A 72089-nucleotide genomic window follows, 5' to 3' on the forward strand; every position below is an offset into this window, starting at 1 on the left:
AAGGCACAGTATCTTGCACTGTCTGCAATTGTGAAGCCTTGATATCCATGCTGCACGGCTTGAAGCATCTGCTTCAGATGTGAAATTTGGTCTTCTAGGCGAGGCTAAAGATGACAACATCATCCAAATAGGTAATGTTGACAGTGTCTATGTCACTGGGAACTTGGTTTTGCATCCTCTGAAAGATAGTACAAGCATTTGTTAACTCAAAGAATATAGGGGTGTACTTATAGTGCCACCTTTTGCGGAAAATGCTGACCTCTCTTTTGCTCTGTCAGTCAGTCAACCAGCCAGTAACCATGAAGAAAAATGTACTTCTGTATTAGCTAGCACCTAACTCTGTAAGTTCATCTGCTTGGGGTATCTGGTGTGCATCCATCTTGGTCACACAATTGAATCCCCTGTAGGCCACACAAAGGTGGGCTTTAGTTTTCCTGTTGAAGGACTTCTTAGTAACCAGCAGCACAGGGCTTGCCCAAGGGTTTTAGGAAGTCCCAATAATCCTGATGTTCAACATGTTGAAAACATCCTCCTTGATGGTGTCCATCACCTTGACATACATCTGGAGAATGTTCAGCTTCGCTAGCATGCCGTCTTCAATCTCTATGTCCTGGAAAATCTAATTTCTTTGACCTGGAGTTAATGAGATCACACTTTCAAACTGGCCCAGGACCCAAGTTTTGAATTTTAAATTCTGTCAGGTCAGGTTAGATTTATACCCCCTCTATGCACCTATCAGTGGCTTCAGCATGTAGTCTGGAAGTAGATCTGTCTAATCTTCAAACTCATCAGTCACCAGAGCCTATACTAAGTCACCCCTGCTGTATTGTGGTTTCATTTGGTAGACATGAAAGACTCTATGCATCTACCTATGAGCCTCTGTATCAATTAGGTAGCTAACCTCTTTTCAAAAACCATGTAGGTCCAGTCCACCTATATTGAGATGCACTGGATTTAACAGGTTTCATAATCCAGGCAACCAGTCCTGGGTTTAATTCTGTCGCAATGGGTTTCTGGTCATATCAGTGTTTCATTAACTCCTGACAAGCCTCCACATACTTTGCAGACTGTTCCATGTACTGGGCCATTCTGGATCTTAACGCAAGTACATCATCTATAATATAGTCGGAAGGACTTTAGGGATTGCCCTTGCTCCTTCATGATCCAGATTCAGAATACCCATAAAAGGATGGCCAAACAAAAGTTCAAGATAACTGAACTGTGCAGGTGACCATCAGATATGGAAGGAGAATACCCCATTTTCTCCTCGGGTGTACTTCTAGACTCCCTATCCTGCTTTTTAGCATCTTTTCAAATTTCTCAATAAACCCATCAGAAATGAGCTTTTTAGGATCACCACACAAGAGAATGTCCCTACTAGAACCTTCATCACAACATGGGATTTGATACTCCTCAAAGGGACTGCTATCACAACCAAGACATACAAGTTTTAAGAGGTTTTTGAGGATCCATGGGACCAACATGGTCATTACTCTTTTTTCAAAGTCCACGTTTCCACTGGTTTTGGAACTGAGCGTGCGATTGTCACTCCGCCTGACTTACCAGAAGCTTGGCTGGAATGAAAGGCCCAGCAACATTCTTTGATTTTTATAGCAATCTCATGCCAATTAAAACGGTCAGAGAACCTGTCAGTTGTATTGGTCTCTCCTAATTTACGTGCCAAAGGAATGACATGAGCCAAGCCAAGAAGGAATGTTTACAGAGAAATCAGACGTTAGAATGAAGTGTCACTCTGGGCATAAAATGTCAACATTTGGGAATATGTCTTTCAGAGGTAGAGAAAAGGGCTTAACACCATTAGAATACTTTAAGTCATGTAAGGGGGACAGGGCCACTACAAATACTTTAAATTCATAGCCTTTGGGTCTCAACTGCTTCGAGCCAGGCTTTTCTGTGTCAAACCAGAAGTCTGGGTGCTTTCAGCGCCGGGCCAGGGTAGAGTTGGCAAACAGCATAAGTGATTTCCAGCGATGCAATACCCTTTGGCACCAGTGAAGGCGGGCGGGGAAAAGGTGCTGAGGATGGCAGGTGGTGTTGGCTTGGTGGCACTGGAAGACTCTATGGCCTTGGTGCAGAGAAGTGGAGAGTGGGATTGACTCGATCAACATGGCATAAGTAATGGAATGGAGCTTGAAAAAGTGGCAGGCTGTGTTAAGTTGGGGTGCTAGAAATAATGGCAGGTCTCACATGTGGCGATGGCAGAGCTTCAGCATTGGTGTTTTGAGCGAAAACTCAAACATGGGAAGACAGTTGCAGTCGGAGATAGCACTGACTGTTACCTTAAAGCAGTTCAAATGCTTCAAAGATGCCCACATAGGTATTAATGCAATTCATCCTCAGTTCTGTGGTTACCAGGGGCAAAGTGATTCTTTTTTCTTCCTGTCTCAACCATGAACGTTATTAGTGAGTATGTGCAGAGTTCTGTCTCCTCCAGTGATCAAGGTTTTTTGCACCAGTGTCTCAGTTGCTGTAGGCCTTGTCGAGATCTGTAACGCTTACCTCTGCTGCCCTGCAGGAGTACCAGGTCCGGATTGGCAGGGATGTGTCAGCTAGCTGGGGGACGGGTTTCTGGAACTAGATGCTGGTCCAAACCACTCCTTCCCCACTGTTTGCGCTGAAAGGCTATTGCCCAGCAAGCAGTGCGGTTGGGAGTGGTTTGGGTGGATCCTTCAGTGATATAAGGAAGAATAAATGAGCTTCTAGGTGAGCCTAGGGGGGGGAAAACAAATGCAATACGTTAGTTCCTGCTGCTTAACGTCTACCCCCACCTCCCTTCTACCCCTTGGGTTGCTTGATTGTGGAACCCAGGACCCAGTCTGACCTTTACTAATGCTGATGAGTGTCCCCAAAAGATCAGGAGAACATCTGGTCCAGTTGCTTCACTGAATGGCAGTGGCCCGTCCGGCTGCTGTGCACACGATGCTCCTGAAGGTAAATTCCTGAATAATACTGTCTTTTGCTACACTGCTCTGTAGTAATGCAGAGTTTCCTCAATGTCCTCTGAATGCTCGTAACTTTGTTATTGTCCATGAATGTTTTGTGTAAAAGGTTCCAGGATTGAGTGTAGAGCGCGTTATGAACTGTTGTGGACTGATGTCTGTTTATGGTTTTGTCTTTCAGCTGCGGCGGGCGAATGTGACCAATGCTGGAGAGTGCCGTCAGCTGTGAGGGAGCGAAAAAGATGTTTCAGCCATACCAGAATGGAACACGGACACTCAGCTGTGTAAGCGCCAAAGACTATTATCAGGTAGGCTGAGCTCTGAGAATTCAGGGGGAAGCAGGGAAGCGTAGGTGTTGATTTGCTGACTTACTGTTTTTTCTCCTAGGTGCCAGGAACGCTGCAACGGACTGGAGCGGGCGTTTGTCTCCAACGCGTGTGAGCAGAAGCTGGTATTACTGCAAGCCGTTAGTTCCGGGTAAACGGAAATTCCAGCAGAGGCTCTGGAGAGCTAGCAACGTACCGCAGTCTTGAACGGGTGAGTTGAACTGGATGCAGATGAACAGAAATCCGTTGGCACGTGGAGCTGGAGCAACAACAAGCGTTACACCACTTGCATCTGCTTATGGGGAGGGTTCCGGTTCCCTGAAGGAAGGTGTTGAGCCTGTTCAGGGGGATCAAAGATCTTTCTGGGCTGTTCTCCACAAGACTGTTATGGGTACAGCCATGCCAGCCCTGCTCACCAAGCTGACAATAATATTACATACAATGCTGTTTGATGCACATTATTTAACCTCGGCAGCCACCATGTTAGAATCAGGCACTGCTTATGTTTAGATAATAGCACTTTCCAACAGACTGCTGGGTTACACAGTTATAATAGTTTGACCCTGTGGTGCAGACGGTTAAAAAGCAACTTCTGCTTGTTGGAACTTGAGTTCCAAAAGCTGTGTTCAAGAATGCATGTTACTGTTGACCTTTCCTCCTGCCACTGCAGGGCAGCTGATGATGATGTCAGAAGACAGTCACATAACATACATGTGTGCATCACAGAAGACACTGGAGTTGGAACGTCAGGAATCATTTTAATTAAGATTATGGTTTGATCTTCGTTGTTCCTGTGTCTTAGGATTGCTGTATATGGGGATGCAAATACAGCTAAGCAAATAATATGAGCCCCTGCTCTTTCCTTAGTGTATGCACCCGCCTTAGTCATGTGTCTATATTACCTCATTTTGTTTCTGCTTTTGTGATTTAATGAAAGATGAACATTTTTAGGATGCCTCAGCTGCAATCGGTTACCCCTGTTGATGATTGATTTAAGAACACAACAGTGACCGTATACTTCATAAAACAGTGTTTATTTTGTTCTTTAGTTTTCATTCGAGGGCAAATTGGTTTTGTGCCACATATTGTTAATGCTGGAAGTGGTGGGATGATTGGAGGTTCAATTTGAAGTTTCACTTGTCATATGACAGGCAAATATTTTGGTTTATCAATCTTTGGTCTTCTGATGTCTCCCATATCCTGCTTAAATATGTGTGCTATTTTCCCGTGTTCTTTACTGATTCTTATGTTTTAAATGGGTTTTGTGTGCAGGCACCTCTACTTTCTCCTTATATGTAAAATATTCACGGCTGATTAAACATTATAATCAGTTTGTCTATCGCTCCTTGCTTTAAGTCTACCCATTGAATTTCCTCAAATTATGTACAGTCTGTAAACAAGGACTTTGTGTTCTCTCTGCACAGGCACTGACCTTCTGGAATACTCTCTCTGAACAATGAGAAGGTGAGTTGAAACATTTGTTTTCATGAATAGCTTAATGCTCAACTCTAAACCCAATGTGAACCTCTGCTCATTTACTATCATTTAATGAAAAAGAGCCTAGTAATGGTGGCTGTTAGCAGTACACAATATATTTGTCTGCACATTTCATGAGTTTAAGATTGAGCGAACAGGATTACTAGTAGACGCTGCTCACAGAATATGTTGCAGCCTCCTTACCTGATCAGCGACCACTCCTGCTCTAGCAGAGTGCTGTGACCTGACAGCTGGGTTCTCACTAAGCAAATCACCATACATACCAACATCACCAAATATATTTCCTGTATCCAGCATCAAGCCAAATGTGTCTTCCATAAAAGTAACCATGTGGTCCTAAACACGACTACTGTGGTAATTTGAGGAATTACTATCTGGCAATGGAGTAGAATCCCTGGCTTTTTTTTATGTTTGTTGAACAAGCTCTATGCCACAAACATAGTGTATACCCGTGCCCTGCTGCATCAGTATCCTTAGATGCAGTGCCGCTCTACCTCAGCACAGAACAGGTTCAGAGGTGAAAGTTGCCCATCTGACAGCGCTGTGACATGACGTCTCTGCAGGACAGAGGCTGCATTTGAGACGTGCAACCATGTACCAATATCCTATAACTATGAGTGTACTGTCTTAGTGACAATGTTAAATGTATTATCATTTGAAACAATACATGTAGAAAATACTGTTTGTCACTCTGCTTACTAACCCACAAATATGCAGACCTCAATGTGCTCATTCATGCATATCTTCAGCGCTACGGCGCAGTTTGTAAATGTGTCTCGTTCTCTGTTAGTGTAAAATAAAAACCCTGTTGTTCATTTCTATATCTTCAGGTGTTTTCTGTCTATTGAGCCAGCAATTCTCTAGCTCCACTGCATACCTGGTGACCCTATGTCACGCCTTACTGTCCTAGTGGCAGACACATTTTTAAACGTAAACCATACCTGAGTTAGGATATGGGGATGGCATTTCTCATTAGAGCCACAGCAATTTGATATCCATTTGGTGTCAGCCGTGTGTGCCAAGCTCAGCTGTGAAAGGAGTATGTTCATTCTCCCCAGAAAGGCTGGACCTTGCCACTGCTGGCAGGACTATAGCCTAGGAATTGCATCTGTTTGTTCCTTTGTGAGGGCCGGTAACAACTTCTCCAGAGATTCAGAGAGCCTCATCACGAGTCCGGCGGTAACCGTGCCGGAAATTCCGGCAGGTTACCGACGGACTTGGATTACCATACCACCTCCGTGATTCCCGGAATCACTGGGGCATTACAACCCCAGTGACCCGGTAATTCCGGAGGAGGAATTCTGTAAATCCCCATTCCCATAGAGTCCCATAGGACCCATGGGACTCCATGGAAGTGGAGAAGTAGGAACATCGGCACCATCTTGTCATGGTGTCGGTGTTTCCACGTCCGACTGCAGGCGGGTGGTGTTAAACCCACAAGGTCAGACCGCCACCGCTATTTCCGGACCAACTCACTCGTAATGAGGCCCAGACACTCTACAGAATTACCTGGCAAAAGGAATTAACGGTGCATCTATTCTCAACAGAGGTATCCTCACACCACGGTGCTGTGTATCTAAAGGCCTTTGATTGTACTCAAAAAGAAGGGGCAGGATTAATGTACACAGATGGAGCCCTTTAAAGCAACAGGAAGGTTATACTACCTTATTTATCTCTGTTTCTATCTCTCTTTCCTGTCTCCTCTACTTCCTGTAGCCCAAGGCACCTTGAGTGTGATGTCAGAAGGAAATGTTCACTTGTTCTAAGAACAGGGACTAGTCACCTAAATCAGGCTAGCTTCAGTCCAATCACTTGTGGACTTTTTACTTTTAATAAGGGTCTCCCACTCCTTCTTTGAATCACTGTCAGACACATGCATAAGGAACCATTCATTGGAAGTCTATTGGGCAAATTGATCTTTCCAAAGTCCTCCGTCAGTTAGGTGAAGACTGAGTGCCCAAGGCAGAAGGAACCCCTGTACACAAACAATCCCCAGAGACCAGTAGGGGTGAACTGCTGCTAGGACACGACTTGCTTCTCTGACAGCCAAAATGGCACCAGGTACCACAGTGCTAAAGGAACCCAGATGTGGTATGCCATCCTCCCCCATGTTTGGAAACCTGGGAACAAGGACCAATCTTCTCCTTGAATCCCTGGATTGGATGCATAGCACCTTGAGAGACAGGATAGCCAGGATCCCTTTTTCCATTGCATCAAACCAGCCCAACTGCTTTTGAAATGGGTTCTCCACACTAGGACCTGTCAGGGCTTCATTTGGTACTCAATCAAACTCTTTGAACCAGTGTGCCTGAATCTGGAATCATGCCACAACGTACCTCACAGAGTCATTTACCCACTGAGCTCCAATCGACTGACTATCGTTGGATCCCAACTCAATCCGCTGAAGTTTCACTCACTGATTCAAACCAACAGTGACTTAAATGACTTGACCCAGCTCGAACTCGAACTAACGCTTCATTGAACCACACACTGTATCATCAGGATCACCACTTCAAATAGTTAAAGACCTTCTAATCTCAAAGCATGGGAGAGTCACTCGTAGATCCTACACAGAGCTTACATCAAAATTTGAATCAACACAACCCTGGACTGATCCTGAGCAGCACAACAACCTGCATTGCTCCAACGCCTCGTTCAAACTGCTCTGAACCTTCGTATTCACCCCAGCTGGACACAAGCTCACCATTTGGATCAACAGGACTCCTTGCACCCAAACTTGGCTCAAACTACTTGCACAGCAGCTTGAAGCCTGGTTAGACACTGTCAGACCACCAAGAAATGCAACAAGGTATTATTGACTGCTAAATACACCTTTGGTCATTTTCTGGGCCCTAGAGACTGGTTAAGTCATTTTGCCTTTCACCCATGATTCAATACTCAGAGTGCTGCATCTTGCTATCTTTGCTTATCCTGTGTTCTTTCCTCAAGGGTAGGTATTGTGAAGTGATTTCTATTTAATTATTATCACAAATGGTGTATTTAATTAAAGTATATATATATATATTATTGAACATTCCTTTATTTTGGACTTTCATACTTTACAGTTTAGGTTGCTACTGAATCACATTCACAGCCCTCTTGATATTATAGCATGTCCTCAGCCCATGTTACCACAAACGACGAATGAGGTATATCTCTTAACTGTGCCTTTTTCCCTTTATGATTGAGTTGGCTCTTGGTTTGTAGAAGTCTGAGGGCTGAATGGGCACTTAAGTCTCAGTTCATCTTTGTACTCCTGCAGGCCGGAAGTCTGTTTGTCTCACTGGTGGGCAGCGGTTGCGATTTGAAGCAGATTATGCCAATAGCTTACTCATCCAAAATAAGAGCATCCATATAAAGTTAGCTTCACCGCCAAAGCATTTTTTAATTGCACAATGGAACTTGACATATGTGTTGCATAGACCCTGAAAACAAGTGCCTTGTGCAAACTATTTAAAGAGAGGGGTCTCCCTCAAGGCAGTACAGTTAAAAATCTGAACTGCTGAAAAGCCTCCAGGTGATTCAGGAGGTTAGAGGGCCGGAAGATTCCCCAGAGGCCAGCAGCAGTGTTGGGCCTCCATCTCAAGTAACCATTTATCTGAGTTGGGATGCAGTGAAAGTGAATGTGTTTTCCACCACTCCTCCCAGAGCTCAGGTAGCATTGTATCTGAGAAGTCCCTGAGTACTCAACAGTCCCAGGCCTCAACAAGGTTGCATGCTTAAGAAAGGGTAGGGGATTTCGGTTAGGTCAGGGGGGAACCACCACAAAGGAGACTCCTGTAAAGGGAACTTTCCCTTGGAGAAAAGAAGTGGACTTTAGAGGTACAGGATTTTTATCTCAGCATGACAAATGATGGATGTCCAAAAACAAGGGGGGTCTTAAGCTCACTATCTCTTTCACAGAGGAGAAATATCCATAATATTTCCATCTTTGTCCTGTCCTGGGGCAGTCCAGAACCAAAATGTGTTACAGATTTTTACATGTTTCCTTCCAAAACTTGTATGTACAAAAATAAAATGTCTATCTCATAATAATAGTCTTGCGGCATGTACACTAGGATATATAACACATTGGCCTGCACCGTTCCTGCGTGAAGATATCCATATTCAACTAATCTACATAATTAAATGAATGTTAATAGAACGTTTCGGCCTGAAGATTTGTGATTCCATTTTTAAAATTAAAAATATGTTTTTTATCTCTTATGTGGTATCTGCAGTTCTTCCTGATGGTAACAGAACATCTCTTTCAGTTCTTTGAGCTCAGGGCTGGGGCATGTATGAGTCCTGAGAATGCTAGTTGCCACAGTGCTATGTCCTTTGAAGTACATAGCTAGCAGGGACATTTATGATTCAATCACACAATTTTGAAAGATTCCAGGACCTTTCTATCGCTTGAGGCAGACTCCCATTCTCCAAAAGTGTGAAGTACTTCCTTCTACAATAATGGGGGGGGGTTGTTACTTGAGAGAGGGTGGGGGGGGGCTCTTTATCAATTCTGTATATCAAAGCATTTGGATAGGCTCAATGACAAATGGAGTGGTTAATGAGTACCATTTGTCTAGCTTTGGAAGGACTTCTCCCTGAACAAAAGGTTCAGGTAGAGTCATGGAGTTTATGGTTAAACTTCAAAGGCCTTGAGTTTTATTCCCCTGGAGAAAGCCATCACCCTATATCCTGTAACTTGATGGGGGGAGGAGTGCTATTTTTTTTTATTAAGTGTCTCTTGTTACATTTAAAACCATTTCATATTAGATATGCAAAAAAACTAAATCATACAGTCTAAAACAAATCATGAATCATCATACATATCAAATAGTTAAAAATGAACAAAATTGTCATAGCATAAATATCATAAAATGTTCTGGAGACCTCCTACTGGAGGTACTGTAATTTAAAAATAGGTATACCACATTAATAGAGCATAATCAACCTCAACAACCTATGGGGCCACGGACAGTTTCTTAGCCGCTCTCTGCCAAACATGGAAGTCTGAGCTGCTATTGTCAGAGCTTCAGCGGCAAAGATTGTAGCCCAAAATTGCTTAGAGGTACAAGAGCAAACTTCCAAACTTCACTGTAGGCTTTGTTGTTCTCTAATCTCAGGGCCTCTCAATGGGTCAGCATATGGCAGATGGTCTCTAATTGCTTCCCACACAATCTACATAGTCTTTCGACTCTAGGTACACCCACCAATGCCCCTGTGTTTTCAACTTTGTCATATAAGATTTTGGAAGGCCGAGTGTAAAGGCCTGATTGGAATAGACCTCAAACTTGCAAAGTCAGTAGATGGTCCACGGATAGGCCTGCATCCAAACAGGTTAATTTCCTCTCAATCCTGCACAGATAAAAATCCAGCCATGTCTATGCTCATCTCAACCATTAAGTGATTTGCCAGCCTGTGCTCTTTGAGAAACTCTTTGAGTGAGGCACCGCCTGACCCATTAGTGAAGGGACCTCCGGATTGTCATAGTACATCTTGGCCCAGAATGTAATAGCTGACGACTTCCAAAGAATTAATAAGAAAGAAAGACCCAACTCCAGCCGAATAGCCTCCACCGAACACTCCCCTAAACTCCAAGTAGTGAGCGCAACATTTTTGCTTCCAATCTAAGGAGCCAACCCACTGCCCTGAAGGCAAACACCTCCAAGGCATAGAGGATACTCGGAATAACCGAGGCCCAGTAGGCTGTGATTTTAGCTTCCAATTAACCCCCCTCTCTGAGAGTCAATAACTCTTTTGAGGGACAGCCATTTGGCCCATGCCTATTGCATTATCCATGTGCCAAGAACCTGCAGGGATAAGCATGGTCTGATCGATATTCAATTACTTGCTCCAGCTTTAGTCCCCCCAGGCTTCAAACAAATGATGGTGCACCATAGGCTTCCTTCACACAAATCATTATTTTTGTTTCGGCTGGGTTGGGTAGAAGACCATTTTCCGAGGCAAAAGTGTTAAGGTTGTTGCAATCCAAGCAGGGTACGGTCAATGATTACTGTGTCATCTGCACATAGAAGGCAATTGAGATTGATCTTTGATCTTTCCATGTTGCAGAGGAAGATTCTTGGTTTGCTGAGAATTCCTGGGAGCTCTGATGTATATAGATTGTATAATAAGGGGGCCAAAGGGCACCCCTGTTTCAAACCCTGTGTCATATTAATGGAACCCGACAGAACTCCCTCCTGGGATAATCTGTCCATAACCTTTGTGTCACTGTAAAGAGATTAAAAGAAATAAAGGAGTGATGTGTCTATACACCATGCTTCTAGCTTTGACCAAAGTTTCACTCTAATTAAGCTATCAAAGGTAGCTGAATAGTCAATGAAGCATAGGTATAGAGCCTCTCCAGGATAAAGTTGGGTATCGGAGATGAGAGTTAGTAGGGAACATATAGACTAAGTAGTCCAGCAACCCACTTAATAGGCAATAGGTAAGAAGCTCCAGTAGGAGATTGGCAAAAAGCTTAGAGCTGCAATCAAGCATTGCCAGTAACCTAAAGTTGGAAGGATTGTTACGGGGTCCCTTATTATGAACTGGGATGAGGATGGAGGATTTCCATGAGGGTGGGATGACCCCAGTGCCATATAACTGGTTCGATAACGTGGTTAAAAATTGTGCCCACCATTCTGGGTCTCCCTTTAGTATCAAATTGCAGAGCCCGTTCGGGCCGTGGCCCTAGATACCTTAGAGTTCATAATGGAGGATAACAGATCTGAGCCCCGAATGTGCCTGCTTACCAAGGAGTCTGCCATTATGTCCCTTATTTCACCCACTGTGGATACAACTTCACCACCATACAACTTTGTTATATGTAAGGCCCACTGGACCACCAGGATTCCCACCACTTCCCCAGCACCCACGCCCAATCCATGACTCCGAATGAGATGCCAACATCTTTTAGAGTCATGGGTCATTATAAGGCGATTTATACATGTTCAGCCTGCGTTTGACTTATAAACTATGTGTCCTTTGAGACAGTTTTTGTACTTGGTTCTCACAGCAGAAATAACTTGGGCTTCCTCAGTCCCATTGAGGTGACCGGTTCTAATTGCCCTACATACAACCCTTTGGCTATCACGGTCTTCTGGCCTAGCCAGATATTTTTTACTTGGACAGCCAGGACTTTTCGTGCCTTCTGTGAGGAGTGAACTCAGAAGAATCAAAGATGGCCTTCACTCCTATACAGAGACCTCCTTTAGGGCGACCCCTCTCCAGAGGGCTTGATAATCAAAAAGAGAGTGAGTAGACATCTAATTGAAAAGGCGAACCAAGCCAGGTCTTTTGTAGGCAAAAGCATTCGACACTCATTAGGTCTGCCAGGGATGACAGGTTGTGTAAAAAATAGCTATGCCCCTTGGTATCCCAAGATAGCAATCCAACCTTATTTAACCTCTGGACGGTAGGGCATCAATGCCTGGAGTCACCCACTTGAAGCAATTGACCCTGCTGTCTCGGAAGGAGGGCTGGTAGGCTATCCCACTGTTTTAACCCTTGTGGTCGAGACAATCCATGGGTGGTGGCCTTGTGTTGGTGAATTTGTTTGGCGGGATGGAAAACCCTTATTTCAAAACCCAGATGTAAAAGGGCTTGGGCATGTTTACAGATCCGCTCTTCCCCCACGGGGAGATGAAGGTTATCAGGGACCAATTGACCATACTGCCTACAGTGGTTAGTTCCAATTTGAGTATATCCCTAGATGAGATTGTGCACAAGTCAGGTACCAGGTGCAAAAGCTCTAGTATATGATATGATATGATATGATAGTTTATTTGCATTGCGCTCATACACAAGTGTTTCAGAGCACGATGTGATCAGGTGTGATTCAGAAAGGGACTATTGGTCAGGGTATTTAGTTCCACAAGTTTGATGTGAACAAGATCTTTGAATATGATCCATCCTATTCACTTTCTTAGGAGTAGTTTTAGGTCTAAGCATCACCACTCTGTCCAGCCAGGAAACCTGCTTTGGTATTTGGTGGGGTAAAGAAAGGGCCATGGTCTGGCTTCTTGTTACATCCAGATAAATTCCCAGTGGGGGCCCGGCCTGATCTTTCAAGTGATCCCTCAGGGGCTCTGTTACAGGCACACTGAGTCATAGTTAGATTATGCAGGCAATTAGTGGTAGTGAAAGGGCGGTGAAGAGGGAGAGAAGGAGGTAGGAGAGGCAAGGCTGTAGGTTGCTTGGAAACTGCGCTTGAAGAGGAGTGGACATTGGGTGCTGTATTTATTTGCTGAGTGAAGCAAGAAGGGACCACTTTAGCACTCAAGGATGGATCCACCATCTCTGACTTAGAAAGGACAACCATCCATCCAGAGGACCATGTAGCATCGCTCTCCTCAATTCTCCATTACCTGTATCCTTTAAAACAATTCTACCCCTCACTTGCCGCGCTTGTGGGTGAGCTTTACTCCTGAGGGTAGATTTGTGTTTGCCAGGTTTAGATTGTATTGATTGCTGTTGCAAAGACCTCTTCTTGCATTGTTTGAATTGAGGCTTGTGGGTGGGGGAGAAGGAATCAGCAAATGATTGAGCATATAGAGTTTAGCACATATTGCCTCCAAAGTCCGCTTTCCGAGTCTGCCACTGCATACCCTGTGTCTTGCGGGGGCACATCTCTATATGGTGAACAGATGGCCCTTAGGATGGGAGGGTCCAAAACCAAGGTATGTGGTATGAAGTTAGGTGCCAATCGTTTAGCAGTTTGTCTGTTGTCTGTTTGATGAATTGTAGAGGGGCATCCTGTTTACCGGTCAGCCCCCTTTTAAAGGGATTCAGAGTTTTCCTGGGAACACGAGTGGTTGTTAATTTAGACAGGGCCTCCAGGATTTTCAGCAGGCCCTCTGTTAAAAGTAATTGCTCCTCAGCAGTGCTGGCCCACAGTTGTAATAGTGCCTCGACCTTGGCTTCCAAGGCTTCTGAAGATGGCTTCACATGTGGCCCTAGATACCTTAGAGTTCATAATGGAGGATAACAGATCTGAGCCCCGAATGTGCCTGCTTACGAAGGAGTCCTCCATTATGTCCCTTATTTCACCCACTGTGGATGCAACTTCACCACCATACAACTTTGTTATATGCAAGGCCCACTGGACCACCAGGATTCCCACCACTTCCCCAGCGCCCACGCCCAATCCATGACTCCGAATGAGATGCCAACATCTTTTAGAGTCATGGGTCATTATAAGGCGATTTATACATGTTCAGCCTGCGTTTGACTTATAAACTCTGTGTCCTTTGAGCCAGTTTTTGTACTTGGTTCTCACAGCAGAAATAACTTGGGATTTCTCAGTCCCATTGAGGTGACCGTTTCTAATTGCCCTACATACAACCCTGTTTAAATCCCTTTTCATTTTCCAGATGTCCCAGTCAGAGACTCTGCCAGGGCTACCCATTCTGTTATAATTAAGGATGTGTCTGAAGTCAGTGGGACAGAACAAGGAGCATAGCTCCCCTAAATCAGCCTTACAGTTTGAGAAAATATCACCATTGTCAAGGCCAGAATGCACTAAAGCCTCATTACATCTCTCCATACTGACCACTGTCCACCGCAACCTGTTACCTTGGATGTTAACGAAAGGATTGTATGTTAGTCTGGTCACGGGAGGTTGGGGCCAAGCATCACAGCTCATAAAGAGCACCACATGATCAATCACCGCAGAGGGTTTCATTGAGAGTGCGGGGGACAGGGGGCAACGCTGGGGTTGGTAAAGATGAAATCTATATAACTTCTATACAGGCCAATGGACCACGTATATTGGTTTTGAGCCTCCCTGGTACCCAAAGGCAATAGCTCAAACTCAGCTAATTCAGCCCTCCAAAGCCCCACCTCCGAAGCCTCACTTCCCCACTTCTTGTCCACTGGTGTGTGTTTCCTGTGATCAGCATTGTGAAGTCCCCTGTAAGTATTATTCAACCCCTAGGTTGTGAAAACTCCACTCACGAAAAAAACAGCCATTACATCAATCAAAGCAGCCGATGTTTCAGCCCCAGGGGGATTGTATACCATGGCTATCACGGTCTTCTGGCCTAGCCATATATTTTTTACTTGGACACCCAGGTTTTTCGTGCCTTCTGTGGGGAGTGAACTCAGAAGAATCAAAGATGGCCTTCACTTTTAGGGCGACCCCTCTCCAGAGGGCTTGATAATCAAAAAGAGAGTGAGTAGACATCTAATTCAAAAGGCGAACCAAGCCAGGTCTTTTGTAGGCAAAAGCATTCGACACACATTAGGTCTGCCAGGGATGACAGGTTGTGTAAAAAATAGCTATGCCCCTTGGTATCCCAAGATAGCAATCCAACTTTATTTAACCTCTGGACGGTAGGGCATCAATGCCTGGAGTCACCCACTTGAAGCCATTGACCCTGCTGTCTCGGAAGGAGGGCTGGTAGGCTATCCCACTGTTTTAACCCTTGTGGTCGAGACAATCCATGGGTGGTGGCCTTGTGTTGGTGAATTTGTTTGGCGGGATGGAAAACCCTTATTTCAAAACCCAGATGTAAAAGGGCTTGGGCATGTTTACAGATCCGCTCTTCCCCCACGGGGAGATGAAGGTTATCAGGGACCAATTGACCATACTGCCTACAGCGATTAGTTCCAATTTGAGTATATCCCTAGATGAGATTGTGCACAAGTTAGGTACCAGGTGCAAAATCTCTAGTATATGATATGATATGAGATGATATGATATGATATGATAGTTATTTTGCATTGTGCTCATACACATGTGTTTCAGAGCACGATGTGACCAGGTGTGATTCAGAAAGGGACTATTGGTCAGAGGATTTAGTTCCACAAGTTTGATGTGAACAAGATCTTTGAATATGATCCATCCTATTCACTTTCTTAGGAGTAGTTTTAGGTCTAAGCATCACCACTCTGTCCAGCCAGGAAACCTGCTTTGGTATTTGGTGGGGTAAAGAAAGGGCCATGGTCTGGCTTCTTGTTACATCCAGATAAATTCCCAGTGGGGGCAAGGCCTGATCTTTCAAGTGATCCCTCGGGGCTCTGTTACAGGCACACTGAGTCATAGTTAGATTATGCAGGCAATTAGTGGTAGTGAAAGGGAGGTGAAGAGGGAGAGAAAGAGGTCGGAGAGGCAAGACTGTAGGTTGCTTGGAAACTGCTCTTGAAGAGGAGTGGACATTGGGTGCCGTACTTATTTGCTGAGTGAAGCGAGAAGGGACCACTTTAGCGCTCAAGGATGGATCCACCATCTCTGACTTAGAGTCAATGCCCTGTTACCGTGAAAGAAAGGACAACCATCCATCCAGAGGACCATGTAGCTTCGCTCTCTTCAATTCTCCATTACCCGTATCCTTTAAAACAATTCTACCCCTCACTTGCCGCGCTTGTGGGTGAGCTTTACTCCTGAGGGTAGATTTGTATTTACCAGGTTTAGATTGTATTGATTGCTGTTGCAAAGACCTCTTCTTGCATTGTTTGAATTGAGGCTTGTGGGCGGGGGGAGAAGGAATCAGCAAATTATTGAGCATAGAGAGTTTAGCACATATTGCCTCCAAAGTCCGCTTTCCGAGTCTGCCACTGCATACCCTGTGTCTTGCGGGGGCACATCTCTATATGGTGAATACATGGCCCTTAGGATGGGAGGGTCCAAAACCAAGGTATGTGGGATGAAGTTAGGTGCCAATCGTATAGCAGGTGTCTGTTTGATGAATTGTAGAGGGGCATCCTGTTTACTGGTCACCCCCCTTTTAAAGAGATTCAGAGTTTTCCTGGGAACACGAGTGGTTGTTAATTTAGACAGGGCCTCCAGGATTTTCAGCAGGCCCTCTGTTAAAACTAATTGCTCCTCAGCAGTGCTGGCCCACAGTTGTAATAGCGTCTCGATCTTGGCTTCCAAGGCTTCTGAAGATGGCTTCACATGCAAATTTTGCCTGGGTTATTATGAATTGATCTAAATCCAGGGTACAAGAAAGGTTTGTAGGAAACATATTGTCTTGGGCAAAGTACATAAGTGCCATAGAGATTTCTTGTATGCCCTTACATAGTTTTAGCAGAGAGCCATTATTGTCTAACAAATGTTACAATCAGTGAGATCTTCCTCTCTGTTATCCAGTGTTTTACCCATGGAAACACGTCCTGCCTGAGTCAATGGAAGGGCCACTGCTGATCCAAAAAAGGAATTTATTTTGGATTGAGTCAGGTCCACCTCAGATGGTTGTGCTCTTGTCACTTTTTTTATTGGAAGGAGCGGCTCTTAAGAGAATCTCACTGTTTACGGGGCTGCAAGCTCATTTCGGTTGTGCCCTTGTGTCACTGCAGAGGGTCATACGGTGAACGTGAACTTTGTTGGTTCTCATTGGCTCGCAGTGTAAGGGAGGCACCCTATCCAGAATTCTGTCAATAGAAGATTTGATGACCGGAGCCTCAATGCAGGAGGGAAAATGAATAGACTTTTACCCAGTTTAGTGAATAGAAAGAACAAAAGGCAGTGTCAACACTAACACAATCCCCAAGAGGCAGGCAGACTCATAAAGAAGGGGGCAGACACAATCCGGGCTGGCTCTGATCGGGAAGACACTGGCAGTGTTTGTCGCTGGCTATGTAGCTGGGTATTGGTGATTGTGTGTGGAAAAGGCATGCCTTAAATTGTCACCCTTGGGCTGGAGGGGAAGACCAAGCAAACTCAACCCCCGAGCCCCAGAGACCCATATCCGCCAACCCGGAGCAAAACAGTACAGGCAGTTGGCGGCTTCCTCGTAGTGACAGAGGGTGTAGGCAGGGGGGTGAGAAGGGCAGGGGGATCATTGGGGCAGAAGTTGGTTAAACTTATTTCAGCTTGTCTAACACAAGGTTTATCTACTTGAGGATGGCCCGAGTAGGCTGACTCAGCCGCAGACCCGACGTACCTCGCAAAGTAATTGGACCTCCAACTCCCTCTGCCGAACACCGCCAAACACTTTTCACTTCACTTTCGCTTCACTTTCGCTATAGCAAGTGGTTTTAAGATCAGCAGAGCTGCGGTAAGGATCCTGGGTAATCCAGTCAAAGGAACAGGAGAGCAGGGTCCACCAGCTGTTACACTACGGCAGCAAAGGGCTTTCTTACGAAGAACTTCCCGACCATGGAATCCGCTTTGGCATTGTTACAAGTTGCCTTGGAAACTGTTCAGGTCACGTAAACATGCTAGTCAGCTGATCGGACGTGCTTCGCTTACACGGAAGCCACGCCCCTTTGTTCCTTAAAGCCTTCAGCTGCGGGAACTTCGTTGCTGCTAATTGTACGTTACTACGTGCCTTTTTGTTGCCCGCCTACGGCACTGTTTGCCTTCCTCGGATTACCCTCCGTGAACCTTATTGACTTTGAACTCTCGTTACCAGACCTTGGCTTTGTACTCTGTTTCTGCTTATCTGGATATGGACTTGTTGCCACAGCCTTTTCTATTCATGTGCAGTTTTCTTTTACTGCCGTAAAACCGCAGGAGCCTCCCCGCTCAACCTTCAGTTCTACTGGTTCTGTGGCGCTTCACTTCCGCTCAAAATTGGACTCCAGCTCTCATACAACTTACACTTGCACGAGCGCCTCTGCTTTCCATCTGAGTCCGGCTCTGCGATTAAGACCTGCTGAGATCTGCTTCAGCGCGACGCCTGGGAATTTCACTAATAGCATAAGTGGTATCCTGGTTGGTCCTTTTCTTCCTGTTAGATCTGAATCATATATTTGGAAGTATAAGTCCCATCCTACCAGTTCTGCATATCAAGGATTGCCTTTGCTCCAATTACCTGATTAACTGTGTTCGCATCCTGGGAGACTGTTTGTCTTTTCTACTGAAGCGCATTTACAAATGCTTTCCAGGACATGCACCAACTCGGCCCTAGTGCATCCCTCGTGCCGTTAGGGTTGTCCTCCCTATACTAACCTTCCCACTTTATTATTTTATCCTGTTGTTGTGATCCACCATTTGGATTTTGTGTCCCTTATTGAAACTGGTACAGGATTCCCTCTCAGATCTACTCACATACACTACCTCAGGTACCGGCAGTTCTATTGTGTTAAATAGTAATAATTTAAAACACAAGTCAGGCATAATACTCAAACCTTTCTGTATCTCTTGCAGCATTGATCTGGTGGTGCGCTCAATCCTGCTCTTTTGCATTATAGAATGCGCTGTCTGTTCTTACATAAATATCAGAGTGGTACATCGTGAAAAAGAGCCCCTCTCTAAGAGGAAGCCTGATTCTTTGAAATCAGGGGACCTGGATTTCTGGAGACATCTACGCCTCATCCTACATCTCGATCCTGGTTGGGGTCACGCACACCTTCCGGCTCGGTGAGTAACAGAATTAGCAGCCTTGAAAGATGTCGACTGAGACTACCAATGCTTTAAACCAAATTGTGCAGATGGTTACGGATCTCTGGACTGACCTGACAAATGCACAAGAAGCATTGCGCCAACGCATGGATGCAATTCAGTCTCTCGTCACTACTCCAGCAGCAGAGGCAGGCGCTGGTGCTATGGCTTCTGGGTCTGGTTTTCCAGCACCCGTTCAAGAAAGTGCTCCTATGTTGCATACAACCCAGTTCCCATTGGCTCCTCCGGAAAGGTTTTTGGGAGATCCCAAAAAATACAGGACGTTCATTAATCAGTGCAAATTGCATTTCCTATGCCGTCCTACCTCCCTTCCCACTTCCACCACCAAAGCGGCTTTTGTTCTTTCTCATTTAGGTGGTACTGCCGCAGCCTGGGCCAATCACCTGCTTGAGTCCAATAGTCATGTACTGTACAATTGCGATGCTCTTCTTTCCATGATGAGCAAGGTGTTTGATACCAGATACACTACCCAAGCCACGGATTTAGAGCTACTCAAACATCGACAAGGCAATTCTTCCTTTTTGTTTTATCTCGCCCGGTTTAACCAGCTGGCGGCGGAAACCGACTGGCCCGAGGAGAAAAAGTGGCAGTGTTCTATCAAGGACTTTTGGATGAACTTAAGGATATTTTGCCCACTATTCCCGTGGTGCCAACAGCCTTTGGGGAGTTGCTCGACTTGGTGCTATAAATCGACACCCGAAAGGCAGAAAGACGTGGAGAAAAGAAGGCCACACCCGTACAACAGGCCTCAGAAGCGGTCTCGGCACCTCTGCCTCTCCCCGAACCCATGCAAATCTGTGTTGTTAGAAGTACTTAACGCCAGCTCAACGGGAGTCTCGAGGGTCCCACAATCTGTGTATATACTGTGGTGCCTCTGACCATCTATTACCAGATTGCCTAAAAAATGCCCAAAAGAAAGGCGGGAAACGCCAAATCCCGACAGTAGACAGAGTCCCCATGTCGGGAGGTCCAAATCAGGACTCACCTTATCTTGGACCGTCTCAACTCATCCATCTTTCTGTCACATTTTCTTTAACTCCTGGACCATCCATTGAGGCCCAGGCCGTTATTGATTCAGGAGCCACGGGCAACTACATTGACCATGGTTTCGTCTCAGTAGCAGGGATCCTTTTGTTTCTCAAGAAACAACCTGAGACAGTCAATTCAGTAGACGGTTCTACCCTCGTTTCTGGAATGGTCACCCATCAGACGGTGCCCATGTTCATGTGCACCAAGGAAGGACATACCGAGACCATTACATTTGACGTTATTAAGGCTCCAGCATATAGGGTCATTCTAGGTATTCCATAGCTTTGTTTCCACAACCCTGTTATCGACTGGGTCACACACCAGATACAGTTCCCTTCTACTGTATGTAACCTCCAGTCCACGCCCTTACATGGTATTATTCAGAATACTCCTATTAATGCTCTTGCATTTTCTTCCCTGCACATCGGAGCTATTTCTACTGTCGCCTCACCATCTGTTCCAACAGACTACGCCGACTTCCTAGATGTGTTTGACAAGGGCATGGCTGAAACTGTCATGCCGCCGAGTTCCTGGTGTCTATGGAGCCGCTGGCGACGCGGAACTTAGTCCCGTCTGCCAGCGGCTTTCGGCCACGCCCCCTGTTTCCTGGGTTCACTTTCCTTCTGTCCCCATTTGTTGGGCGCTCCGCGGCCCGGTGTTTTATCCAGCCACTTCCGGGTCACGGATGCGTCGCAACGCTTCCGGTTTCGTCCGTTAGCCCTCAGTTGCTTGCTACCTGTTGCTCTCTTCCTGGGTTACTCGCCTTTTCCGCCGGTCGGGTCCTCGCGCCCAGTCCGGCTCCCCCCGCTGTTCTTCCTTCGTCCTTCCGCTGGTTCTGTCTGCCTTTCTCTCGCTCCCTTGGCTTTGTTTCACTTGCCCGCCTCCTCTGCCCTCCTTCCAACTTGCTTACCCTCCCTCCTTCCCATCTTCACTTACCGCCTTCCTTCCTCTTGTCTGTTCCGCTTGCTCCGTCCTTCAGTTTCCTACTTCCTCTCGCTCTGCTCCGTACCTTCCGTGTACCAGTTCCCTGCCTTGTTCATTGGACTTGCTCTCACCTATCTCCCGGATTGTTTTGCTGTGACCTTCTGTTTACCAGACTCTGGCCTGTTCCCCTGGACTGCCTTTGCTTACTGTTTTAATACTTCCACTTCTAGCCTCGTGTACCAGATCCTCGGACTGCTTACTGGACTGCCTGTGTCTTGGGGGGGTTCACTCCCACGTGTTGCCTCCAGACACTTTCCACCAGCACTCACCCTTAACGGATTCATGGTTCCACTCCTCCAAGGCACCAGACGATAACACAGGGATTTTTTGTGCGTAAGGGCTTTTTCCCCTCCTGGTCGATCCTGGGGGAGGGGCCCCCTGGTCTCCCTTCTTGGGGGTCACTGTGGCTTCCTCCCGGGGTCGTCCCTATCTACATAAAAAAAATCTGCGATCACGAAGAAAGGAAAAGAAGGGTTCTTGGAAGGAAGAAGAAGGTGAGGAGTCGGGGGAGGGGGAGATCTCAGAATCTACACTGTCGGACGAAGATATCACCGACCCCAGTGACAGTTTGCGACGCCTAAAAGAGATGGCCACCCCACAGCAGGTACAAGAACTTGTAGCCACTGTACAAAGTCTAAATTTGGAGATGCAGAACCTTAAGACAGCTAACGCCACCCTACAACAGCGTCTGACGGACAGGGAAAGACCTTTAACCGATTTACCTCCACTTCCCCTAGTATCAGGGAAGTTCGATGGTTCCCCTAAAAAGGTTAAGGAGTTCCTGGACGCATGCAATCTTCATTTTTCCTTTCGCCCTCAGACCTTTGCCTCAGACCACGCCAAGGTGGGGTTTATGATCACCCACATGACCGGGAATGCCCTGGCTTGGGCTACCCCTCTAGTAAACCAGTCAGACCCGGGTTTACAGAACTACAATGCCTTTAAGGCTCTGATTCAACAAACCTTTCTGCGAACAGAGAGTACCTACTTGGCCTCGGAGGACCTCCTTGACATCCGTCAGGGGAATTCTGATCTACTGACATACATCACCGCTTTCAAACAGGTGGCAGCTGAGGCAGGTTGGCAGGAACAGGCTCAGTATGCCATATTTCGGCGAGGTTTAAGGGAGGAATTGAAGGACGAACTAGCCCGGATAGAAAGACCGGTGTCTTTTGCTGAACTCCTGACAGCTGCCCTCCGAATTGACTTCAGAATGACGGAAAGACGTCAAGAAAAGAAGAAGACCAGGTTAAGTGTACCCCCTCTCTTGGAGACTCACTCACCTGCGTCAGTACCCTTCCAACGGACCGCTAAGGAAGAACCTATGCAGATCGGAACCACCAGAGCCCAGCTCACACCTGAAGAAAGGAAACGGCTCAGGGAGGGTTCCCTGTGTATGTACTGCGGGTCTTCCTCACATCTATTTAGAGATTGTCCGGAGGTACCGGCCAGAAGGTCGGGAAACGCTCGCCCTCGGTAAACATTGGGAGGCATTACCGAGGGGCTGCTCTTAGTCCCTACGCGCCTCTTTCGGTATCCTCTACTGAAACGTCTCAGGACTCCCGGTTGATGGTGCTCACAGTTTCTCTCAGAGTGGGCCCCAAGGAAGTAACCACTTTAGCCCTACTCAACTGTGGAGCAGCAGAGAACTTCATGGATACCCATTGGGCAGAACGACATGGAGTGAAAAGGATAGCCAAACGAGAAGATCAAAAGGTGGAAGGAGTTGATGGCGAACCTTTGAGCTCGGGTTTGATCACTCACACCACAGAAGCACTTACTTTGTCCATCCAACAACATATCGAAAGTATCACATTCGATATCATCAGGGCTGCTCATGTCCCATTAATCCTGGGTATCTGTTGGCTACGCAGACACAACCCCAGTATTGACTGGTCTAGAAACTTACTTAGTTTTCAGTCCTCACTATGCAAATCGGAATGCTTGCCAGAACCAAGATTCGAGACCGTTAAGACCACAAATAGCAGCGAGGTCAGAATAGTACACTGTCTCCCACTCTACCTGAAGGAGTTCAACGAGGTGGCAACTGAAAAGATACCCGCTGAGCTCCCTCCGCACCGGCCTGAAGACTGTTTCATTGATCTCACCTCAGGTGCACTGGTACCCTTCGGTAGGATGTTTCCACTGTCTTTGGAAGAAAAACAATACCTCTGAACATATTTGGACAGCAACATGGAAAACGGGCTCATAAGGCCTTCAAAGTCCCCTGCAGGGGCATCCTTGTTCTTCATCTCTAAAAAGGATTCAAAGGAGTTGAGGCCATGTATAGATTATCGCGGACTAAACAAGGTTACCATAAAAGACTGGTATCCTATGCCATTGATCACCGATATCCTACAAGCTGTACAGGGTGCTACCATCTTCACCAAACTCAACCTGAGGAATGCTTATCACCTACTCCGGGTGCAGAAAGGAGACAAATGGAAGACAGCATTCCGGACTCCATTCGGACTTTTCGAATACCAGGTAATGCCGTTCGGGTTGGTAAACGCCCCGTCGGTATTCCAACGGTTTATGGACAGACTATTCTCCGATCTCCTGTGCCAAACCACATTGGTATACTTAGATGACATTCTGATCTACTCTCGCACTCCTGAAGACCATGTGGAACATGTCAGGGAAGTATTCAGAAGGCTCCAGAGAAATCATTTGTCTGTTAAACTCGCCAAATGTGTTTTTTCAGCCTCCTCCATTCCTTATCTAGGATACATTCTGTCCGACCACGGTATCTCCATGGATCCTAACAAAGTGTCTTCCATCATTGATTGGCCTTCACCCACCTCAGTCAAAGAGATACAGAAATTCCTGGGATTAGCAAACTTCTACCGGAGATTTATCCCTAATTTCTCTCAAAATATACTACCCATCACCTCTCTTTTAAAGAAGTCTGCAACTCCATTCAAATGGTCAGCAGAGGCGGAAGACAGTTTTGGGAATCTTAAGGAAGCCTTCTGTTCTGCACCCACCCTACAACAACCAAACCAACATCTACCCTTCATCCTAGAGACGGACGCTTCATCAGCCGCAATAGGGGCTGTGCTTCTTCAAGAAATCCAGGGTACAGAACATCCGGTGGCTTATTTCTCAAAGACCCTAAACACCAGTCAAAGGAACTACTCGGTCATAGAGCGAGAGCTACTAGCCATGAAAGCGGCCTGTGTAGAATGGCGCCATCTGCTTCAAGGAGGAAGGTTCCCGTTCACCATTCGGACTGATCATAAGAACTTGCAGGTTCTCAAACAGTTTAAGTGCTACAACACTGGACAGGCCCGATGGGCTCACTTCTTCGCTCAATTCGAATTCCACATAACCTACATCCCCGGCAAGATGAATGTTGTAGCCGATTCTCTTTCCCGCCGGTGTGATTACCTGCCAGAGACAGATACGCCTCTTGAACGGATGTTTCCCCAGTCCAGAACTATCGGAATTATTTCTAAATTCCTTAAGCAGGTACAGGAGGACTCTGGAGGTCGCTTTGAAGTGGAAAGACATTCTAAGGATCTGGCCTATGAAATCAGGAACGGCCTTTACCTTGTCAGAGGAAAACTCTATCTACCCACACCGGCTTTCCGCAAGACGGCACTTGCCTGGTGTCATGACTCCAAACCTGCAGGACACAGGGGAGTGGCTGGCACTCTCGAATACCTTCAAAGACATTTCTACTGGCCTACGATGAGAAGGGATGTAGATCGGTACGTTCAGTCATGTATCGTCTGTCTGCGGAGTAAGTCATCCCGTCAACGACCAATTGGTCTACTGGAACCAAGTGCTGTACCTAAGGGTCCTTGGAGCACGATCTCTACAGATTTTATAGTGGATTTGCCCCCGCGTCAAGGATGCACCTTGTCATGGTGGTAGTGGATTCATTTACCAAATTGGCTCACTTCTCCCCATTGCCTGGTGTTCCCACTGCAACCAAGATGGTGGAAGTGTTTCTCCAAGACATATTCCGGTTACACGGTATGCCTAACAAGATAATTTCAGACCGGGGTAGTCAGTACACCTCCCGGTTCTGGAAGGCACTGTGTGTCAGACTAGGTATCGAAAGAGCTCTCACCTCTGGATTCCATCCGCAATCCAATGGGCAAACTGAACACCTGAACGGAACCCTGGAACAGTACTTAAGGTGCTTCATCAACTCCCAACAGGACAACTGGTGCACGCTACTCCCTCTAGCTGAATTCTCCCACAATAACTCCACACATACCGCTCTGGGGTTTAGTCCTTCTTTTGGTACTTATGGTTTTCACCCTTGCTCCATTCTTCCTGTCTGGGGCCTCTCTACTAGCGTACCATCGGTAGATTCTTCCCTCTCCCTCCTTAGAGAGACACACAAGAAGGTAGAGGAAGGCCTTAAGTCAGCCCAAGCTCAATATTGCATTCAAGCCAACAAACACTGTAGACCTGTACCAGGATGGGATGTGGGTACCAGGGTCATGCTCTCTACTAGATATTTAACTCGTTGGGTACATCCCTCCAAGCTATCTCCCAAGTATCTAGGGCCATACAAGATCATACAGAAGATCAACCCTGTGGCTTTTCGCTTGAAATTACCCAACAACCTCAAAAGGGTCCACCGAATTTTCCATGCCTCTCAACTCAAGTCATTTCATGCTGACACTTGGGCACATAAGGTTAGACAGGCCCCGATTCCTCAGGGTTCTACTCGGGTGGAATATGAGGTCGCCCAACTCTGTGACTCCAGGTACCATAGAGGCAGGCTGGAATATTTGGTTAAATGGAAGGGCTACCCTTCATCGGAAAACTCTTGGGAACCCATCACACACATTAATGCTCCTGTCTTACTTCGCAAGTACCACTTCTTTCATCCAGGGAAACCAGGGGGAGGATCTTATAGGAGGGGGCATACTGTCATGCCGCCGAGTTCCTGGCGTCTATGGAGCCGCTGGCGACGCGGAACTTAGTCCCGTCCGCCAGCGGCTTTCGGCCACGCCCCCTGTTTCCTGGGTTCACTTTCCTTCTGTTCCCATTGGTTGGGCGCTCCGCGGCTCAGTGTTTTAACCAGCCACTTCCGGGTCACGGATGCGTCGCAACGCTTCTGGTTTCGTCCGTTAGCCCTGAGTTGCTTGCTACCTGTTGCTCTCTTACTGGGTTACTCGCCTTTTCCGCCGGTCGGGTCCTCGCGCCCAGTCCGGCTCCCCCCGCTGTTCTTCCTTTGTCCTTCCGCTGGTTCTGTCTGCCTTTCTCTCGCTCCCTTGGCTTTGTTTCACTCGCCCGCCTCCTCTGCCCTCCTTCCAACTTGCTTACCCTCCCTCCTTCCCATCTTCACTTACCGCCTTCCTTCCTCTTGTCTGTTTCGCTTGCTCCGTCCTTCTGTTTCCTACTTCCTCTCGCTCTGCTCCGTACCTTCCGTGTACCAGTTCCCTGCCTTGTTCATTGGACTTGCTCTCGCCTACCTCCCGGATTGTTTTGCTGTGACCTTCCGTATACCAGACTCCGGCCTGTTCCCCAGGACTGCCTTTGCTTACCGTTTTGTTACTTCCACTTCTAGCTTCGTGTACCAGATCCTCGGACCGCTTACTGGACTGCCTGTGTCTTGGGGGGGGTTCACTCCCACGTGTTGCCTCCAGACACTTTCCACCAGCTCTCATCCTTCAAGGATTCCTGGTTCCACTCCTCCAAGGCACCCGACGATAACACTAGGGTTTTTTGTGCCTAAGGGCTTTTTCCCCTCCTGTTCGATCCCGGGGGAGGGGCCCCCTGGTCTCCCTTCTTGGGGGGCACGGTGGCTTCCTCCCAGGGTCGTCCCTATCTACATAAAAAAAAGGTGCGATCACGAAGAAAGGAAAAGAAGGGTTCTTGGAAGGAAGAAGAAAGTGAGGAGTCGGGGGAGGGGGAGATCTCAGAATCTACACTGTCGGACGAAGATATCACCGACCCCGGTGACAGAAACCCTACCACCCCATAGGATCTACGACTGCCCCATAGACTTAATGCCCGGGGCAAAGATTCCTGTGGGAAGGGTGTATTCTCTTACCCTGAAGGAGGACGCTGTGCTAAAGGAATACCTCCATAAAGCACTTGCTATGGGGTTTATTAGACCGTCCAAATCACCGGCGGCCTCCCCTCTCTTCTTTGTGCCAAAAAAAGAAGGCGATCTTCGTCCCTGCAGAGCCTTGAATGCAGTTACCATAAGGAATCAACATCCGCTTCCACTGATTTCTGTTCTTCTCGATCAATTGGGGTCTTCACGGATTTTCACTAAGTTGGACCTCAGAGGGGCATACAATCTGGTGTGCATGAGAGAGGGGGACGAGTGGAAGACTGCATTCAAGACACAATATGGGTTGTACAAATACTTGGTGATGCCCTTTGCGCTTTGTAATGCCGCGGCTACTTTTCAGGCTTTCATGAATGACGTGTTTCATGACATCTCAGATCAGTATGTCGTCATATACTTAGATGACATATTGATTTATTCACACACCCTTACTGAACACATTCAACATATAAAAACTGTACTCCAATGTCTAAGGGAGAATCACCTATTTGTGAAAGCTGAAAAATGCATATTCCACGCTTCTGAGGTGGAATTCCTGGATTACGATCTCACCAACCAAGGGGTGCGTATGAGCAAATCTAAAGTGAAGGCCATACTTGAATGGCCAGCACCCAAGACAGTTAAATCCCTCCAATCTTTCTTGGGTTTCGCCAACTTTTATAGACGGTTTATTCATGGATTCTCTGCTCTTTCAGCGCCTCTTACTTCACTAACCAGTGTTAAAACGCCCTACAATTGGTCACCTGCAGCACAACAGGCTTTCGACCAATTAAAATCTGCCTTTGTCTCTGCACCTGTCCTTAAACACCATGATCCTGATCTTGCTTTCTATGTGGAAGCTGACGCCTCAGGGACCCCTATTGGAGCAGTCTTGTCCCAAGAATGTCCACATACTGGGGAAATGCACCCCGTAGCCTTCTATTCTCGCAAATGAACAGCATACGAAAAGAACTACTCCATCACGGAACGGGAACTGCTGGCGATCAGGGATGCCTTCGCTGAGTGGCGACATCATTTGCTTGGAGCATGTCATCCTGTCACTGTGTATTCTGATCACAGAAGTCTCTTGGCTTTCAAATCCATGAAGTGTCTCACGGCTAGACAGGCAAGATGGCATTTGTTCTTTTCGCAATACCAATTCCATATAACCTATCGTCCTGCCAGGGCTCAGGTATCAGCGGACACGCTTTCACATCTTCATTTGGAGGGTGACCCGTCCAAGACGGAGCCTCCTATGCTTCTCCCAAACAAGGTTGTTTGCGGATGTGTGGTACAGCCCTCCTTGCGTACTACCATTGAGCAATGGGCAATTGAACATCCAAAAGAGGTCCAGGAACTCAATAAGGACCAGTCTCAAGGTCTACCCATCATTCAAGGGCGTATTTTCATACCTCCTGGTCAGGCTCGTTTATTGGCGCTCCAATGGGCAGATGATTCTGTGGATGCCACACATCCGGGTCAAAAGAAAACACTGGAATCTCTACGGCGATGGTCTTGGTGGTCTAACCTCGCTACCTGTGCTATATGTACCCAGTGTATATCCGCCAGGTCCAGACCAGTGGGCTTATTGCAGCCTTTACCGGTTACTCATAAACCCTGGCATATGGTATCGATGGACTTTATTGTGGAATTGCCAGAAGTACGGGGACATGATACCATATGGGTAGTTGTGGATTACTTCACAAAATATGCCATTTTTCTACCTTGTTCGGGGTTGCCTTCCGCTTCCGGTTTGGCCAGACTGTTTATGGCTAATGTCTTCAGATATTTTGGTCTCCCTTCCATCATTGTGTCTGATCGGGTTACACAATTCACGTCAAGATTCTGGAGGGCGCTTACTACCTCTTTGGGAATCGATGACAGGTATTCTTCATCCTATCACCCTCAAACAGACGGCCAAAGTGAAAGACTTAACTCCACTATTGAACAGTATTTGCGCTGCCTTTGTCTTCAGTTCCAACAGACCTGGTACACAGCCCTGCCTCAAGCAGAATTCGCATATAACAATTCCTTGCACACTTCCACGGGGGTATCCCCCTTTTTTGTACTATACGGTTTACACCCGAGGTCTTTACCATTGACTCTTCCCTTACCTGAGGCCTCTCCTGCTGCATTGGCATGTGTAAGAGACCTAGACCAAGTACATCGGGATGTACAGAGCCATCTACTCCGGGCTCAGGAGCATGCTAAAAGGACAGCGGACGCTCCCCGGATGCCGGCACCGGACTATCGGACTGGTATGAAGGTTTGGTTGTCCTCCCGCAACCTGCGTATTGCGGGTAAGTGTTCCTTGCTGCCTCGCTTTGTTGGTCCTTTCCGCGTTTCCTCTGTGATCAATCCTGTCGCGGTTAAATTGGATCTCCCAACGAACTGGCGTATTCCCCCCTTGTTTCATGTCTCGCTACTAAAGCCACTCGTTCCGTCCACTCGGATGCCTGTACGCCCTGCGCCCATCATGGTGGATGGGGAGGAGGAGTATGAGGTCTCCCGCATCCTTGACTGTAGGATCTCTAGGGGTTCTGCTCTTTATTTAGTGGAATGGAAGGGGTTTGGACACGAGGATCGTACTTGGGAACCTTTATCCAATCTGCATTGCCCCGATCTCCTTCGGGAATTCCATGCCGCCCGGGGGTTGCCAACGCTTTTGGAGGCGGATGCTTTTACACTGTGGCAGCAAAGGGCTTTCTTACGAAGAACTTCCCGACCATGGAATCCGCTTTGGCATTGTTCCAAGTTGCCTTGGAAACTGTTCAGGTCACATAAACGTGCTAGTCAGCTGATCTGACGTGCTTTGCTTACACGGAAGCCATGCCCCCTTGTTTCTTAAAGCCTTCAGCCGCGGGAACTTCGTTGCTGCTAATTGTACATTACTACATGCCTTTTCGTAGCCTGCCTACGGCACTGTTTGCCTTCCTCAGATTACCCTTCATGAACCTTATTGACTTTGAACTCTCGTTACCAGACCTTGGCTTTGTACTCTGTTTCTGCTTATCTGGATTACCCTACGGACTTGTTGCCAGAGCCTTTTCTATTCACGTGCAGTTTTCCTTTACTGCCGTAAAACCGCAGGAGCCTCCTCGCTCAACCTTCAGTTCTACTGGCTCTGCAGCGCTTCACTTCCGCTCAAAACTGGACTCCAGCTCTCATACAACTTACACTTGCACAAGCGCCTCCGCTTTCCATCTGAGTTCCGGCTCTATGATTAAGACCTGCTGAGATCTGCTTCAGAGCGATGCGTGGGAATTTTGCTAATAGCGTAAGTGGTCTCCTGGTTGGTTCTTTTCTTCCTGTTCTATCTGAATCATCTATTTGGAAGTATAAGTCCCATCCTACCGGTTCTGCACATCAAGGATTGCCTTTGCTCCAACTACCTGATTAACTGTGTTCGTATCCTGGGAGACTGTTTGTCTTTTCTACTGAAGTGCATTTACGAACGCTTTCCAGGACATGCACCAACCCGGCCCTAGTGCATCCCTCGTGCCGTTCGGGTTGTCCTCCCTATACTAACCTTCCCACTTTATTATTTTATCCTGTCGTTGTCATCCACCATTTGTATTGTGTGTTCCTTATTGAAACTGGTACAGGATTCCCTCTCAGATCTACTCGCATACACTACCTCAGGTACCAGCAGTTCTATTGTGTTAAATAGAAATAATTAAAAACACAAGTTAGGCATAATACTCAAACCTTTCTGTATCTCTTGCTGCATTGATCTAGCGGTGCGCTCAATCCCGCTCTTTTGCATTATAGAATGCTCTGTCTGTTCTTACATAAATAGCAGAGTGGTACATCGTGAAAAAAAGCCCCTCTCTAAGAGGAAGCCTGATTCTTTGAAATCGGGGGACCTCGGTTTCTGGAGACGTCTACGGCTCATCCTACATCTCGATCCAGGTTGGGGTCACGCACACCTTCCGGCTCGGTGAGTAACACCAACACTGCCAAACACTTTTTTACTTTTTACAAACCTGCTGTTTTATTCAGAAATACAGCCTTTCTTTTCTCAATTCCAATTGTCAACTTAAACAGAGCAAAGTCCTGTTTGCCTTCCAAGTCCTGTCCAATTCTTACATTTTGATATTACTGTATGTTACTCTCTATAAAACTGATTCCCAGTCATGTAAAATATTCACAATGCAAGGCTGCATTAAATATTCATTTTCCTATAAACGGTTATGCATTTCATCCCAGACTGAACTGTTTCTCCATTTAACAAAAGATTGAAGGATTCTTCCATGTAACTGAAAATATGTATTTGTGTGCCTGTCTTTTACTTTGGACATAGGTTCTTGTTATAGGTGGGCACACACATGTTTGTTTTCAAAATAGCCCTTTTCTTTCTTTGTATAACTTTCTTCAGTATAGATTTCCACTTAAAACATCTCAAAGAAGCTTGAGATTCATTCTAAAAGGAAACCTGGTATGATTTGCAAGTATGAAGTTGAACTATATGACCTTTCTGAAAGATAACCAAGACAGAACAGCTGGGAAGTATCCCAAGGAATTGTTTGTGTTGAAACTGTCGAAAGACTTGGAAGCTTGTGGAAGGGATCCCCTTGTTTGTACTATGAATGTTTTGAACCTTGGGGAAGGTAAACCTTTGACCAAGAGCTGGATGAATCTCAACACATTTACTTTAACATTTATCAGTTGGAAGCTGACATCCCTAAACATGTTATACAAATAGATGTGAGGGAAAGTATAGGATTTGGACACAGACATACATTTGCTTTGGACTTCCTGACACAGACTATTCTTAGTTGTATCTATGTATGGAACTCCCACCTTAGCTTAGGAAAAGTTATGCCTTTTTCCAACCTTCTTTATTTGAAATAAAAGTTTGAGCCCAAACTTGTTGTGCATTGGCTGTGTCTAATTCATGATGCCTTCACAAATGGTGTCAGTAGTGGGATGTGGCTCAACCTATACAAGTTGTGGAATCATAACATTTGGGAAATTAAGTCCCAAAGTGTTAGTTCCCTCAGTAGCAACAGAAGGCTCTATAGGGTTTGATATCTGCAGCAATAGAGAACAAAAAATCCCCCAGGTGAAAGAAGACACATTAGATTGACTCGCAAGTCGGGGTTAGCATGGCGCTTTGGGATTTGATGTGTTAGCTTGGGTCATAGATCCAGACTTCAGGGGAGATATAAAGGTGTTACTACAGAACCATGGGAAAGATCCCTTCCAGATCTGGCAGGGGGATACAATTATAAAAGGCGGTACTTGAAAGAGCAATGTTTCCAGGGTTAAAGGAAGAGGCTGAGAATGAAGTAAAAGATTGAGGTACACAAGGCTTCATGGAGGATGATGAACCACCCGACAGCCCACAAAATACTGAGCCCAGAGAGGTCAGTGAAGAAGAACCAGAAAGTCTTCTTGACCTAGCCGTTGCCCAAAGGAATTAACCATTGTTAATTGAAAATGAAACTCTGCAGCACAACACTGCAGGATGACACCAGATCCCCTGAATGGGATGGCATGCCCATGATCAGCACAGCAGCATTACCATTACAGGAGTCCCAAAATTCTGAAATTAACCAACAAAGTGCTTCTAGCCACCTCAACCAGGCTCTAGTGCACCAGCAACCACTGCAACTATCACACAATACGCCTCTCACAGGAGCATTGGTTGTGAGAGGTCAGCCAACCATAATGCAAGCCTGAAAGAGGGGGTTTGAATATACAGTTACCACAAAGAAAATCCAAAAGAAAATCAAAGATCACTTTGGAAGACGAATGAGTAAAAGTGATAATGACCACAAAGTACACTCCTCTACCCAAACATCCACCGTACTGCAATGAGAAAGAGAGAAGGAAAATATGGAGTTAAGTGGAATTTCGTGTGTGAGTAAGTTGTCTGGGGATGAGGAATCTTTAAATGCTTTGGTTGAGACGGGGAAGTTGCTTCTGAAATACTACAAAACCTTGTTGAAGATGAAAGCAGCAAGGACATTTCAGAAAGCACAAGTCCTCTGCCATTCATCCATCCCATGCAGACAGCATACCAAACAAGTGAAGGCACACTTTAGGTGCTCAATTTTGTTTTGAACTCCCTGGTCTCTGGTTTCAATTTGCTAAAGACAGAAGTACAGTCACAAGCTTGGGTTTTGATAGAATTCTCTAAGGAAATAGAACATTTTGACTCGTCGATGGTGGGGCTTAACAATGTAATCAACTCAGTTGTGGTCCCTGCTTTGAAGGATATTCGGCTGGAGGTAGCCAAACAAGGGATTGACATTTCATCAACTCAAAGCGCGTTGGCATTAAAAAGATCTGAAGATGAGCCAAACAATTTACTCTTGCAGAAATGATTGTCCCATATAAGATCTTCACACAATTCAGTTGAAGGAGAGGGGGAGGAAGAGAGAGAGGTAGATCCAGCTGAGCCCTTTGATGATACCCACCTGTCTGGATCAGTCCTTGAGGAATTTAGAGTGGCCGATGTTGCGGAGGGGACACTAGAGGGAGATCTGGTCCCTCCTCAGCCCTGCCCAGAGGGTTTTTCACAGGAGTCGGTCATAATATTCCAAGACCTACAAGAAACAGGCAGTCCCGGCCCAAGAGGAGGCAGGAGTGCAAGGCAAAGAGAATCAAGAGAGGAGGAGGCAGAAAGCCTCAGCGTCACACGGGAAAGAGTTAAAAAACAAAGAAAAAAATAAACAGGAACAAGCTCCTTTCTCAAAGCACTTCTAAGATCCTCTACATCTCTAATATAACAAGCTCCAATGGAGCAAAGACCAGAAATGGCAACCTCAAAGAGGGGAATGAGGTTGATGGAAAACAAACACAAAAAGTCAGGGGCCATACAGCTGCATGGGTCCCACTCGTTGGGACTGTGATCACAAAGGCAAGTGTGGGCCTCCAAACGGACTTCCATGAGATTGGTTGGCTGAATGAGAATTTACAATGCCAAATAGCCTCACTGAAGGGGGTCTTTATGCTTCAAAGTGCTGAAAAAAGCCACATAAACTCTTGTGGGGGCCGCAAGAGAACTGGAGGGGCAGGGCTTACTATTTTCCTGGGTTGCATCGGTGGAAAACCCTTAATTGAACCAATTGATTGGACATTGTTCAGCCAGCCAATCTGTGGGTCCCAGGGTAAACTCGAGAGCAGATCTGTCACCTAGAAGACAAATAGAACATGGTCATTGCCCTCAAGATGATGCACTTAATCTTCTGTCTGAAATTCTAACTCAAGTATTGAGGAAACTGGGGGTGGGCTCACAATCGATTTAGTCAGACAGATGTGCATATGATTAGCTGGAACATGTGGGGTCCCAATACGTTCAGTTCAAAAATAATGAAAGAGCTTCTTTTTGGCGCAACTGACATAATTTTGTTTCAGGAAGCATGGCTTGTGAACCCATAGCAATTGAAGGCTCTACACTATACAATCAATCTGCCTCACAAAAAGCCAAAGGCAGACCCTCGGGGGTGATGATGACAGCATTTAAAAATTCCACAATCATTAACACCACAATTCTTTTTAACGAAAATAAGGGTATACAAGCATGCAAAGCAACTGTAAAGAATCAGATGCCCATGTTTGAGTTGATTCTTTTAAACGCATATTGGAACCCTGCCTACCCCAGTCTCTAGGATTTTTCGGATAGGCTTGTCACACTCCTGGAAAAAATAAAATTAGCATTTGAGGGGGCACACATTATTCTTGCGGGGGACCTAAACACTCAGTGTGTCTTACCCTCACAGGAATTGATTGGAAAATTGGAAATATAAGAGAGTTTCAAACAAGGGAAAAAGATGGGTGGACTTCCAGGGGGATGGGGGCTTCAAATGATGAATGGGGCACTAGCGGGGGACATCCCCTCCTCTGCAACTTGGCACCCAGGCCTCTCTAACTCAATTTTAGATTATATTTTATGTCAGCTAAATTATTTGTCCATGATGTTTCTTTGAGTTTTAAAAGGCATGGGGGCAGCAACCACTCTCGATTAGAACTTACTTTTTGTGACATAATGACCAGTCTGCCTGAAAAATAAACTCGGAGCCTACTAAATAGAAAGAGCAGATTTCACCTACCCAAATATAAATGGGAAGGAACTGCTTTAAATAACAACCAGAATTGTTTGTGAAGTCTGTCCTCCGAGCGTTGGAGGTGGGGGGACAAAACAGGTTCATCTTCACGCATTTGATAAGTCGACAAGAGAGAAAAAGAAGATTCTGAATAAAAAATTTTGAAAGTTGAAAAAATGGTGTGTTAATTATGAAGATCTTAAGAGAGAATCTGGGGTGCTTAGACAACAATACAAGTACTGGTCGTCAGACAGAAGGATGTGGTGTTTACAACAGGATGGTGAGATGATGCTAAAGATGGTATTCAACAAAGATTCGAGAAATTTTTGGTCGGTTGTGCATCAGCTAGAGGTCGACTCAAGCACCAAACAATGTAATCTGGTTCCAGAGCAGAAGTGGATAGATTGTCTGTCATCTAATTTAAAAAAATATGCATCACCTATTTTCAGGGCAGCCAAGGGGGTTACTTGGGAGCTGTTGATGATGATGAACAATCCCTAGTAGATTTGATTTTAAAGTCATCCGCTTCAAATGATGCTGCATCAAAAAACCTAACATACCAAGTATTGAAAAATAACCCTGCACTCTGGGCCAAACTGCTTTTCTGGCTGTTCATGGGAATGCTCGTGAGGCAAAGCTTCCCACCCTCGTGGAAGACCTCGATAATTATACCCCTGTTTAAGGGGGACGATCGGATGTCACCAGTCAATTATCTATTGCCCGCCTTGACATTGAGAGTAAGTTATTCATGAGGATACACTTGGATGAACTGGAGAAGTGGGTGAAGTCCGCCAACATTCTTTCAAAATACCAGACAGGGTTTAGAAGAGGTTTATCTACAGCCTTCAATGGGGTGGCTCGAAACATCCTAAGTGAAAAAAACAGGGGTAAGGGAGACCACCAGCTTTATGGGGTTTGGGTAGACTTCTCCATATCCTTTGATCAAGTGAACAGGGATTGGTTATGAATGAAGTTGTGAATGTGGGGTATCCCAGAACATATTCTGTCTATGTTAATTGGAATTCACAAGGACACTACAATGAGAGTGAGATTGGATGAAATGAGCCACCTTTCTGAATCTATCATGGCGGAAAGGGGAGTGTGTCAGGGTTGTTTGGGTGCACCCCTATTTTTCAATCTCTATTTAGCAGACATGGGTGACTTCCTGAGTTTGTCGGCTATGGCCAGTCCAGCGATTAATGGTGGCAAAATTCACTGGCTGGCCTATGCCAATGACGTCGTCGTACTGGATAATACTGAAATAGGGCTCCAGCGCCTTCTGAATAAATTGATGACTATGCAATAGAGAATGGCCTCTCCATAAACCCCACTAAGTCAAAAATAGTTTTTTTCAGACACCTGCATACAAAGGTAATCTACTGTCATTGGAAACTGGCAGATCAGATCATCACAAGAGTGGAGGAAGCGGTTTATCTGGGGTGCAAAGTTTATGCCTCACCCTCAGTGTGTAAAATGGACCGAGATTTGCAGAGTAAGATCATACTGTTGGTACCTCAGATGAAAAAGATATTGGTGAAGTTTTGTACATTTTCCATCCTCCCACTTATCAGGTACTACACGGCGAAAATAATCCCAGTGCTTTTATATGGCCTGAACGCCAACCCCTTCTTGTGGAACTTAGATTGGCAAAGATTGGAGGGGAATGTGTTTAAGAAAGTCCTTAGTCTGCCTATGAGCCTTCTCATGTCTAGTCTTAGATTTGAATTGGGTTTGAGATCCTTGAGGGACACTAAGTTCTTTATTCCACCTGATTATCACTGCTCAGGATTTGACATGTATGCAGAAATAAAATGTCATCTAGAAAGTAAAAAACCAAAACTGCTGTAATCCCTAGAAGAAAGGGTGGGGGGACTCTAGTTAATGCTGACACTAATATCATTACTTTGATCCAGAACCCCTTGAAGGCTAAGAAGGCCTTATAGGAAATGGAGTGGATTAAAACAATCAACAGTATGCATGCCATTTCTCCTGTCAATTCCTTCCAGAAGGTTGATAAAAAATAAGGCGTTATCCCAAGATATTTGATAAAGTTTCCAGAGTGGAAGTTCAGACAGAACTTTTTGAGAATACGTCTGAACATTGATCACACGGGGGAGGTTTTGCCTAAAAGGGGGCAGAGCGAATCCAGCACTGCCCTGTGTAGAGTCTGCAAAAATTAGGCTAATCCATCATTAAAGCACCTTATGATGGAGTGTGAAGGTACCTGGATAGCAATGTCTTCACTGTTTGCCACGTTTGGAGTGAATAAAGATGGGTTTTTGCCTGATATGTTTTGTGATAGAGTAATATGTGGGTACGACAGTGCTTTGACAATAGCAGTGGTCCAGGTATTAGAAAGAAATAACATTGTGTTCTGAACAGTGTAATTGATGTTGCGCCCTCATATGTAATTGGTGTTGCACTCTTATGTCTTCTTCTGTCCCTCAATTCGTATTAATTGTGTTTTATCTATCCTTGAATATTTTTTTTCCTTGTTGAGGTTGGATTGGCTTTGTGTGAGTTCTTTTGGGTAGCCCTCATCCATCTTATTTCATTTTTCTTTCCTTTTTCTTTTTTGTAATGTTTTAAATGGTTTAATTGTCAGTAGACCATCTATGGCAGATTTAGAATAATTGTGTCAGAGATTCTTACATTCTGTAAGTTATATAATCAATGACAACTCTTCTTTTGCATGTATTCTTTGAATTGTTTTTGTAAAAGTTTGCAACCAAATACAATTTATAAAAAGAATGACCAATTGCTAGCTGAAGCCTTCCTTCAAATTGTACCCGAACAAGAAGGCAGTGAGAAATGAGGTCCCTTTTCCTCCCGAAAACATGGGTTGTTGTACAGGGGAGACACCACTGCAGAGAGCATGGTGAAGATACAATTAGTCATACCTAAAGGTCATAAGCAAGTTGTCCTGGAATTAGCCCATTCCCATCTGACGCAATGTCATTTAGGACAGAAATTCTACTGGCAAGGAATTCATGCAGCCATTAGACCTTTGTACAGTCTTGTGTCATTTGCCAAAGACTACCATGCATATACCACCACCAATACTCTTACAACCACTCCCAATCACTGAAGTTCAGTTTTCTAGAATTGGCATGGATATTATTGGACCCCTGGAACATCGAATTTAGGGAACATGTATGAACTTGTAATAGTATATCATGCCACACAATATTAAGATGCCTTTCCCCTTACAGCCAACACCACCCAGCAGATCCTGAAACACCTACTCCCCTTTTTTTTCAAGAGTACGGTTTCCCAAAGAAATCTTAACAGATCAGGGCACTACATTCATGAGCAAACTCAAGGGGGAATTGAAACACCTATTACATATAACCACCTTAAGAACCTATGTATGCCACCCACAGACTGATGGCCTTCTAGAAAGGTTTAACAAGAATCTGAAAACAATGTTAAGGAAGTTAGTGGAACATGTTGGAAGGAAGTGTGATCAAATGATACCTTGGGCCTTATTTGCTGTTCAAAAGACACCCCAGGTTTTCACAGGATTCTCCCCGTTTGAACTACTCTACAGACGGGAACCACAAGATATCCTGGATATGTTGAGAGAAACCCGGGAAGAAAGCTAGGAAGCCCCAATTCCACTCTCCCAAGCCACTCACTGTCTTACGATTCCATTGAACTATCCTGATAAAGAAAAAAACGGCCTTTGCCACACCTCTAGGTCTGTCCCAATTTCAAGTCCTCCCATTTGGACTGCATGGGGCCCCGGCAATATTCCAATGGTTGATGGATAGATCTTTCAACCATACTCTAATTTATGTGGGTCCTACATAGATGACATTATAATATCATATGAAACACACATATACAAGGTCCCAGGAGGATAGCTCAGTGGCAGCGTGCTCGACTTGGAAACAAGACTACACGGAGCAACACAGGTTCGATCCCTGGGTCCGCGCTTAGAAACCTCTGGGTATTAAGCGCGTTATAAATAACCTATCATATCATATCATATCATAACCTGGGAAGATCATGTCTATCATCTTTATACTGTAATGAGAGTCTTAAAATCGGCAGGATAAACAGCCAATCTTAAAAAGTGTAAACTCGCTCAATCTGCAGTAAAATGCTTAGGGTTTTATGTGGGGAATGGCACAGAACAATCCCAAAAGGAAAAGGTCAGAGCAGTCCTAGGCACCCCTACACCAATAACAAAGACAGATCTTAAGGCTTTCCTGGGACTGATCAGTTATCGCTGGTACATCCCCAATTTTAAGAGCAAAACCGCTAGACTCACTTACAAGTTAAGAAATGCAAAACCCCAGAAGATCAGGTGCAATGAAGAAGACTAGAAATTCTATACACTTTAGAAAGAGACACTCTACCCCATCTTAAGTGGTTGATATTTCGAAAGAGTTCATCCTTCAGACCGGGTCCTCTCTAGCGGGACAAGGAGCTGTCCTTTCTCAAGACCATGATGGCCTGGAACATCCAAGACTCTACATCAGTAGAAAGCTATTCCCTACAGAGAAACACAATTTGGTCATAGAACTACCCTTGCCATCAAATGGGCCATTTTCCACGTAAAATATTATCTATTGGGGCAGAGGTTCAGAATAATCATGGATAAATCAACTCTAGTGTGGATTAGCCAAGGGAAGGAAGAAATCCCCCAAAAGTTATGCAGTGGTTTTTGGATTTTCAACCGTATTGTTTCACTGTGGAACACCGGAAAGGTAGAGATCAAAGAAATGTAGACTTATTTTCTAAATTACCCTGTGAAACATCCAGATCCAACTTGCATAGGGGAAGGGTATGTGAGGAATCTGAGGGTCGTCTTCACTTCTTTCCCCAATATATCCTCCTCCCAGGTAGCCGGGGAAAGGCTTTCACTATTGGATCCTTACCCTGGGGGTGGATATGCAAGGGAGGATCATCTGGGTGGAGGAGACTTGGGAGGGGTGATGAGACACCCTTAGGTGAGACAGGGTCACCATTTCCCTTTCACCATGAGTTGAATGTCTCCAAAGCCTTTAGAGGCTCTTGTCAATCCCTTCCCTACTTTTCCTATAAATAATGTCCTAAAACACACCAATTAAATACTTGGACGAGGAAGAGACCAACTAGAGACACACAGCCTCTCTTTTTTGAAACACACATATACAAATACCAGTCAGGTACTGGGGTGAGGAGGAGGCAACCAAGAGTAATACAGAACTTCCAAACTAGCAATGTGCAGTCTAGTCTGTTTGTGACCAATCAGCCTGGCGGGAGGTTTAAAAGCAGGAAGATTGAAGCACATGGAGGCAGCTGTGAAAGCAGGTATCTGCACTGCTGTGCATGAGAAGACCTATACAGGGAGGCGGCATGGCAGACGGAGTGATCAAGGAACCAGAGAAGATGCAGAGTGTATGCAGCGGAAGCACAGCTGAAGGAAGCTGAGTGCCAGTGGCAGAATACGGAGGAGGAACCAACATAAGCAGGAGAAGCTGATGAGTGAGGCCCGAGCTGCGAGAGATGCATCGTTGCGACGAAGCAAGGAGCTGCACAAGAGAGAGAGAGAGGGAGAGAGAGAGAGAGAGACAGCCAGAAGCCTTGCTGGAGTGCCATAAACACCGACCGGGGAGTCAGCCTAGAGAAGGTGACACTGGGACGGCAAGCGAGCATGTAAGATTTATAAGAAAGTATCTTGAATACAAATTTAAATGAAAGCAAGCACTTTGATTAAACAGGTATCTTGAATACCTATTTAAATGAAAGCAAGCATTTTGATGAAAAGAAGTATATTGAATACCGATTTGCATGAAAGCAAGTACTTTGAACTTTGAATAACGATTTGAATGAAGCCGTGAAGCCAAGCACGGTTCAATGCCATTATGAATACAAGTTGTTTTGTGGAATCACACCAATTAAAGGAACAGTGCAAACATTGGCAAGAATCATAAGGATACTATTGCGAACTGTGCAGATAAAGAGAATAAGCATTGGAAAGAGTCATGTTATGTTACGTTTACTGTGTTTATATAGCGCTTTACCACAACGCGCTTTACATTATGACAACAACGATACAATAACAACAGTAGAAGCAATTACAAAATATGAATCAAACCAGTGATACAGTAAGTAGAACAATTTGCCAGTGAAGATAAACGAGGGAGGAGGGAGTAGAGAAGGGGGAGGAAGTGGGAAACAGGAAGAGGAATGAGCTGAGGATGAGAGAGGAGGAGAGGGGACTTAAGAGGAACCGAGCAGGGAGAGAGAGGTAAGAAGAGGAGGGTGAAAGGGAGGAGAGTGGAAGGTGGAAGCAGGGGATACGAGTGTCAGGGAGGGGAGTGGAGAAGAAGAGATTTCAAGGAGACATGAAAGGAGGAAGAGGTGGGGATGGAACGGATAGAGAGAGGAAGGGAGTAGTCATAAAGGAACTGTGTAACTTGAGAGGACAAGCATTGGCATACACCATGGGGTATGTGGAAGTGCAAAAAGCAAATGGTGGCAAAACAAACAATGGTAAAGAATTATGAGCATAAGCCAAACACCACTGTAGAGATGAGACAGTGGCAACGTGTCTATGAAGAAGGAGCAAGTAAGGTGTGTCGGTTGCATGATCTGTAATGGGTGGACCGTGTGGTCCAACAACTGCGGCTAGACCGAATAAACCCCCTTTATGGAAAACCACTTATAGCATAGGAAGAATCCCAAGGAATTGTGTTGTGATGAAACTGTTTAAAGACTTGAAAGCTTGGGGCAGGGAACACCTTGTTTTCACTGTGAACTATTTTAATCTTGGGGAATGGAAACTTTTTGACCAAGAGTTGGACGAAGCTCAGAACTTTTATTATAACACTTATCAGTTGGAGGCTGACATCCCTACACATTGTATACAAATATCTGTGAGGGCAAGTATTGGTTTTGGACACAGACAGACATTTGCTTTGGACTTCCTGACACAGACTATTCATTTTATTTACGTAGGGAACTCCCACCTTAGCACACAGCAGGTTAAGCCTTTTTCCAACCTTCTTTATTTTAAATCAAAGTTTGTAACCAAGACTTCCAGTGCATTGTTTGTTCCTCATTCATGATGCCTTCACAGTAAGTATTTTGGAAATTCAGATTTGGAGGGGGAGTTTAATTTTTTTAGCATGAGAAATTCTGATTAGGATTTCCAGGGTGGAACTTGTCCTTGATTTGGATTCCCCCCTGCTGTGGGAGTTTATGATGGGACTATGATTCATGTACAAGGACATATATATGTACTGGAGTCGGCTATGTCTTTAATTTGGAAAAACGGTTTATGCATCGCTCAATTGGACCTGGGCAAAGGGCCCCCTTTGTCAGTCATTCTGTTCAGTAGTGGGAGGAGCATTTTCTGTCTCCCCTGACTCTAGATCCAAAGAAGGAGTATCCATCACTTCTGCCACTTTCGCAGTGGAAGCTATTGTATGTAGGTTGGCTGTTTTGGGGTTGTTTTAGTTTTCTGTGGGGTTTTGGCCCTCATTCATCCTCATAAATTGAAAAATCACCCAATCATTAAAGTCCATCCCTAATTGGGCCACCAATTTGGAAGGGAGTGAAAAAGTGTGTTAACGTTGGTATTTACCCACAGAGAAGTCTGTGCGAATACATGTATATATTCAAGGATAGGCATCCCCAACCACGTATACCCAGGGGAGTAGCAGAACAAGTAACAAAGAAGGAAGGGGGTCACGTGAATCACACCACTAAAAAATCAAATTAAATTATGCACTTTATGTCCATCCTACATTATAGGATGTTCATTAGATAAATATGCACTTTAATTGTATATATCTAACTATGATTGTTTGTTTTTATGCTGTTTTACCATGGACTCAGCACTATGTATAATGTAATTTGACATGTGTATAATAAAGATTGATTGATTTTTTACTATCCTTGACCTGGCCTAGCCCCTCATTGAGCTCCTATACTGAGAGCAATTTACCCCGCTTGATTTTTTTAGTGGTGTGATTCACTTAACCCCCTTCCTTCTTTGTTACTTGTGCGAATACATGTGCCAACTCTTGGGAAGATTCACTTGGAGATTGGTCCTTGCAACACAGCATACTGTATGCAACTTTACTAGCCTCCTGGGGGTTTCCCCTGTGTAAAAAAGTGTTATAAAATGGCCGCCTTACAAGTAGACTATGTATGGTGGCTTTGGTCCGCAGCCCTGCAATGAAGCTAGAAAACAGGAGAGAACATTTTTCATACTCCTGGTTATTGAGGTCACTCTTTATTTCAAATCAAGTCATGATTTGTTCAAACAACTCTAAATGTTCACACACAGAATATGCTGTATTTTTGTGATAAGGAATCATAACCTTTTTTGATGTATTCTATTTCTTTTATGGGGTATTTGATGAAACTTTTGGGGGATTTGCCCTTCATGTGCCTTCAAACCTGAGTTTACTCTCCCTCAGAGTCAGAGCTACTGATGAAACCAGATTCCCTTATGTCAGATGGGCCTGCACTATGTTTTTGTGTATGCCTTCTAGATTTATGGAAAACATGCTTCTCCCTTTTCTATGGGACTTCTGAAGGTTATTTACTTAGGATCCCCTTTTAGAGGTCGGATAATAGTGGGTTTCTTCCTCTGAGGGGTGGAAATATAACTTGCCTGTGCTCCTAGATAACCCACAAGGCTTCCCCCTGTTTCCCTGTTGGGAAGAGTACTTTAAAATACCCTTCCTGGTCCGAAGACTTTGGGCGTCATTCTAAGTTTGGCGGTCCAGAAATAAGGATGCCGGTAGTAACATACAGGGCACCTTTTCCAGACCGCCATACTATGAGAATGCAAGTAGTGGCACGGATCCCTTGGCAGGCATGACCTGCAGGTTTTCAGGCCCCTATCGCCATGTTTCTCACTGTAGTCCCGCCACTGTAAGCAATAATGTTGGTTCTTCATTGTCCTCATTCCGCCACCACTTGTGATATCCCGGTGGCACCGGGATATCAAGCAGCAGATGCAGTGTTACATGGTTGGTGGCAACCCACCTGCAGCACCAGTGGAATACCACCAACCTCGTGACGAGCCCTTCATCTTTCTATTTCAGCCAAGAGGTATAAATGTTTTCTCTCAGGATCATGTTCTTCAGTCCTATGTCTTTAAATTCTTCTTGATATTTTGATTCAAGTCCAGATGTACATTCATTTCCACTTATGCCCCCTCCTGACATGCTGAATGGGGAATACTCCCCCTTCTCACTGATAAGGTCGAGATGTCATCTATGTCTGATATGGAGCATTCTCCTTCCTAGTCAGAAATGTTTGGCAGAGGGGAAGCTATACACCCCTCAACTCCGTGTTCTCTATACGAGGTAGGCATATTATATCCCTCAGCTTGCACATGGGAAATTTGAGGTAGATGGGATGAGGCCTTTGGCAGAAGTATGCCCCCCCCCTCTCAAATCACCTGTCACTTGTGTTAATCTGCTGTGTGTTATGTTATGTTATGTTATATGTACGTGTAAAGTGCACGATCGCCAAAGGGCATCTTGGTGCTAACCAGCAGAGCGACGGCAGAATTTAGCAGAGTAGGCCTAGAGTAGTAATGTTTTCAGGGAACAGCATAATTGAGATGATCAGAGGTAGCTCGAAGAGCCAATGGAAGGTCGTTCCAGGCCCTCGCAACCGCCACAGGGAAGGCGCGGCCACTTATCAATGACAGTCTGACAGAGGGACAGACAGCAGAAAGGCGGACTTGGAGCGAAGAGGGCGAGCAGGAACATACTGTGGAAACTTTTCCTGAAGATATTCTACCCCAGCTTATAAAAAGCACGGTGGACAATATGCATAGATTTGAAAAAGATCCCTTTCGCGATCGGCAGCGAGTGAAACTGTCTGAGTAGTGGAGACGTGTGTGCCCGTACTGGAGGGTGCAACATGGATCTAGCAGCCGCATTCTGAAGTATTTGAAGTCGATTGATGAGATAACATGGCTGGCCAAGGTAGAGCGAGTTGCATTAGTCAGCCGTGCTAAGAACAAGCGCAGCCACCACAGGGTCTTGGAATTGACCTGGGATAAAAGGGATAACTTTCCACAGGAAATTACGCAGGATACATAATTTAAATTGCCCAGATTTATAAACAGCTGCAACCTGCTCGGATATAGACTTGGAGGATGACATCTTAACCGCCAGATTTTCACTGACAATGGCAGGGGAAACGGGCCCAAAGAGGTATGCCTAAAGTCTGAGGTCCATAAGGAAAGAGGGCTAGCGGTTCCAACAACAAGGAACTCCATCTTATTGCCATTCAGTTTTAGCCAGTTGGCTGCCATCCAAGAGCCCAGTTCCTCCAAGCACCTCCTAAGCCGTGCTGCAGTGTGAGACTGGGTAAGATCCGGACAAACCAAGATCTGCATGTCATCGGCATAGGAGTATTACCTGAAACCATGGGATAGGATGAGAAGAAGAAGAGGTCTAAAATAAATATTAAACAGTATAGGAAAGTGTGCGGATCCCTGAAGGAAACCACAGGACAACAATATAGATTTAGAACAAAAAGGACGAAGAGAGACCGATTCAGAGTGATCGGCCAGGAAGGCAGAGAACCATTTCAGAACTTGGCCATACATACCAGTATCCGCCAGCCGGGAAATCAAGGTGGGACGATGAACCGTGTCAAATGCTGCAGATAGATCTAGAAGAAGTACAGCACCAACTCCGCCCTGATCGACCAGGTGGGCAAAATCATCCAGCACAGAGTTAAGAATGGATTCAGTGCCACTCCCAGGCCCAAAGCCAGACTGAAAGACACCAAAGATCCCAGAGGATTCTAGAACGGACGAGAGAAGAGGAGACACAAAAGCCTCTAAAAGCTTCATCAGGATGAGCAAGAAAGAAATGAGGCGGAAGTTTGCAAACACCCTGGCATCTAAAGAAGGCTTTTTTAGCGAAGGAAACACAAGAGCATGCTTCAAGAAACTAGGGATGGACCCATCTTGAAACTGCCGTAGTAATGCAAGAGATCAAGTCTCCCGAGATTTCTTTAAGCAAGGCCAGCGGAATGGCATCAGCCGGGGAAGCAGATTTAAGGCACTGGATACCCCTTAGTATGTCCTAATTGGAGAAAGAGGGAAAAGAGGACCATATGGCTTTAGATACCGGCAGTTCCAGAGGAGTCAGAGCAGCAGAGAATTGGCAGGCCACAACTCTAATATCAATGCAAATAGTCTCGATATTGGTATGCCAGAGGTCTTACGACGGCACTACAAGAGAGCCAATTTTAGTGGGAGTGGAAAGGGACTGGACCAGTTCAAACAAGGACTCAGGCTTATGTACAGTGCTTTCAACCTTCTGACTAAAGAAGGATTTTTTTGCGCCGATAATTGCTTTTTGATAGAGAGTCAAAGTATGATGAAAGGCAAGTTTATCTTTAGTCAAGTAGTCTGCACTCCACTTCCTCTCGGCCTGTCTACAGCACAATTTATCGGCTCTAAGTCCATCAGAGAACCACAGCTCGGAGGAGTGGCTTTTTTCCTTAGAAAATCTAAGAGGGGCCAGAAAATCAGCAGCTGCAGAGAAGGAATCTTCTAATGTAGCTAAGGAACAGGGGCCGCGCTGAGCAAACTGGGACTGGAGGTAGGCTACTAACTCATGATTAGTCACTTTGCACCAGCTGCGTTTAAGATTAGCATGTCCAATCAGCAGCATGATAGGATCCAGCTGAAGAATAGAGAAAGAGATCAGAAAATGATCAGACCACAAGAGAGTTCACAGGGAGGAGACCAAGATACGCGACTTGGGAGCACAGATGAAATCCAAAATATTGCCCAGTTGATGAGTGGGTTCCAGAGTCAGTTGCGGAAGGCCAGGATCCAGTCATAGGGATTTTATAGTGCCTTACTTCCTGGCTTCATTTTTTATTCCTCCCTTTTCAGAAATCATTTTCTGCTTATAACAGACTAATTGTTCTTACAAATCACATATAATGGCATGATCAGGTCCCAGCGATTTGCTATGGGAAGTTAACAAGTCTTTTTTAGCTTGCAATTCCTGTTGTACAAATTCATCCTTGCACTGGCAAGTTTGAATTACACTGTACCTTTCATGATTGTTATATTGCCAGTACAGCATTTTTCTTTTCAAGAGGCTCTTTTTGATGGATTGCCTGTTTCAGGTCAGTCTTTGTTTGCTTCAATTGGGTCCTTTAGACTTACATTTGCATCTTTCACCTTGGCTAATTCTTGGGAAGAGGCTTGGCTCAAACCCTCACTTAGATATGCCTGATTTACTTTTTGAATAACCTGCTTTTTCTCCTGAATTAATACATCACAATCTTAGGCAAGCTTATCTAGTGATGACACTAAAAGTATGACTAATTTCATCAAACTTTGTCAAATTCAGTTTGGGACTCAACTTCTTTGAGAATTTGTTTGCTTTTTTGTTGCTTCAATTCCACAATGTGTACTTTCAATGTTACAATGCTGTTTCACAGGGCATTATTATGTGAAGACTGGTCATTATATTTTATATGAAGCTTATTTTTGGCCTACATACACTGATTACAAATTTCCTGGAGACTCAAAAAATGAGTCGCTTGGCTCTGCAGTTCATTAAGATATTTCTTGCTTTCACCTTCTATTTTATCAATACCGTGAAAGGGGCCCCTAGGGGACCCTGACGACTATGGAAACAAGGCGGGTCACCACACACGATAGAGATGCTAGACACAAGGTTGTATTCCCAAAGCTAGGGTTTTATTGCAAAGCAAAAGTCTCAGTTGGCCAACTCGGTCTCACGCCCCGCGATGTGTATCTCTAGACCTCGAGGGACGCAAGAGAGTGAATTATGTACATCAGTTACATATATACAAAATGCATATCAAACAACCGGCTATCTCATGTTTAACACCCCCCCTTTATTGGGTTTCTTTGAACTTGGTGTGATGATGGACATCTCCGTCCACTATGACACCTTTAAACATCTATTCTAGTAACAATTTGCAATTTGTGAGTGCATAGGCATCTTTCGGTTACAGAATAGAACACAGCGCTTCTGTTCTTGGAAGCGAACTACATACGGGGGGGGGAGTTGCATTCCAGACCTTGCTATCTAGCAGGTGCTATTCGTGTCCTGGGAGCCGACATGCTCTTAGCGGGCTCAGCAAAGGGGGGCCATTAGAGAAGCATAATTCAAGCCTTTAGCGGTATTATTCTAACATATTCTACCATATAACGAGACTGGCTGGCAGCTGTGAAATGATTAAATGCCCTGCAGCTCTGCTTCAAGGCTACATTAAAGAGGGAGCCAGGCATTCTTCCTGGCGCTGCCTACGTTTGCGTTTCAGCGAACTCTTGTTATCCTCTTGGCCCTGTGGCCTTGTCCTTTTCACATACAGACAACAATGTTCCACAGTCGAGCAGTGTAAGCGGAAAATATACTGCGAAGCAATAGGAACAGAAAGCAATGAGCAATGGTTAGAAAATAAAATGGCGATTCCTGTTACATCAAAATGGCGTTCATTGGCAAACTCGAAAACTATTATTCTGTGTATCGTGCATGAGACGGTTGGTCCACGGCCACCAAAATGCGTTTGCGGTCTCAAAGTAGAGGTATCCGTATTTCTAGACTGACAACCGTTCTGCTGATGTACTGAAACCTGACTTTCTTTCTGTGTATCTTGCAATCTCAAAACATCCTCAAGTTTGCCATTACACATTTGCTTGGCACTGTTTAATCTGAGAATCCATGTCTGCTAATCTACCCTTCACCAACTGGAGGAGAGAAAACAGGTCTAAAGAGCAGCATACAAGCTTACAATGTTCTCTTTGACTATTGAAGACCTAAATAGCATCTGTAGGGATTGATTTAATGTTCCTTGTTCATTTCAAATATCCAAATCCAGAGATAAATTAATTTAATAATTTCTGTCTTCCATATTTCAGTAAATGTGGCCTTCCAATAGACATTGAAATAGGACTTTGAAAATGCATGGGCTTTAACCACAGGCATTGCTATGTCTGACATATATCTGTTTAAAATGTATCAAGTTACCACCACAATTCTCTAGAAATAAAAAAACACAACCTTTTCTTACACATATTTTACAATTTTCACTGAGTTACTTATACTCCAAACTCAAACCTCTCATTCTTTCCTAAGCAACCTTAGTCTTCTGTGCTTTAGTACCTCCTTATGAGGCTGTGGTATCAGAACTGTGCTATCCAATGCAACACATGCTTCCATTCACATTTAAGTGCTCTGTACAATGTCAACTAAAAGATTTCTGTTTGATGGCACCACTAATCCCAGAAATCATACCTTGTTCGGATCTCCAGTTTTGTATCATATTTTAATCGGGCGACAACTAGTACGGGGGAATTTTTTTACACACCTCAAATTAGGTGGACACAACATACATTTATTTAATAATGTTCTTTTTATGAACCTGGGACCCCAAATTTAGCAATGTTGATTCCCTGCAAGCTCCCTCACCTTTTTGGAGAAGAAACCCACCGGGGTGCACAGAAAGTCTATTTATTGAATCCATTCAAATATAAACAAATTATGCATCTATGAAATTCCAACTTGAAGATTGATCAATACACTAGTTGCATCACTTTTTCTTGCTGGGTTTACATGAATGTGGATTTTTGAAGGACATGCATCAGCGCCTATACCTTAGATTCACCCTGAGCAGACATTCACTATGTCTTAAAATGAATCAGAATGAAGATTCCCCCTGCTAATAGCGCAGGGAGCTTTTGATTGTATTAAAGACAAGGAGGCGAGCATTAAGCTTCATCTTCTTTATTTTCCACTCTCCAGCAGTTTCAACAAATATAAACTTTGTAAACGTTCATTTTCAAATGTAACTTTTTTTTTTCAAAAAGAAACTTCAAGACCCATCAATCCTGTAGTCCCCTAGTCTCTAGCCATATGACCTAGTCCTTCCTGTTCCTTAGTCCTTCCTCTTCTTGACTGCTCGAACTGTAAACCTTTCCCAATCTGTGTAACAAACTGGTCAACTTGTTCTCAACTTCCTGCTTAATGCCGGATTGGCCTCTCACACTTGAACCTGCGAGCTCGCTCCAGGCAATACGATCCTTTAGGTGTTTCAGCTGTTCTTTTGCTCATCCCCTAATGCCAGGAGGAAACGAAATGCACATGTTAGGGCGGGGCATACACACCCTATTCTGGAAGGAATAATCCTATTAATTATAAACACTGCATCAAGTCATTTATTTCATCATTGCATCCGCTTGTGTATTCGGGATGGGAATTTAATGCTCGCCTCCTTGTCTTTAATAGAATCTAGAGCTCCCTGCGCTTTTAGCAAGGGGAATCTTCATTCTATGTCAAGACGGAGGCGAGCATTAAGCTTGTTCAAAGCTTCTTACTACTGAATCAGCTATTGTATTAATCGGTCTAAAATAGAACGTCCTAAACGTTGTATCGCTAGCCCAATCTGCTGCTTTAATGATGTCTTGCAATGCAGCGCCTTGCCCTAATGCTTTTGAGGCCATCTCCCCTCTGACTGAGTGCACCCCAAATCTGGACATATCAATGCCTGCAAGGTTCCTGATGTCTCTGACCCATCTCGCTATTGTGGCTGCAGCTACACCTCAATGTGGTTTTCTGTGCGCTATTAACAGCTGGGTTGCTCCTGCCGGCTTCACTTCTGCCATTCTAGTCTCGTATTCTTTAATACATGTCGCTACGCACCATTTAGGGTGATCTTGCATGTATGGGTAAGTGATTGAGGAAGAGTCTGTTTTTGTCCTTCTGACTATGTTGAATGTCACTCCTTCTGGACCGAAAGTCTTTCTATTGATCTCCAGAGCTTTCACGTCCGCTACTCTCCTGCATGATACAATGCACAGGAGCATAGCTAGTTTTCCGGATAACTGTCCTAGAGACAGATATCTGTTGTTTGGCCAATCTGCGAGAAATCTCAGCATTATGGACACGTCCCATAGGGTTTCGTATCTTGGTTGTGGAGGCTTCCTAAATCTAATCCCTTTCAAAAGTCTGATCACCACTATATTTTCTCCTACTGGTATTCCTTCTATCGGCAGGTGTCCTGCTGAGATTGCGGACCTATAGACTCCTATAGTCCTGTAAGCTTTACCATCTTGTAGCAGTTCCGCTAGGAAATTTAGTATTTGGACTAGAGGGGCAGAAATGGGATGAATCTTTCTCCTTCTGCACCATGTCAACCACCTATTCCAAGCTGCGTCGTAGCTCCTTCTGGTGGAGGGTGCCCAGGACTCAGCGATGAGGCTCGCAACTTGCACCGAAATTCCAGGGAGATTCCAGCGTCTCCTGCTATCCTGCATGCCATCAGCAGAAGTGTCCCTTTCCCTCTCAGAGGGTGAAATGACCCAGCTGGGTCCGTGAGCACGCTCACACCTCGAGGTAATAGTCTCGGATAGTCTATTAACAGTTCCATGAGCGTCGGAAACCATACTTGTGATTTCCATATCCGAGCCACTACTATAAGGCTCGCTGCTTCTCTGCGCACCTTCGCTAACACCCTGCTCATCATTATAAATGGCAGGAAAGCGTAGAGTTTGTGCTCTCTCCAATCCTGTAGGAAAGCATCCGCCCCTGCTGCTGCTGGGTCTAATCTCCAGCTGAAGAATCTTTCTTTCTGTGCGTTCAGTCTGGACGCAAACAGATCTGTGTGAATCGGTTCCCACAGTTCTTCCAGCTGTCGGAATATCTCTCGATCCAGCCTTCTATCGCTGGAGTCTGAGAGGTATCTCGAGTTCCAGTCCGCTATCACATTCAGTGATCCTGGAAGGTACTCGGCTACCACTGAAATCCGTGATTCCAGGCAGGTGTGCCAAAAATCCTTGGCTATCTCCGCTAGCAATCTGGATCTCGTCCGTCCTAAATGATTTATGTACCTGACTGCTGAAATGTTGTCCATCTTCAGCATAATACAGGAATTCACTTTTCCTTTCGTAAAAGCCCTGAACACAAACGATCCGGCTAACAGTTCCAGACAGTTGATGTGCAGCCGGAGTTCTTCCGTGCTCCACTTCCCACCTGTTTGGAGATCCCCCGCATCGGGCTCCCCAGCCTGCTCGGCTGGCATCTGACCTGGATTCCTGATCTATCTGAACTAAGTGGTGATAATGCAGGCCCTGTTGTAGGTGTCTTATCTTTAGCCTTTGCAGAGCTCGATAATGAAGCTGACCTGGAAAAATCGCTTGTATCGAGGCTGCTAACAAGCCTACCACTCGTGCTATAGTGCGGAGGGAAATTACTGTTTTGCTGAGGCATGCTCTCAATTCTCTTTTTATGTCTCTTATCTTCCTGCTTGGAAGCTCTAGAGTTGCTATCCTGGTATCTAAGATGAACCCTAGGAATTCTAATCTCCTGGTTGGTTTAATTTCCGACTTCTCCTGGTTCACTAGGAATCCCAGAGACGTCAGGAGCTTCACCACCCAGTCGGCTTGATAAAGGAGTGTCTCCTTGCAGCTGGCCATCAGTAGGATATCGTCTAGATATATAATCATCCGTATCCCTTTCTTCCTGATCGCTGCTGCTACTGGTTTCATGATCTACGTGAATGCCCATGGCGCTGAGGCCAGCCCAAAAGGCATCGTGGCAAATTGCCATAATTGCCCGTCCCAGTCGAATGCCAGGAAGGGGCGAAACTCTTTGTGTACTGGTATCGTCAGGTATTCATCTTTCAAGTCTATCCTCGCTAGCCAATCATCTTGCCTGAGTGTATCCCTAAACTGATGGGTCCCTTCCATCTTGAAATGGTTGTAGACCACCCATCTGTTCATGTTTTTTTAGGTTTATTACCAGCCTTACTTTGTCCTTCCGGTGGACTAAAAACATGGTGCTCACAAATTTTGGGAACGTTTCGCATTGCTCTATCGCTTTCTTCTCCACTATCTTTTGCAATTCTGTGTGTAATAGACTTTTCTCTATTCGGGTCGCGGCTAGAGGACGGGAAATCTGACCTTGAATGGGAGTCTCAATGAAGTCTATGTGCATGCCTTTCACTGTCTGCAGAGCCCAAGCGTCGCTAGAAAGCGTGCACCAGTTCTTCCAGAATATCGCTGTCCTCCCCCCAACCGGAGGGTATCTCCTCCCTCTCGGGAAACGACCTCTCGGCGGGAAGAATGTGTCTGGTTGTCTGTTCTCCCAGTAGTTGTTTCTATTTCCCTGAGGCCTTCTGAACGCCTGATAGCGATCGGTCGCACGGCCTCTGAACCGACCGGTCCCGCCAAAAACTCTCCTGGGGAAGATTTTCTTCATTGACGCTTGGGCCTTTTCTAATGAGGTATAGGATCCCACGAACCTCCCCATTTCTTTGTCCTTGTGCCGCCTCGCCTGCTTCATAAGACGACAGATCTCCTAATTTGTTGTCAATTTCAAGCAGGAAGCCTCTTCTGCGTTCCGATGAAATCGCGCAATTCGTGTTGCCTAAGGCATACGGCCCTCTGCGCCCAGCTGGCTAGGACTCCTGGGTCCACTTCCTAACCAGTGTCCTTAGCCCGTTCTGCCATGTCCATATTTTTTTCTAATGGACCAGCTATGTCCAGGACTTTTTCTTGGCAGCTTTTCCAGGAAAGGTCTATGCCTTTCCTGGGATCCCTGTTCGACTTGGAGATGAAGGAAAGCATCTTCAGGTCGAGTTCTGGGGCTTCTGCCACCTTGCCTGGTAAGTCTGGTTTCAGACATTCTGCTCTCATCCTCTGCCTGACTTCCTTCTCTAATGCCTTACGCAATCTGAGTCTTTTCTTCGGAGGAGGCTGGCTCTCCTCGTCCCCTTCATTATCTGCTTCCTCCTGTGAGGAGGCCCGGGGATTCTTGAGGTTCTTCTTCTGGGAAATCCTCCTCTCATTTGCCCATATTGTCATCCCCTGGGTAGGGGGTATTGAGGCTCGGCACCTGCGATTTCCTCATGAACACTTCCCTGAGTTTGCTGAAAGCGTCAGAAGCCTCTGGGGCTATTGGTCTTGCCCCTTCCATCTGGCCTGGGGGGTCAGAAGAGTCTCCGCTCCTCCGGGCCTTGATACACCCCTTTGGACCCTTCGCAGAAGTCCTAGTGGACTTGATTTATTCGGTGCTTGTATTTTTCTTACTCAAAAGAGCTCAATGGTCTGGAGTCTCTAGAGTAGGGGTCTAACTTATTGAACTACTGCCTCTCCCCCAGCACTTCTTTAAAACTGTGGGATAGGTCTTCATAGCCTGCCTCCTCATCACTCCACTCAAAATTGGACATTTCTTGTGCTGTCAGGTGCCTTAGATTTACCTTTGAAAGGTGTAGTGGCACGTCCACTGATTCACTTTGCGAGGCTGCACCTTCTCTTCACTCAGTCCGTGACTGTGTGTTTCCAGGGATTCTTTCAATATCCCTTGGGTCAAGTACCCTTTAAAGAGCTTATAACCAGCAAAACTTTGGTGTACTGCACTCAATTTGGAGCTAATTGCTGCTCCTTAGTGACAAACGCTCGTTAATCTCTTTGAAATCTCTCCTGCAACGGAGATTGCCGAGCTAGGCTCCTCCTCCCCAAGGGTGGGATCTTGTCTTGCGAGCCTTACGCTCGTTTGGAGATAGAGGTGATTCCCTCCATCCGCGAGCCGTGCTCGCTCTCTGGCTCCACCTCCACAAGGGTGGGGGCCGGAGCTGCTCCTCTACGCGGCAGGCCGCAGAGATTCCCCTCGCAAATTCCCTCGGTGGGGACTATGTACATGCTACGCAAGCGAGGAAAGAAGGGCTTTCCCACTCGCGGATAGCTCCTTCCCCCCAAGGGTGGGGGCTTACTTGTCCCAGCGCGAGCGAAGCGCTGCGGGACCTGTGAGGAGAAATCTGCAGACCCCTGGAGTGCTGAGAAGTGCGGCACGGGGCCGCAGATTCCTCACACACTTAAATAATCACGATTTTAGTGATTATGCTAAATGTAATGCTGCGCCGCCGCACGTGCGCGCCTCATAAGCGTATAAAACATTATAAACTCTACAATAAACCACAAAATCATTATTAGCAATAACGAATCACAGAGCACTATACAGTTGTACTTATCTTTTTGGAGAGCAGAAAAAGAAGAGGAAGGACTAAGGAACAGGAAGGACTAGGTCACATGGCTAGAGACTAGGGGACTACAGGATTGATGGGACTTGAAGTTTCTTTTGAAAAAAAAAAGTTACATTTGAAAATGAAAGTTTACAAAGTTTAAATTTGTTGAAACTGCTGGAGAGTGGAAAATAAAGAAGATGAAGCTTAATGCTCGCCTCCGTCTTGACATAGAATCCATGATAAAACTTTCATTTGTTAACACTAAATTAAATCAGGACCACCCAGCCTATCTAAATATCTTTATTTATTTGGAATAAACATAAACACATACCCTCTAACCAATTGACTTGAGTATTTAAAACAGCATTCTAGAAAACTTGCAGGACAAGCTACTTAAAATGCCCACATGTGAATCATTACAAAATGAAAAAATATGTTAGCTAGAGTTCCTTCAATACTGTTGCTGGTGCATTAAAGTGCAAAGGAGTACATTTATCATTTTCAATGGACAACTTAAAGGTGGGACAATGGGTAGCAAATAATCACTCTTTCCCACATTTCTTGAATGATTTAGCACTGTTTACAGGACTCAGCTTAGTGATGTAAGCAGGAAATGATAGCAATGTAAGTCATTTTTCTAGGTATGCACACAGTGAAATATCAATTTACTTCCAGAATACTTCTTCTGTGCTTGATCATTGCATAGAGAAGGAGGCAGAGGATCTCCCAGTATACACACAATAGGCCATATTCTATCAAATCTATGATTCCAGAAGTACTTACACTTGTAACATATTTTTTAGTTTCTCAGTATGTTTAGTCAGTTTGTATACCCCACCTGTTCAGTATTTTGACTAATGAAAAGCCCTGGGATTTATTCTATTTGCCTTTTCGGCCCGATTCATGGAAATATCTGCACAGAAAATAGGGATTTGCGTGCTAAATTGTGTGTAATCCTGTTTGTCGATTCATGGAATCAACTGTGCAGTACTTTTCTGTACTTTGCAGGGACTTCACGCAGGCTCGGCATTTCACTGCTAGAGGCAGAGTGCCTTGCGCAAGACACCACACAGAGCGTGGCTTGTGCAGATGGCAGGATAGGGGGCAGAACTCACAAAATGCAGAAGAACAAGAGAAAATGTAGACGTTACGAGGGACGGCCCGCAGGCAGTCCAACACACGGCCACTATTGCGTGGAATGATACTTATTTATCGATCCAAGCACATAACCTCTCAGCAAAGAAATGGCCACGGAAAGCCCTCATACTATTCGCCACCCCAATGCAGATGTGCAGAAACTTGTGCATAGGATTCTCTGTGCAGAGGTAAGACCGTGTGTCATATGTAGGAGTGCATGTACGCATCTGGGGTTCCGATCTGACTTAGGGGAGCATGTATGCAGTGTAGGGGGTACAGGAACAGATTATGTTGGTTTGCACGCAGCTTTTCTGAGTTTGAACCAAGCCACGATAAATTGTACGCATGTTGTCAGGGTGCTGGTAACAGTAACAGGGACCACATGCAGGGTCCCCGAGATGTGGGCCTGCTTGCGGTGGACCCCAAGCATTGTTTGAATGGTGCATGTATTCACGCCTGTGGGAGCATGCAAAGATCTGTTCTGGTTGTTTTTTCTTTGCGGGGGGGCGTGTCAGGGTCGTCAGGGTGGCGACTTGCATTTACAGTTACTTTGCGCAAACAATTCCGCAAATAAGCAGTCTGCACAGAATACCTTCTGCATGAAGGCTCATGCAGAGTCATTCTCGGCACACAGGCTTTACAGGATCTCTATGCACTTTTCCATGAATCTGGCCCTTAGTGTATTGCTTCCCTCAGGATTGTTTTCCCTTAATATTACACTTCCTTATGAATTCCTTTTGGTGGCCTCAAAGAATTGTAGGCAATCACTTAAGGACTAGTTTAATTCTATTTCTGAGGTGGGCATCAGTCAGCAAGCTGGTTCAGCTTTCCTCCACAGTCTGCCTACCTTGTTTCTGTACTTGAGTCGTCTGCTGTCTTTCCCTCTTAATAAGGCATGGGACTTTGACTCCAGGTAGGCCCCTCTTGCAAGTAATCCAAAATGGTTCCAAAACAGAAGCAATCTATTTCAATCTCCTTTCTGTTGTTATCAATTTACCTTTCTCTCCTGTGAGGCAGTCAATCAGGGAGTGAGCAAGTGAATTAATGTGTCGAGAATCTATGGGTTTGAAATAGTATTGATCAGAAACCACTCCATTTAGAGGTTTGTATAATTTCTCTGATTTAATTGGTCAATATAGGTGATTGGACAGTGTTTACAAATTGACATCACACTACCCATACCCTCTGTACTCATTGGGCATATTAATGAAGAGGGCAGTATAATGGGAGTGACTTCTAAACCCAGTTTCCCTTCCGTTTGATGTGATGTCACCTTGGATAATTCTACATTAAACAATTGTAGATTTTCTGGAACAACGTGTGATCAAGTTACTAATCAATTCATCAGATTACTCTGGTTTTTGCCTCAGAATGGCATATGATAGATGACTTACAGATTTTTAAATTGTGCATTCCGACATCTTAATAAAAACATATTTCCATCTCATAATAATATATGATGATATTATATACTTAATATTGTGTCCATTTCATAATAAAAAATGACTTCAAGACAATACAAGACGGCCATTATCACAGCTAAATCCAACTCCTTTAACTCTAGTGTAAACATTGCCTCCTCCAATTTTAAAGAAATATTCACCATATACAGGGAACTTGAATTTCCGATCTCACCACCCGCCATCATCACCAAAGACGCTTCATGGTGCTCGAACATCAAAGATGAACTCTTAGGCAAAATTGACAACTTAATCAAAAGATTCTCTCTCAACAAGACACTTTCAAGAAAAACCAAGCAACCAACCACCAACTCTAACCCAACTCCCTCCGTCCCCGCTCCCTCCACCAAACCTTTGGCATTCAGAGACCTCACTGATAGAAAAGTCACAAAGTTAATCCATGGCCTGAAACCCTTGAAATGTAAATGCGATATCTGCCCTGTCTCCTTTGTTAAAGACTGTGCTGATGTGCTAACTCCCATCATCACTGCCTTCATTAATGCCTCATTCACCTGCAGCACCATGCCAGACAGCCTTAAATAAGCATGGGCTCTCTCACTTCTAAAAAAAAACACTCTAGACCCAACCATACCTACCAATGACCGGCCAATTACTACAGTCCCCTTCCTTCTCAAAGTTCTAGACCGTGCTGCCTACCTGCAGGTTCAGCAATTCTTGAAGGAAAATAAAATCCTAGGAATACACCACTCAGGTTTCTGCCCTGGTCATGGAACGGATTCTGCACTGCTTGACTTCAAGAACCAGCTAGATGAGATTAGGGATAAAGGAAACTGCACTTTGCTCCTCCTCCTAGATCTATCCACTGCATTTAACCTGGTCAACCACCAAATAATCTGCCAACAGCTCTCGGCACATGCCAACTTCTGCCCTCCTGCCATTGCCTGGATTGACTCCTTTCTAGACGGCAGAGTCATGAGAGTCTTCTCAGATACAGCCAATGCCCCTCCCTCCCCCATCACCTGTGGTGTCCCCCAAGGCTCTAGCATTGCCCCCACCCCCTACATCTTCACCAGACTCCTCTTCAACATCTTAGACTCCCTTGGCATAGCCTACACCAACTATGCTGATGACACACAAATCCTGATCCCGCTCTCAGGCAACTACCCAGAGGATTCCAACAATCTCAACAACATTTACTACACCATCCAGGCATGGATGGCAGTCATCCACCTATGTCTAAACAGTGATAAGACTGAAATTCTTATTGATTTCATCCCATGCTCGTAAGTTTCTCAGTTCTCAATACACCTCCTTCCAAATTGACCAGTGTGCGATTCCAGTCTCAACAACAGTAAAGACAGTCAGTGTCTACCTTGACGCATCTCTAAACCCTATCTAGACAAGTGAGCACATTGCATCCTTGGCAGCTTACGCAACCAAAGTCCTCAATGTTGCCAGACCCTTCCTCACACAAAACAACTTTCTCAACATCGCCTGGGCTGTCATTGGCTCAAAGTTATACTACTGTAACATCCTCTTTACAGGCATGTGCACCAGCAATATGAGAAAATTGCATAATATTCAAAATAATGCCTTTAGAGCAGCCCTATACATACCTAAACAAGAACACATCTCCAAAGCTAGAAAGGAAGCTCACTGGCTGCCCATCGAGGAACACATTCACTTAAAAACATTTTCCATTGCACACAAGTGCCTCATTAGCTCAGCACCTCCCTACCTCACACAAAATATTTATAAAGCCCACTCCATTAGACCTACCAGGAACCCCTATTCAGACAGACTGCTTCTGCCTAAAGTGAGAAGATGCAGAGCAGGAGGATCTATTTATTTATTTATTTATTTATTTATTTATTTATATATTTGTATAGCGCTGCAGCCCGCAGGCATCAGAGCGCTTCACAAAAAGACAGACTGGAGTATAGAAACGGGGCAGGCCGAAAGTCACATGTAACAGACATTTGGAACAGAGTTGGGCTAGCTGGCTGTCGGGAGTAGGGATCTTATTTAAAGAGAAGTGTCTTGAGTTGCTTCTTGAAGACTAGATGGTTAGTTTCAAATCTCAGCCCAGGAAGGAGTTTATTCCATATGAGGACTGCCTTGGTCGTGAATGCCCTACCTAATCCTTTAGCTTTTTTGGTAGGAATAACTCGCAGGAGGCCAGATTTATTGGACCTCAAGTTGCAATGTGATTCGTACCACACAAATTGCTTTTTTTAGGTAAGTCGGTGCTTTTCCATATAAGCATCGGTGTACTAGGGTAATGGCTTTGAATGTGATACGATCCTCGATCGCCAGCCAATGTAAGTTCTTTCTGTCTTTTGTGATGTGATCTCTCTTGGGTGTATTGGTGATAGTTCTGACTGTGTTATTTTGCACCACTTGGCATTGTTTTAAGCATTTACTGCTTGCGCCAAGGAGTAAGGAATTTCTGTAATCCAACCGGGAGAGAATTGTGGCTCTTGCTATTATCGCACTGTTTTGTGGGCTCAGCAAGGGTCTGATTTTTTTCAATAGTTTCAGATAATAACGACAGGTCCTTTTGAGGTAGGCAGTGTGGGCTTCTGCTCCCAAGGATGCCTGAAGATGGACACCTAGTGTTTTAACTTTTTCTGCTATAACTATCTGTGTCTCTTTGCTCTTAAATTCGGTGTATTGTGGATTGAGTTTTTTTCTAGCATAAGGAGAACCGAAGATCATAAGCTCCTTCTTGGAGGCATTTAAGCACATCCAATTCATCCAACTCTCGATGATGTTATAGATTCTCGAGAGTTTTTGCTGTCCTGTTCGTAGTTACCAGTAAGTTCGAACACCAGTTGGGTGTCATCGGCAAAGTTGGTAAAAAATATACCGAGATGGGACAGAAGTGAGCATAGGCATCGCATGTATAAATTAAATAGTAGAGGGGAGAAGCTTGCGCCCTGTGGAACTCCACAGTTAACTGGTTTAGATTTTGAAGAGTGTTAGCCCCAGACGATTTTATATTGCCTATCCTGCAGAAATCTAGCTTCCCTTACAGCATGGCCAAACTATGGAATGACCTCCCGCCTTCCCTAAGAGCAGAGAAATCCTATGGGGTCTTTCACAAAGCCCTCAAAACCGTGCTCTTCTCCTAATCTCTCCTGCCTCACCACTTAGTCTACCACCACTTTCCACCTTGTCAACTTCCCCTTGATTTCCCACCTTGGTTTGCTCAGAATGACTAGTATGTATGCAACACTTTCAATGTGCAACCTATTGTATCCCTACCCATTTTTCCCTGTCGTTCCACCCTTACCTTACTGTCTGTCTAATTATGTTCCCCATTCCTGTACCTGAACTGTATGTGCAACAGCACCTCACAGCCTGAGGGTTGCAAGTGCACTTTATAAATTAAATGAATAAATACAATTATATTCACCAGCACATATGCTATGAGAAGGGAATCTTTCGCATGCTTTATATCAATGCGAAAATGTCCACATTCACACAATTTACATAATGAAAAAACATAAAAGACATTTTGTTTTACATTTGTCTGATAGAGCATTTCGCCCTGGCTTTTATTTTCCTCAAAAACAATACGTCTCTAGCACCTTTCGTACAAAAGTGACAAGCAGAATTGGGATTCCATATGTATAATTCAAAAACATTTATTTTCTCTACTTTACACAATATTAAGTATACTCTGCAGTTATATTTGGTAACAGAACATCTAATGTCAGGGCTGGGCCACTTATGACTCCTGAAAATTATGGTTGCGATAGTGCAATTTCCGTAGAAGTACAGAGCTGGTTGGAATAATTACGATTCAGTCTTGCCCCCTTTGAGAGATTGCAGACCCTTGCTATCACTTTAGGCAGACTGCCTGTCTCGAAAAGTGTGAAGTGCTTCCTGCTAGAATAATGGGAGAATTTGATTACTTGAGAGAGGACATTGCTCATAATCAATTTTGTATATTTATAAGGCATTTGGGTAAGCTCAGTGACAAATGGGGTTGTTGATGAATACCATTTGTTTTGCTCTGGAGTGCTTGTTCCCAAAACAAAAGTTCCAGGCAGGGTAATTAAGTTTGTGGTTCAGCTTCAAAGGTCTTAAGTTTCATTTCCTCGGAGCAAGACATCACCCATATCCAGTAACTTGTTGGGGATATTTGCTACTTTATCTGATAGATACAAAATGTTCTTTGAATCAGAAATGCAGCCTGTCTGCAATTGTCACCTTAAACAGAACATTATACTTTTGTTGCCATCAAAGTTCTGCCCAAGACACATATTTTTGATATTTCTTTTGATAAAGCCAATTCCCAGTCCTGTAAAGGTAAATATACACAATGTAAGGCCCAATTTGTTTTTGTTTTTCATTTTCCTACAAACTGTTATGTTTTTCATGCCAGATTATACTGTTTTTCCATTTAACAAAATATTGCTGGATTTTTCCACGTAACTGAAAATATACATTTTTGGGCCTGTCTTTTAATTTATACATATGCTCTAATGTAGGTGGGCTTGTAACATCACACCTTTCCTTGCCCATCTCATTTTTTGAATGCTGTGCACAGGCTGCAGCTCACGTTTCTTTTTAAAACTGGTGCCTTTCTTTCTTTGCTTTTAGATTAGCCTACACCATCTGACAGCTGCAGTGAGAACCATGTCTCTGCAGTGCAGGGGCTGCATTTAGGACATGCACCCGTGTACCAAAATGGTATAATTATGTGTGGTGGCAGAAACATCTTTAAATGTAAGACATATGTGAGGTAGAGTATGGGGTATGGTACATGTATCAGCCCTGTGAGCCCAGCTCAGTGGAGAAAGGATTACGTCTATTCTCCTCAGAAAGGCTGGACATTGGCACTGCAGGAAGGACTGTAGCCTTGGAGATTGACTATTTTTGTTCTTTTGTGAGGGCAGGTAACACCCTCGCCAGAGACAAAGCCACTCCACAGGAAGTGAACCTGGGAAAAGGAATTGAAGTACACACCTATTCACAACGAGTAGCCTTACAACTGAGTGCTGGGTATTTAAAGGGCTTTTATTTTATGGAGAAGGAAGGGATAGGGCTAGAAGGAGCGTTTTACAGATGGAGGAAGGTTCCACCATCTTTTTTCTCTCTGACTCTATCATTCCTTTCTTGCCCCTCCACTTCCTGTACCACAACACACTTTGGTTGTGATGTCAGAAGGTAAAGTCCACTTGTTCTAAGAACAGTGATTGGACCCATAAACAAGTTAGTTTTAGTCCAATCACCTGTAGAATTTTGCCTTCAAATGAAGGGGTCTCCCACCTATTTTTTATTACCTTTTAGCTAAACGTATAGGGAAGAATTGTCTTTTGGGCGAGTTGATCTTTCCAAAGTCCTCTGCCAGTGAGGTGATGACCAAGTGTCCAAGGCAGATGGAAGCTCTGTCCGCTAACCATCTCCAGGGACCAATGGGGGTGAACTGCTACTGGGACAAGACCTGACTCTAAATCAGCCACCACGGCACCCAGGACCTCACTGTGATGAAGGACCCCTGCAGTTATTTGCCTTCCTCCCCAGTGATTGGGTGCCTGAAAACAAAGACCAATCTCCTCCTTGAATCCCTGGATTGGATTCACAGCACTCTGAAAGCCAAGGCAGCCAGGTTGTGTTTCCATTGGATTGAACCTTAGGTCCCTTTAGTCTTGCTGTTGGCACTCAACTGAACTCTTCAAACTTGCGGGCTTGCCTTTCAAACCAGCTCAATGCCAGATTGTGCCTTCTATAGCCCATCACCTGCTTGGCTCAAAATGACTGCTTATCGTCAGCCCCCAACTCGAACCGCTGAAGTGTCAATCGCTGACTCGAAACAGCAGCTACTCAAATGACTCAACACAGCTTGACCATGAACTACAGCTTGATCGAATCAAACATCAGAGCATCAGGTTCACCGCATTGATTTGAGGTAGAGTAATATTACCCGTAACTAATTTAGACATACCTCTTACGCCGCCTTCTTTCCTCATTTCCCTGTCGCAATGATTAAAAGTTTGGTGGTAGTGGTAACACATCCTGCAATTGCCACTGCAAGATGTTTTACAGCACCGACAGCCAATGGATTTTGTTACCAACATTCACTTTTGAGCCACCTTTTGTGTGCCTTCACAAAAAAGTATTACCACATGCGATATTTACCACAAGTGGGAATTACTCCTTTATACCATACCCCATAGAGATGATGGGACTCCAAAATGGGGATACCAGAAACGTCCGTACTATGTAGAATTATGCGACCGTTAAAGATACCTGGTATTTACTGCATGTTTTAACAGTACATTTGCTTCACAGTTATTACCTTAGGTAACACCCCAAACTCAAATCAGGCCTTAAGTGTCACTGTGTAAAGCCCAAATAATCTCCTGAATGAGAGTACCATACATTTCACAGATGTGTGTTGTGGAGTCATAAAGTATCTGCGCCTGTACCACATTTTATTGAGATAAGTAGCCATATTCTTAGTGCTACATACAAATATGTTGCAAATAATGTGAAAGTTGTTTGGAAAAGCGGGAATATTCGCCAGGAAAAATAGTATGTTTTTAAGAGCTTTTGGTGATCCGTTTGAACCCATTGTCTACATCCATTTGACATTCGGGGGGTAATTCATATAATACAGCACACAAGTGGCGCACGCGGCTGGCGCACAGTGTGTGCGTGCGAATCCCTGCACCAGCCGCGTGCACTAAAATCCATTTCCACGCACAGCGTATTCATGGATTCCAGCCACCAAAACCAGCCGTGGCGCACAGTGGCGCAGCGACCCTGCAGCAGCGCCAGTTACGCCCCCAAGAACGCCTCTCGCGCAGGGAAAAGCCATCAAAATCCCCAATCCAGCGCAAAGGGCTGTGCTAACCCTGTACCAGCACGGCAAGCGGGCTACGTGTATCACTGGGGTGCGCGGGAAGTTCCTCACGCGATTGGCCCCGTGCAAGCAGGGTACGCGTATTTCAGGGGTGCGCGGGAAGTTCGACACGCGATTTCCGCAAGGTATGTGTATTTCAGGGGTGTGCGGGAAGTTCCACACGCAATTTCAGCAGGGTACATGTATTTCAGGGGTGCGCGGGAAGTTCCACACACGATTTCCGCAGGGTACGTGTATTTCAGGGGTGCGCAGGAAGTTCCACACGTGATTTCCGCAGGGTACGTGTATTTCAGGGGTGCGCGGGAAGTTCCACACGCGATTTCCGCAGGGTACGTGTATTTCAGGGGTGCGCGGGAAGTTCCACACACGATTGGCCCAGTGCGAGCAGGGTATGTGTATTTCAGGGGTGCGCGGGAAGTTCCACACGCAATTTTCGCAGGGTACGTGTATTTCAGGGGTACGCGGGAAGTTCCACACACGATTTCCGCAGGGTAAGTGTATTTCAGGGGTGCGCGGGTGTTAGGCGGAAACCTGTGCAGTTCCCTCTGGGACCACTGCAAAAGATTTAGGACTACAGGCGTTGGCGGTGAACCCACTTGGTAGCAGTCTGCACCACACAGATTCACGTGGTAGCTGTGGCTGAGCAGTCAGACTTCTCTCAAGAAAAGTTGAGCGGTATGTGGAGTATACAAAATAGGGCAATTCTTCACAGCAAGACAAGCAAACATGCAACGAGGCTTAGTGTAAAGATATTAAGGCATTTATTTATAACAGAACATCTATGAAAAACACTATGGCACTATCACGGCAAACAAATCAAACACAATTACCCTACGAATAAGAAAACGATCAATCCCCCTAGCAATATCTCGACAACTCTAGGTTCTACCGGTACCACTTATTTTCAGACAGAGGTGTATACCTCAACCTAGATGACACTCGAATATTAGTTAGGACGGGAGAGAAAAAGATAGGCAGGTTACGAAATCAACGCAGTTCAATACTTTGCGGGTAAAATGCACGGCAAGAAGGCAAGCATCACAATAGAGCATAAAGTTCAGAGGCCAGGCCCACTCAGAGAGAGGCGAGGCGCGATGTCCCAAAAAGTCTCTAGCGGAGATGCATTCAAGTCTTATAGCAAATTGTTATCGGCAGATTGAACCAGTTCAGAACAATGAATGAGAAAATCTTGGAGGCGACCCAACGGAAAGGAGAGGATTAAGACACCTCACTCAAACCAATCGAAAGGGAAGCCAGGCGGACACGGTACCTTGTTGTGGAGGGCAGCTCTGGCGGGGGCAGTTGTTCCTGGTGGTGGATGCACTTCGGGTCTTTGCCAAGAGTAGAGGTTCTCGTCGTCGAAGAAAAGTGAAGTCCGGTGCACCACCAGGGAAGAGACCAGCCGCGGAGTGCTCCGTCACAAGGCACCACCTTTTGGTCACGGTACATGGGTAGTGGCTTTCCGGTTGCCGGGGTTCTCTGCATGGGCAATTCGACCACTGCGTCCTGAGGCGAATAAAAAGCAAAGGGGACTGGTTGTTCCCACCAGTCAGGGGAAGAGACTCTACAGCAGGGAGATCTCCTCTGTCGTCGGGAAGTGGTGAGTCGGCTCTGCTGGGCTCCACCGGAGGTGTCGTCGTTGCAGGTCGGCTCACCGTTACCCTCGTAGGATTCTTAGGTCCTGTGGCGACTTCTGAAGATCCAGTCCCAAAAGCCCTGCTTTTATGCAGAAAACCCCCATTCATTCAGCCTAGCTGTCAATCATACATGCTAAGTGGTGTGCGGGAACGCTCACCACTTGGGCCAATCACTCCAGAGTGCGACCAGAGTTGGCAAGGCAACTCGGTCCAGGGTGCCTAAACCCCCTCCCACACCCCTGTGGTAACCCAGACAGAATGGCACCACTTTGGAGGGTCTCTGTACAGAGGCCCGCCAAAAGTGGAACAAAGGGCTCAACCTTTGGTTTAGGAGTCACAGAGACGAACACAGACGCCATTTTACAAACCGAGTTCTGGCAGAAAATACCATCCGATAGACTTATTTAGGATAAGTAGACCGGTGGTACGTTAGAGATTAACAAGAAAAAGTATCAATCTCCAACAATGGTACGAATCCCATAGGGTTATGTTCGGGGTCGAACATAACAAGTAGTTTCCACTGCCACCAGCCAAAACTCGACGAGGGCGGACGGGACAGTGCCCCCTCGAGTAACTGGTCCAGGAGTAATCGAAGTACCCCTACTAGTACGTCCACAATAAGATGGTTTGTACTAGTCCTGTTAGTAAATTTAGGTCTAGTAAAGCCAATGGTGACTTTACATGCCCGGGGAGACAGTAGTCAGTCCCCGGGTATGGAGTCTATGGTGGAGGTCCACTAGGACGCCCCAGTGTTATGGCACATAGGGTGCGGTGTAACACACATAGAAAAACATATGAGACCCTATGGAGTAAAAGACCCCATAGCCCTTCGAACACATTGATACTTCAAAGGAATTACACACATACATGTCCAAGAGTGGGAGGAAAAGAGTCTCACTCTTGGCAGGATGGAAAAAAACAAACTCCCGAAATCCAGCAAAGCTGCTGGGGGACTCACTAGGTTAGGAAATTCAGCATAAACAGAGAATTCTCCCTAACAGCGGGAAGTTCCACACGCGATTTCCGCAGGGTACGTGTATTTCAGGGGTGCGCGGGAAGTACCACACGCGATTTCATCAGGATACGTGTATTTCGGGGTGCGGGGGAAGTGTCACACGCGCCATCAGCAGGGTACGTGTATTCAAGGGGTGTGCGGGAAGTTCCACACGCGATTCCATCAGGGTACGTGTATTACAGGGGTGCGCGGGAAGTACCACACGCGATTTCATCAGGGTACGTGTATTTCAGGGTGCGGGGGAAGTGTGCCATGCAACATCAGCAGGGTACGTGTATTCCAGAGGTGCGCGGGAAGTTCCACACGCGATTCCATCAGGGTACGTGTATTAAAGGGGTGCGCGGGAAGTTCCACATGCAATCTCATCAGGGTACGTGTATTTCAGGGTGCGGGGGAAGTATCACACGCAACATCAGCAGGGTATGTGCATTCCAGGGGTGCGCTGGAAGTTCCACACGCGATTTCATCAGGGTACGTGTATTACAGGGGTGCGCGGGGAGCACCACACGTGAATTGCACATGTGGGACCTCCCAGGTGTTCCCTCTACACCCTCCACGGCCCCTGCAGGTGGCTCACACGACAGGGGCACCCCATCCACCATGGCCATGCCCCCCAGCCAACCCACATGTCAACTTGCACTACTGCCCACCAACGCATGTCCCCGTGCACCCCCAGCCACCAGGGGCACCCTTCACCAGGCCCCCAACCAATGTCTCCCCCCACCCACCCCCCAGCCCATGTCTCCCACCCCTCCCACCCCCCAGCACTGTGGGGCTCCTGCCAGCAGGCCCCCACCCATGTCTCCCACCCTCCCCCCACCCCCCAGCACTGTGGGGCACCTGCCAGCAGGCCCCCACCCATGTCTCCCACCCCCCCACCCCCCAGCAGTGCAGGGTCACCCTCCACCAGGCCCCCACCCATGTCTCCCACACCCCCACCCCAGCACTGTGGGGCACCTGCCAGCAGGCCCGACCCATGTCTCCCACCCTCCCCACCCCCCAGCACTGTGGGGCAACGCCAGCAGGCCCCCAGCCATGTCTCCGACCCCCCCCACCCCCAGCACTGTGGGGCACCTGCCAGCAGGCCCCCACCCATGTCTCCCACCCCCCCCACCCCCCAGCATTGTGGGGCAACTGCCAGCAGGCCACCACCCATGTCTCCCACCCCCCCATCCCCAGCACTGTGGGGCACCTGCCAGCAGGCCCGACCCATGTCTCCCACCCTCCCCACCCCCCAGCACTGTGGGGCACCTGCCAGCAGGACCCCACCAATTTCTCCCACCACCCCCACCCCCCAGCAGTGCAGGGTTACCCTCCAGCAGGCCCTCACCCATGACCAACTCATGTTCCCCACCACCCCCACCCCCCAGCAGTGCAGGGTCACCCTCCACCAGGCCCCCACCCATGTCTCCCACCCCCCCCACCCACCAGCACTGTGAGGCACCTGCCAGCAGGCCCCCATCCATGTCTCCCACCCCCCCACCCGCCAGCACTGTGGGGCACCTGCCAGCAGGCCCCCACCCATGTCTCCCACCCCCCACCCCCCAGCAGTGCAGGGTCACCCTCCACCAGTCCCCCACCCATGTCTCCCACTTCCCCCACCCCCCAGCAGTGCAGGGTCACCCTCCACCAGGCCCTCACCCATGTCTCCCACCACCCCCACCCCCCAGCAGTGCAGGGTCACCCTCCACCAGGCCCCCACCATGTCCAACTCATGTTCCCCACCCCTCCACCCCCCAGCAGTGCAGGGTCACCCTCCAGCAGGCCCCCACCCATGTCTCCCACCCCCCCACCCCCCAGCACTGTGGGGCACCTGCCAGCAGGCCCCCACCCATGTCTCCCACCCCCCCACCCCCAGCACTGTGGGGCAACTGCCAGCAGGCCCCCACCCATGTCTCCCACCCCCCCACCGCCCAGCACTGTGGGGCACCTGCCAGCAGGCCCCGACCCATGTCTCCCACCCCCCACCCCCCAGCACTGTGGGGCACCTGCCAGCAGGCCCCCACCCACGTCCCCCACCACCCCCACCCCCCAGCAGTGCAGGGTCACCCTCCACCAGGCCCCCACCCATGTCCAACTCATGTTCCCCACCACCCCCACCCCCCAGCAGTGCAGGGTCACCCTCCACCAGGCCCCCACCCATGTCTCCCACCCCCCCACCCCCCAGCACTGTGGGGCACCTGCCAGCAGGCCCCCACCCATGTCTCCCACCCCCCACCCCCCAGCACTGTGAGGCACCTGCCAGCAGGCCCCCACCCATGTCTCCCACCCCCCCACCCCCCAGCACTGTGGGGCACCTGCCAGCAGGCCCCCACCCATGTCTCCCACCCCCCAGCACTGTGGGGCACCTGCCAGCAGGCCCCCACCCATGTCTCCCACCCCCCAGAACTGTGGGGCACCTGCCAGCAGGCCCCCACCCATGTCTCCCACCACCCCCACCCCCCAGCAGTGCAGGGTCACCCTCCACCAGGCCCCCACCCATGTCTCCCACCACCCCCACCCCCCAGCAGTGCAGGGTCACCCTCCACCAGGCCCCCACCCATGTCCAAATCATGTTCCCCACCCCCCCCACCCCCCCAGCAGTGCAGGGTCACCCTCCACCAGGCCCCCACCCATGTCTGACACCCCCCACCCCCAAAGACTGTGGGGCACCTGCCAGCAGGCCCCCACCCATATCTCCCACCCCCCACCCCCCAGCAGTGCAGGGTCACCCTCCACCAGGCCCCCACCCATGTCTCCCACCACCCCCACCCCCCAGCAGTGCAGGGTCACCCTCCACCAGGCCCCCACCCATGTCCAACTCATGTTCCCCACCACCCCCACCCCCCAGCAGTGCAGGGTCACCCTCCACCAGGCCCCCACTCATGTCCAACTCATGTTCCCCACCACACCCACCTCCCAGCAGTGCAGGGTCACCCTCCAGCAGGCCCCCACCCATGTCCAACTCATGTTCCCCACCACCCCCATCCCCCAGTAGTGCAGGGTCGCCCTCCACCAGGCCCCCACCCATGTCCAACTCATGTTCCCCACCACCCCACCCCCCAGCTGTGCAGGGTCACCCACCACCAGGCCCCCACCCATGTCTCCCACCCCCCCACCCCCTAGAACTGTGGGGCACCTGCCAGCATGTCCAACTCATGTTTCCCAGCCAACATGTCATCACAATCTAGATCCCTGGTCCCTATGGTCAGCCTCCAAATGCAAAACACCCACCCGAGTATTGCATCCACCCACTCATAATTGGCAATTACATGACAGAACACCAATTGCAAGTCAGTGAATCTCAAAACCCATATCATGATATGCATGAAACCAATGAGATACTATACATTGACACATTGAAGTTCACTAAAAAAATATGTATTAAAGGAAACATAAATAGAATCAAAAATAAAGAAACAGAAATGGGAATCTACAAAAATGAAAAGAAGCATGTCCGTGAAAAAAAGCAAAAGCAAAAATCATAATCCAAAGTAATGGTGTCCAAAGTCACTGTCCACAAAACAAAATCCAATGGGAAATAAAATTGAAAGCCATTGCTCCATGGTTAAAATGTGAAAGAAAAATACAATCCAACAGTGAACTATGTACATACGAACAAGCCAGGGTCCATTATCCCAACAAAAGAAATGAAACCTATCTAACTACACTAACTAATAAAATAAACTATATACAAAAATGTGGCTAATATCCAAAATGTCCAAAATAAATAAAAAAAAGGAAACCTAACACTACCTACATAACTATGTACAAGGGCAGCGGGCTAGTTTGACGGCTCACTTTTGGATGTCCCGGGCCAGGGCATCATCGAACTCCTGCTCAATGTCCCGGAGGCGGTCCTCCTCCATGGCCCCGAGGGTCCGCAGGGCCGTCGACGTGTCCACCTCCAAACCCCTGCGGATTGCCTCGAGGCACTCGGCCCGCCTCAGGGCCCTCTGCATGGAGTTCTCCGCCCTTACCATTGTGAGCCGTGCCTCTTCCGCCCGCTGCCGCTCCGCATCTATGGCGTGGCCCAACCGCTGCCACACGGAAGACACTCTGTGTCCTGGGTCCTCCTGCCCTCTGGCCGATGCCTGCCCCTCCGATGTTGAAGGCCCTGAGCCTTCATGGCTCCCACCACGTAGCTGCTGCTGCTGTGCCTCTGCCCGTGCACTGCCTCCTGCTGCCTGCACATCCTCCGCCGGCTGGGGTGCAGTCGTTGATGTGGCCACCCCTGCTGGACGTCCGACTCCCGACTGTGGCAGGGATGCCTCCTCCACCAGCCTGGCCGCACCGTCAGAGGCAGCTCCACACGGCATCCAGGTGACTGATGGGTGGGAAGATGGCACGGAGGACGACTGGCGCGTAGGGGGTTCAGTTGAGGAGGGGGTCGTAGCAAGCCCCATCATATGGAGGAATCCGGCCTTGGTGACCTGTCTCAGCAGGCTGACGTGGTCAACGAGCCATTCGAGATGACGTGCAGTCTCCTCATGAAAAGACTGCAGGTCACCTCGTATGGCCCGTTGACGCAATGCCACGCCACTCAGAACAGGCTCAACCCGGACCCGGATAGCCACATCCGCAGGCAGAGGAAGGCCAGTTGTCGTGAGCTCATCCCCTGCCTGAAAACGGGTCTGGAAGTAGGCATCCCTGCTGGTGCAAGATGATGCAGGGACAGGATCAGGGACAGGATTGCACACAGCCACCTCCGCGGCGGCCTGTGCTGCCTCCTGTCCCTGGTCCTGCACTGCACCACTAGCACCAGTGGGATCCCCACCTCCAGACCCCGTCTCTGTTGCTTGCACGGCCTCCTCCTCCACCAAACCCCCC

This window comes from Ambystoma mexicanum, chromosome 5p (genome assembly GCF_040938575.1).
Source record: "Ambystoma mexicanum isolate Mex_15411 chromosome 5p, UKY_AmexF1_1, whole genome shotgun sequence".
Lineage (NCBI taxonomy): Eukaryota > Metazoa > Chordata > Amphibia > Caudata > Ambystomatidae > Ambystoma > Ambystoma mexicanum.